This window comes from Phoenix dactylifera, chromosome 11 (genome assembly GCF_051530095.1).
Source record: "Phoenix dactylifera cultivar Ajwa chromosome 11, Ajwa_hap1_PhDact_Kaust_v1.1, whole genome shotgun sequence".
Classification (NCBI taxonomy): Eukaryota; Viridiplantae; Streptophyta; class Magnoliopsida; order Arecales; family Arecaceae; genus Phoenix; species Phoenix dactylifera.
This window is the reverse complement of record NC_143200.1, coordinates 15,767,741-15,839,829: the sequence shown is the minus strand read 5'-3', so window position 1 is coordinate 15,839,829 and position 72,089 is coordinate 15,767,741. Positions and strand designations below refer to the sequence as shown.

The window sequence follows — 72,089 nt, the reverse complement described above, 5'->3', positions numbered from 1 at the left end:
CAGGTCAACAGCAAGCTCGAGCTCCCTCGACCTCATGCTCGATCCCTCGACTAAGGTCGGGATGCCCCGTGAGTCGACAGTAGAGTCCCAAACTCCCTCGACTTTGGGAAGCATAGCCAGGTCGACAATGAGACCAAGCTTCCTCGACCTCGGGAAGACAACAATGGGGTGGGACCTTCGTGGACCATCCAACGCGCGGGCGCGCATAAAATAGAATGACCACGGTATTCTCCCATGATCGGCTGGAGCGGGCTACGCTGTTGCGCGAGGCCCTGACCAAAGTGCCGTTTCATTCTGCAACGGACGGTATTACCTACGGAAGCGGACTCCAGGCCAAAGAATGCCTCTAAGAGCCGATCGCAGAGCAGAATCGGCTACCTCCACCTAAAGTGCTCGGCTCCGACGGTGCGAAAGGTACCTTTCACCTGGCACCTATTATGGAGTGATTGATTATAACCCTATTTGATTTTGATGAGCACAAAGCCATTGAGTATATTTTATGTTATACTAATGAATTCAATCCAGCATATCAGGCAAAATTTGTAAGAATCCTCTTTTGAGTGCATGTGAAAAAAACTTAAGTCAAAGGCTGAAACTCGAGTCGACTCTGGAGGATTTCGAGTCGGCTCCAAGTGTTTCAAATGTTCTGGCACAGGCTCGAGTCGACTCCGACACACTGCGAGTCGACTCCGACTGAGAACAGACAGCAGGACAGAAAGATGAATCTCAGACCCTGTCACCGAGTCGACTCCTGAAGAATTCGAGTCGACTCCGATGCTTGCCGAGTCGACCTCCGATAGTTCCAAGCCGACTCCAAGGAGTAACAGACAGAAAGACAGAGAAGTTGTTTTTGGACTCTGAGAGCCGAGTCGACTCTAGAAGAACTCGAGTCGACTCCAACGGTTGGCGAGTCGACTCCAACGGTTGGCGAGTCGACTCCTAAAAAAGCAGGAGTCGACTCTCAGAGGAATGCAAGACTAAAAGTCAGAGAGCCAACTTCGGTGTCTGAGAGCCGAGTCGACTCTAGCAAAGTCCGAGTCGACTTCGAGGCAGTTCAACTCCAACGACAGAAGAGCAGTTTTTCGGTCTCTGGGAGCCGAGTCGACTCCAGCAAAGTCCGAGTCGACTCCAAGGCATTTCAACTCCAAAGACAGAAGACCAGTTTTTCAGGCTCTGAGAGCCGAGTCGACTCCAAGAGAATCCGAGTCGACTCGAGGAAGTAAACCCGAAAGAAAGACCTTTGGATTCATGAAAATGAGTCGTCTCTAGAAGGCAGAGTCATCACCGGATATTGGCGAGTCGACTCCAAGTTTGGCCGAGTCGACTCCAGAATGGGACAGCACTTTATTTCAAATTTTGAACAGTGGGCGAGTCGTCTCCAGTAAAGCATGAGTCGACTCCAGCAACAGCCGAGTCGACTCCAGATCGAGCGAGTCGACTCCGATCCCAACGGACACTGTGTCAGGAGTTGCAGATTGTGCAGAACGGCTCTAAAAGTGTGTCTAACGGCTAGTTTTCGATGGGGATTGCTTAAATAGCCAGAGTGAACAGTAATAGACATCAAGAGAGAGACTCTACTCAAAGCAAAAGGGATTTCCACCTACGAAAGCCACTCAAGAGTAAATACAAGAGAAAGAAGGAAGAAGTGCATTGAAGTCCATCCTCCAAACATCTTCCTCGCATTCGAGGCTCCCCTTCTGACAGCAAATCTTCAGCACACTCAAGAAGAGTTGCAGAGTTCGAGAAGCCCCTTACTTCACATCCAAAAATCTGTTTGAGGGCTTCTAACTCTTCTTTATTCATATTGTTTATATTTGCTTTTCAAGAAGCTATCCTTGTACTCTTTTCAAACTGCTTTTCTTACTTGATTCAATCAGGGGATTGAATCAAGGGTGTTAAGGTTGGTTGGTGAGCCGAGGGTAAAACCAACGTGTAAGGGTTCGATTGTGATCCCAGAAAAACAATCGGGTGGTTCTAGTCGGTGAGCCTGTGAAAACCAACCGAGTTCGTTGTGATCTCGTAAAACAACAAGTTGGGTTGTGAGCTTATAAAACAACCGGCTGTAATCTGAGGGATTATAGTGAACTCCCAAGTGAAGCTTGGGGAGTGGACGTAGGTGCAAGGGTTAGCTCCGAACCACTATAAAATCTCTTGTATTTGTGATTGTTTCATTGTCTCTTCCATTCCCTTTATTCACTGCATATAGTAAACTAATTAATCCACTTGCAATAAGGTTTAATTAGTTACTCATTTAGTTTTTATTTGCAATAATTACTTAAAACCCAATTCACCCCCCCCCTCTTGGGTTCTCTTTTTGGGCAACAAGTGGTATCAGAGCCGGAACTCTTCTATCAAAAGAGTAAAAGATCAAAATGACAACCCCATTTGGATCTTCTCATATTGAGGGGCAATCCACCCATGGACCTCCATTCTTCAATGGAACCGACTACTCCTATTGGAAGGCTAGGATGAGGATATTTATCCAAGCTCAAGACTATGAGATTTGGAGCACCATAGTTAATGGACCATACATCCCATCAATTTTTGTAGAGGGTGTTACTATATCCAAACTTGAAAAAGATTGGGATGACAATGATATTAGGAAGGCACAACTAAATGCCAAAGCAATGAATGTGCTTTATTGTGCCTTAGACCGTAATGAATTCAATAGAGTCTCTACTTGCAATTCTGCAAAAGAGATATGGGATAGACTTGAAGTGACCCACGAGGGCACGAATCAAGTAAAAAAATCTAAAATAAACATACTAGTTTATAAATATGAACTATTTAAGATGGAATCTAATGAAACTATCACTTGCATGTTTACTAGATTTACTGATATTGTCAATGGCCTAAAAAGTCTTGGCAAAAATTATACTAACAGTTACCTTGTCAGAAAAATTCTTCGATGTTTGCCAAGGTCATGGGAGGCCAAGGTAACGGCAATCCAAGAAGCCAAGGACTTGAACAAGTTTTCACTTGAGGAGCTTCTTGGATCCCTGACGACGCACGAGCTCACAATGAAACAACATAGCGAAGAAGAATCCTCTCATAAGAAAAAGGTAATAGCCCTCAAATCTACTTCTTCTAACAAGGATTTATCTTGCAGTAGCAGCAGTGAAGAAGAAGATAATGAGGGAGATGATGATGAGGCTCTTCTCGTGCGAAAGTTCAGAAAATTCATCAACCGGAAGAAGTCCTTTCATCAGAGGAGAGGTCCCTCAAGTTCCTACAACAAGGATAAAGGTAAGGAAAGGGAAAATGAAGGAATCGGATGCTATGAATGCAAAAAGCCGGGACATTTCAGAGTTGACTGTCCTTTGCTTAAGAAGGGCAGCAAATATAAGAAAAAGAAAGTCCTCGTCTCCACTTTGTTGGACTCCGATTCATCATCATCATCATCGGATGAGAAACAAGAGGAAAAGGCCAACTTCTGCTTTATGGCGAATGAAAATGAGGTAACATCTGAAATGCATTTAGATTTTACCTTTGATGAATTGTATGATGCGTTTAATGAATTAATGGATGAATATAAGACAATAAATCTTAAGAATAAAGAGCTAAAACTAACCAATCAATCTCACTTCCATAAATATGATAAATTAATTAAGGATAAGGATTTTATCATTAAAGAAAATTTAGAACTTAAAACAAGCAACCAAATGTTAATTAAAAAAACTAATACCTTAATTAAAGATAACGAAAAACTAATCAAGAAAATTTCAGAACTTGAAAACGATAAACAAACTATAAGAAATAATCTCACAAAAGACTTAAACATACTAAAAACATAAAAACAAAAGCTAACAAAAGAACTTGAAAAATACAAATCTTTTGTTGAAAAGTTTACATATAGTTCTGAAAAATTAGAAATTATACTTAATAATCAACGAGCTGTATTTAATAGAGCTGGTTTAGGGTATAAACCTAAGAATAAGCAAAAGCTCCTTAGTAACTTTTTTGTGAAAGCAGGGGAAAGTAAAATTAAGAATATAACCTATTTTTGCTGTGAAAAAGTAGGACATAAAGCTAATGTGTGTGACCATAGGAAAGTAGGAGCTAAAAGAAAAATTAAAAAGGTTTGGGTTCCAAAAGAAACCAACTTTACTAACCTTGAAGGACCCAAGAAAACTTGGGTACCTAAAATTGTATGATTTCCTTGTGTAGGAGTGTCTTGCAGCCAAAGTCGACAAAAACTGTTGGTACTTGGATAGTGGCTGCTCAAGACACATGACGGGTGAGAAGGAGCAATTCTTCACCCTAGAGCCTAAAAAGGAAGGTGCAGTGACATTTGGAGACAATAACCAAGGTCACATCATTGGTATAGGTAAAGTACAAATCACCTCCTCAATCTTTGTTGATAATGTACGATTTGTAGATGGTCTTAAGCATAACTTACTTAGCATAAGTCAATTATGTGATAGGAGTTTTGATGTTCTGTTTAAGCCAACCCTATGCATCATAACCAACTCAATTGACAATAGCTTAGTATTCAAAGGAATAAGACGTGAAAATATGTACGTAGTAGATCTTGAAGATCTTGCCAACAATAATCCTTGCTTAGTAGCTAGTGATACTAAGGTTAATGATACAAGTTGGTTATGGCACCGTAAGTTAGGTCATGCAAGTATGGATACAATATCAAAACTAGTTAAAAGAGATTCTGTAATAGGTTTGCCAAAACTAAAATTTGAAAAAAACAAAATTTGTGAAGCATGTCAATATGGCAAACAATCTAGGAGCTCTTTTAAATCCATAAACTGTGTCACTACTGCTAGACCCCTTGAACTACTACACATGGATCTATTTGGACCAACTAGAACCACAAGTCTTGGTGGAAACAAGTATGGCCTTGTCATTGTAGATGATTTTTCTAGATACACATTGGTCATGTTCTTAGCTCATAAAGATGAAGCATTTTCAGTATTTAAGAAATTTCATAAGGAAGTTACTAATTCAAGAAATGCTTCAGTTATAGCTATTAGGAGTGATCATGGAACGGAATTTGAAAATTATCTATTTGACGAATTTCGTAGTAAAAAGGGGATAACTCATAATTTCTCTGCACCTAGGACACCACAACAAAATGGAGTTGTAGAAAGAAAGAATAGAACTCTAGAGGAAATGGCTAGAACCATGTTGTGTGAAAGTAACCTCCCTAAGTACTTTTGGCGAGAAGCCATTAATACATCATGTCATATATTAAATAGAGTTTTATTGAGACCCATTATAAAGAAAACATCTTATGAACTTTGGAGAAATAGAAAGCCCAAAGTAAACTATTTTCATGTTTTTGGATGTAGGTGTTTCATTCATAATAATGGCGAAGATAACTTAGGTAAATTTGACTCTAAATCTGATGAAGGTATCTTTTTGGGATATTCTACATCAAGTAAAGCTTATAGAGTCTTTAACAAAAGAACCCTTGTTATTGAAGAGTCTATACATGTTGTTTTTGATGATACTAATGATATCTCTTCTAGCAAGAAAGTAGCTCTTGATGATGATGCAGAAATTCTTGAAGAAAAGATTGATGAGATGACATTACAAGAAGATGAACCAAAGCAAATTGGAGAAGCATCAACAAGCCAAGAGGTAATTGTTGATCATGGGCTGACTAAGGCTTGGAGGTATGCTCATGGTTATCCTAAGGAATTAATTTTAGATGATCCCTCTCAACCTGTTAGAACTAGAGCATCTCTTAGGAACTTAAATAATCATCTAGCATTTGTCTCACACTTTGAACCTAAAAGCATAGAAGAAGCTGAAAATGATGTAAATTGGATAAATGCAATGCAAGAAGAGCTAAACCAATTCACTAGAAACAAGGTATGGAACCTAGTTGAACGACCCCACTGAATACTCAATAATAGGAACTAAATGGATATATAAAAATAAACTTGATGAAAATGGAATCGTGATTAGGAATAAGGCTAGACTAGTAGCAAAGGGCTATAATCAAGAAGAAGGTATAGACTTTGATGAAACTTTTGCTTCTGTAGCTAGACTTGAAGCAATTAGATTGTTACTAGCATTTGCATGCTCTAAAGATTTCAAATTATTTCAAATGGATGTAAAAAGTGCCTTTTTGAATGGGTATATTAATGAGGAGGTGTATGTAGAACAACCTCCTAGTTTTGAAAATCATCAATACCCCAATCATGTTTATAAACTAAACAAAGCACTTTATGGTTTGAAACAAGCTCCTAGAGCATGGTATGAAAGACTTAGCAAATTTCTGTTAGACCATGAATTCTCTAGAGGGAACGTTGATACAACACTATTTTTAAAGAAGAAAAATAAAGATATGTTAGTAGTTCAGATTTATGTAGATGATATTATTTTCGGTGCTACTAACAATCGCCTCTGCGAAGAATTTGCTGACCTAATGCAGAGTGAATTTGAAATGAGCATGATGGGAGAGCTGAACTATTTCCTTAGGCTTCAAATCAAACAATCTAAAGAAGGCATCTTCATCTGTCAAGCAAAATACATCAAGGAGATGCTTAAGAAGTTTGATATGGAAGGAAACAAGTCAATCAGCACACCCATGAGTTCATCATGCAAACTAGACAAAGATAAATTAGGTAAATCAGTGGATCAAAAGATGTATAGAGGTATGATAGGATCTTTATTATATCTTACTGCAAGTAGACCTGATATCATGTTTAGTGTATGCATGTGTGCTAGATATCAACTAATCCTAAGGAATCACACTTAATTGCTGTTAAGAGAATCTTTAAATACCTAATAGGAACAAAAACCATAGGTTTATGGTACTCTAAAGATTCGAGCATAAATTTAATAGGGTACACTGATTCAGACTTCGCTGGTTGCAAACTTGATAGAAAAAGCACCAGTGGGTCATGTCAATTCTTAGGAGAAAATTTAATCTCTTGGTTTAGCAAGAAACAAAACTCGGTTGCACTATCTACGGTTGAAGCCGAATATGTTGCTGCCGAAAGTTGTTGTGCTCAAATCTTGTGGATTAAACAACAACTTGAAAATTATGGCATTAAACAATATAAAATTCTCATTAACTGTGATAATACAAGTGCCATTAATCTAACTAAAAATCCAATTCAGCATTCAAGAACTAAACACATTGAGATAAGACATTACTTCATAAGAGATCATGTACTGAATGGTGATGTGACACTTCAATTTGTTTGTACTGATGATCAACTTGCTGATGTCTTCACAAAATCTTTGAGTGAAGATCGATTTTGCATACTTAGAAGAGGGTTAGGAGTGATTGATCCATTCTAGTGATACTCTCCTCTAGTTTATTGATTTTGAGGATTAGTTTATGTTGTGTTGCCCAGTAGATACAACCCAAGAGGGGGGGTGAATTGGGTCTTTTAAAACTTTTATGCTACTTCTAAAACTTTTTGATTAACTATGCTAAGTTGTCTAGATGCACAGTGAAAGTTAAACTTAGCAAGGGTTTGATGTATAGACTTTGACTTGATTAAATATGCTTGCAACTAAAGGATGTGCGGATAAGAATTAAGCAAGCAATTTATCTAAGTAAGTAAGTGTGTTAGTTAGACAATAACTAGAGGCATTACAAACACACAGGACATATAGTGGTTCGGTGCACTCCAGCACCTACATCCACTCCCCAAGACCTCTTGGAAATTTCACTATAATCCTACCGATTACAGCCGGTTGTTTTACAAGCTCACAACCCAACTTGTTGTTTTACGAGCGCACAACGAACTCGGTCGGTTTTCCCAGGCTCACCGACTAGAACCAACCCCGATTGTTTTTCCGGGCTCACAATCAAACCCTTACACGTTGGTTTTACCCTTGGCTCACCAACAAACCTAACACCGTTGGTTTTCCCTTTGGCTCACCAACAAACCTTAACACCGTTGGTTTTTCTTTGGCTCACCAACAAACCTTAACCCCTTGATTCAATCCCTTGACTGAATCAAGTTACAAGATATTAAAACAAAGTATAAAACAAAACAAAGCTTCTTAAACAAGCAAATATGACAATATAAACAAAATAGAGTAAAGAGAAGCCCTCAGCCGAGTTTTGAAGATGGAGGAGCTCGGCTTCTTCTTTACTTGACCCTCTTCTGATTTGGCACGAGGTAGAGGATCACTGAGGCAGCACACGGATGGAGAGGAAGCTTTGGGATTCTCTTGGATGCTCTTCTTCTCTCTATTTCACTTTGAATGGCCCTTTTGTGCTTATGGGAGATTTCCCTTGTAATCTCTTTGAGATCACTTCTCTAAATGTTCTCTCCCACTTCCATGAGTTCTCCCCTAGCTCTCTTCTTGTTTTTATAGCTTTAGATGGCGTGGAAACAAGAATATAGCCGTTAGAGACAAGAAAAAGAGCCGTTGGACACAGTCTGCATTTCCTGACAATGTTATCGTTGGGATCGGAGTCGACTCGCGCGATCAGGAGTCGGCTCGCCTGTTGCAGGAGTCGGCTCGTGTTTTATCGGAGACGACTCGGCCACTGTTCCAAATTTGAATTAATGTGCTTGCCTCGACTGGGAGTCGACTCGTCTTAACCTGGAGTCGACTCGCCAACTTCTGGAGCTGACTTGGCAATTTCGGAGTCGGCTCATCCACTGAAGTCCGTGGATCCAATTTTGAATTTTGTCCTCTCGAGTCGACTCGACTGTCCTGGGAGTCGACTCGAATCTCAGAGCCCGAACTCCCGATCCTCTGTCTTTTGGCTCGTCCAGTCTTGGAGTCGACTCGAACTTCCTTGGAGTCGACTCGGCTCTCAGTTTGCGAAACACAGCCTTCTGCCATCTTGGTGTAGCGCTGCCTTGGAGTCGACTCGAGCTGTCTGGGAGTCGACTCGAATCTCAGAGGCAGTAACTTGGTTTTCTGTCTGTTGATGGTCGCGGAGTCTCGGAGTCGACTCGTGCAATGCGGGAGTCGACTCGAATCTCAGAGTCCCAAAAATGCTCTCTGACTTTTTCCTTGTGTTCCGCTGAGAGTCGACTCTTGCTTTCTTTGGAGTCGACCTACGAACCATCGGAGTCGACTCGCGTTCCACTGGAGTTGACTCGAATCTCAGACCCGAAAACTGCTCTCTGACTTTTCTGCCTGTGACTCCTAGGAGTCGACTCATACTTCCTCGGAGTCGACTCATACTTCTCCGGAGTCGACTCGAATTCCACTGGAGTCGACTCGAAGACTGTTCTTTTGAATTTTTCTTTTGATTTTACTCCTCCAATTTGAATCCTTTGAACTTTAAACTTGGGCCAATAAATTGTAGCTTTCTTCCAACTTGAGAGCTTTGGAGGCCTTCTTGTGTTCTTCCAACTTGCTATGTTCCTTGCAAAATAAATATCTTTCTCCTTGCAACATAAACATTAGTATCTATACTTCAAGGTTTTGTGATCATCAAAATCAATCTATGAATCAATCTTTGGGTCATCAATCTCCCCCTTTTTGATGATGACAAAACTTGGAGTATATGCAATATAAAAGATATTGATTTCTAGAAGTAATACATAGCTAAGTTGCATGAAGTGGAAAACATATATAATTAAAAACATACTTCATGATAATGCTTTAGATTTAATCAGCTTAACACAATCAACATATTTAAATTTTAAGCTGATTTGTATTTAATTCAAAGTAATAAAGCATTCTGAGTATATAGCATATACTTAGATATTTCTCCCCCTTTTTGACAACATCAAAAAGATAGTGAAACATTAAGTACAAAGATCAGAGCAGAACACATCGAGTGTGAATTCAAGAGGTTTTTTAATTTGATACCACATATAGTTTTCTAATCAAGTGTAGGTGGAATCTTGCTTAGGTTAATTCAAGAAGTACCACAAATGATATTCAAGGAAAAATATGAGTGGAAATCTAACCTCTCTTCACTAAGTATGAAAGCTTGTTCATTTAAGACCTTTTGCCCAATCTATTAAGTATTTTATCAACCATGAGAGCAAATTAATTAATTCTCTTAATGACTTCAAAGTTTTTTTATGATAATAGGGGCATTGGGGCACAAATATCAAAATATGCATTCATGCAATTTTTGATACATCTTAGAGCTCTTTTAAAGACTTTCTTTTATTTCTTTAGAAAATAAGCACAATTTGATACATAAAATAATGAATTTGCACAAAATTAAAGTTCCAAAAAGCAAGCCAATTAGAGCTCATTAGTGAAATTCGAAAAATAGATTTTCTAAGAGATACTCAAGAAAATTTAACACATTGTTCTCCCCCTGTTTCATTAAATTAGAGGCTCTCAAGATTTGTAATTTGGTTCATGAGTGATGCATAAGATATACTAACCAAATAACCAGCCTCAAGGTGTATCATAAAGTTTTTCAGATTTAAATTTCAGATGATACATATTGGAGAGTATTAGGATTACTTTTCATTTAGTATTCTTTCTCTCTCCTTTAGCTATAGATTTATGCAATTAAGTCCAATAAGACCTCTCCTTCTGAAATTTTCTTTCTTCCCCTTAATTGATCATTCCATTTAAGAGTTTAGAATCCTAAGATAATGTTCAACAAAATTGTCAATCTCAAAAATGTATTTTCTATAAGTTTCAGCTTATTTTCATAAGACTCAAGGTTTGAGATAAGACAACCTTTATAGAACTCATCTCAAGGTAATTAAAGCATGTCTTGCAATATAAGGAGGTTCATCAAAATCAATCCATAAAATTCAAAGTATGCATCAAAATAAAGTGTCTTTGGGATAGGATACTGAATATCTAAAGCTCCCCCTCAAAAGATGCATTCTTCTTTAATCATTTTAATTGTTGAATTTCAGATTTTAGTGATAAACGTGAATAACACTGAAATTCTGTAATATCAAGAATGTAGAGTAATCTAGTATTATTCCAAAATTTGTAGTAATTACTCTTTCTAATCCTTTACGAACAAGTTATGCTTTCTCATAATCTTAGAGAAAATATATAGAAGTATTAATCAGAAAATGATTCATTTGAAGCTTAGTTTCTTTCAACCGCATTTACATTTTCTTTCTTTTAGAATCATTTGAGTGAGCTGAAATATTTCTAGCTTTAAGATCATTCACTCTATTGATAGAAGTGTTTAATAATGTAGGAGAGAAAAACATATAGATGATTATTGAAATATATATATTTTTAGAACTCAATTTCTTAATCATAGTTTTTCAGCAATGTATACATGAAGCACAATAAATCTTTTTAATATCAAAATAAAATCATATATTTAAAAATTTTTGTTTGCAATCAAGATCATCGAAAGACACATCATTTGAACCAATATTAGTATACTTTGAAGATAAGAAATGATATGTTTCGGATGCGTATCGGAGCAATCACCAAAGGCATCAAAATTAATTCTGTTTTTCTTAAAGTAAGACTTTATTTAAAAAACACATTTAGTTTAAGCTTTTATACAAAATCAGATTCTGAATTACATAGGATTTTCAATAGAGGCTCTCAAACTCATACTTTGAGATATGTATCTTCCATATTATAGCTCATCTTAAATGATTACGATTGAAAATACATATTTCAAACATATAAGAGCATATTCAGAATCTTTGTATTAAATGTTGAGTTTTGGTACGAATTTGAACATTATATACCAAATTTAGGCAAGTTGAAGGATAGAATAAAATTTATTTTCCCTAAATAGAGATATCCTTCTCTTCTTCTTTATTCAACTTTCAGATTTTAGAGATGATTGCTAACAACAAATCTGAAATTTCTTTTCAATAAAACTAAGCAAAAAAAAATGTTATGTAGTATTTCAAACATTCAATCAAGTTGTCTAAGTATGGGGTACTACAAAAGATATTGAGAACCCATAATTTAAAATATCATGCCACATGCAAGATATAGTGTGTGTTAAGTCATACATTAAAATATTAAGAACAAGCATGTCAAGTATCAACATCAATTCTTTTCAAATAAACTCCCCCTATTTAAATATAATTTTGCACTGATTTCATCCTTAAAGTGTGTTTCCATGTGACTAAAAATTTGAATTGATTCTTTCTTGTATACTTTCATTTACTTTGTCTTTCATTTTTACTTTCTTATGCTCTATACTCTATTTACTCCCTATCCGGTGGAGTTGGGAAGGGGCACGAGGTACTACCACTAGCCTCCCTCTTGTGCCGTCCCTAATATGCCCTACACCGAATAGTTGGGTCAAATAGTGCCGGGTACTACCACTAGCCTCCCCATTGGCACCATCCCTATGATGAGCAATATAGAAAGGTTAAAATGTTTACTTCAAAACCTCCCTGTTTAAGTGTAATTAATTATGGATTTTATCCCTTCCAAAAGAATGCTCACACAAGTCTCATAAATGTGTCGAATATATTAGGTTTGTTTTGCTTTTCCTTAAGGTTGAAGTGTTTGCCTCTACTTGGATTTTACTTCTCTTGAATAATATCCATTTTCTTTTCTTTATCTCTCTCTCTTTTTGTTATTCTCAAATAATTTTCATGAGAGAGCAGAATAGAGAATTAATCTTACGTATCATATATATGTATATCATGCAAACAACATTTTCATTATGCTCAAGGATTCATAACTTCTCACAAGTTATTTTACATCAACATTTTAAGCATATACTTGTGTATTTCATGGTTATGACATAGGCAAAGATATATTTTAGTTTGGGCAAACCATGAAATAATTTCTAAAAGTATAAGTCAGTCAATACACATATAGACATGATATCAAAAATTAATAATTAAAGAATTTAATCATGCCATAATAAGATTTAAGTTACTGACTTTGCTCAATTAATTTGTGAGAAAGGTATCTAAAATTACCTATTCATTATATGTTCTTCAAGCCAAACTAGATTTCTTATGTGTGAACTTTTGGCTGAAGAAGATCCTCTCTCTTGTTTGCATGTGAATGTTTAGTGTATCTTACATGAAGATATCCTTCAAGTTGAAATTTCTCATTTTTCTTTCTTGGAGGAAGGTCATTAGTTTCTTTAAGATACAAAGCATTCATCCAACATATATATATTTTTTAATTAGATGACTTAATATAAGATATGACAATAGTTGCATGTTGAGTCACTTTACTCAAGAGATTGCCTAAATATTAGCAAGCACATATCACTTGAACTAAAGAGATAGAAAGATAGTTCAAGCATGTGAGGCAATAGATAGATTTATCAAGATCAAATCAATTTAGTTTAGATTCTATTTGCTTAAGATAATTATCAATAAGATATGTTAACTATGTTTTAATCAATTTATCTTAAACATTTGTTTCTATCAAAATTCAGATTATGATTTATTTGTTATCAATAAAATATGATTAATTAAAGTTAGATTGAAGTCTTGCACAAGGTCACATAATGAGCATACAATCTGGTCTACTAGCTGTAAAATAATTATTCTATCATGCTTCAATACAGCTTTAACACAATAGATCTACTTTGCTCATCCTTTTCAAATTCTACAAGATGGGGTCATAGATATACCTTCTTCATGCCAATCTTCTATAAGAGTTTTCTTGTGGACTAACGTTGGTCAATGAAGATCCCCTTTCCTGTTTGTCTTAATTTGGAGTTTGAGAGAAGATGTTAATTCATTCATCATATTTCAAACTCACTTTGCAATATAACTCTTCATTAGTAGAACCAAAAATGATGTCATCAATGCATACTTGGAGCAAATAAGATATCACAAATTCATCTTTTTGATGCATAGATTTATCACTATTACTTTCTATCAAAAAGGTTGCTTAAGCTTTTATATATCATGTTTTTGATGCTTGTTCTAAATCACATATTGCTTTATCATATATGTAATGTGTATTTTTAAATATGGTGGTTATTTTTCATAGATCTCCCTTTTAATGAAGTAACCACATAGGAGTGACTTCTACACATTCATTTGACAGAATATAAAGCTCATGAAGCAAGCACATGATAATGATGATCTTTACTTCTAATCATGCAAGAATCTTTATCAAGATCTATTTCCTCTTTTCTTGATTTAGTCTTTTAGTAGTCATCAATTTTTCTTCATTAAGTGCATATGTAAAAGATTAACCATATAATTTGATTTTAGTATTTTGATAATAAATCATTAGTCTCATAAAGAATAAAATGAATTGATACTTCTACAACTAGAATTTTTCATGAATGTTCTATATGCATTGCTTGATGAATGATATCCAAGGATAGAAGTATCTTTATCAGATTTGGCATTATTTTCATAATAACATGTACGACTGAAAAATATGAAAGATATGCAATGGTTTATTTTCCATTTTTCAGAAGATCAAAATTTTCATCAAAAATAGAAATCATATGTATGACAAGCAGTGATGATAGTCTTTTAAAAATTATTTAAGTAGATGACTATCATACACAATTGTCTTTTTCATTTCTTCAAGAATTCTATTACCCCTATTTTACTTAAGATGTCCTTGGTGCTGAAATAGTTAATTTCTGTATAAACTTTATCAGAATTTTGGTTTTCAACACTGTGCCATGATACTCTTTATCTTCACAGTTTGGAAACCTTTATCATTTGAACCACTTTTACAAGATTTAGTAAATACAGAAAAATACTTCAGTTTTATTTTTCAAGAATAAATCCAATGTAAGCTTTTGAAAAACTTGGAGATGGAAACAACATCTTTAGATTTAGAAATGATTTTTGTTTGTTTTCTTAGTTAGCATGCATAGCAAAACTTTGACCTTTAAGTAGATAATCTAAGTAAGCCTATGGCAAGGTCTTTTGAGATTAAGTACATACTAGCATGAGTTGATTTTATATGCCAAGGATGGTTTCTTGGTATTCATAGTGCATATATTCAAAAGCATACCAAGTACACATTATCATATCTATGATCAATAAACAATAATGCCATGGATAATAACTCTCAATCAAGCATATAGAGAATTCATAGAGTTATTCTTAATAAATTGATTAATCATTTAGCAACTTATCCAATAGTGAGTAAAGTATACTAAAAAATGAAGAGATTTGATTATATTTCCAAAAGTATTTTCTATATCACAAAATTGATCACTACTAGCAAATCATATCAAATACTAAAGCACAAATAATGATGAGATGCAAGAATTACTGATTTCATTATTATTTTTTTTGTTAATAACTTTTTAAGTTTCTTTATGTTCCATAGGTACCTTGGTACACCTATGTGTACATCCTTATTTTCTCATTTTGGGTACCCAAGCTTGCTTGAGTCCTTGAGAGTTAGGACATATGGTTCCTTTTGGAACCCATATCTGTTTAATAGTAATAACTTTACCATTTGATTTAATTATACTAGAACGATAGGTAAAGTTGTTATTCCCATCCTTTTCATTTTTGAAATAAGTTATCTTATTTAATGGTTTGCTTGGTAAATTGATAACCTTTTTCTCTAGAGATTTATGGCTAAGTGAAGGAGTCAAGCTAAATTTTGATTTATCAAAATCAGCATGTTGGCTTTCAAACATCATTTTTAATCTTTCTGAACTCACAGTGAATTTGTTAATAAAACATCTTAATTGGTTAATTTCTTTACTTAAGTTTTGATTTTCTTTAATTAAGCTATAATTTTTCTGGATCAATTCTTCTGAAAATGACCTTAAGCTTTCATTTTCAGAATTTAGTTTCTTAAGATTTTTATTCTTTACAGATAATTTTCTACAATCACTATACAACTCATGAAAAGCATTTAATAATTCATCATAAGAGAATTCTTCTTGAAAATCATTTGAGGTAAGAGTAGATTCAGATTTTACCTTGTCTTCTTGTGCCATAAAGCACAAGTCAGTTACCTCTTGTAGTTTCTTGGAGCTAATATCATCATTGTTGCTCCTAACCTTTATTTTTTGGCTTGACTCTTTCTTGGTCAAGGCTTTCTTCCTTTTTATCTCTTTCTTCCTTTCTTCTTGCTTCCTCTTTTTCTTTATCTTTAGGAAGCTGATTTGTCTCGGAGTCGACTCGGACCTTATTGGAGTCGACTCGACTAACTTGGGAGTCGACTCTGAGCTACTTGGAGTCGACTCGATTGAGGGAGATTCATCACTCTTTTCTGCAGTCTCATTGTTAGTATATAATTGAAGCATATGAGAGCTAATCTGAGATTTATCATAAATATTTTCTAAAGTATTCCAGATCTCCTTAGCAGATAAGCATGCAGAAATTTCATTAAACTTTGTTTCTTGAATAGCACAATATAATATGTTCATAGCATTAGCATTTAATTGTGCTAAGTCCTTCTCATTAATATGAGAGAGTGTGTGAAGGTCATTTATTATGATTTTCCATAGATAGTAGTTTTGTGATTGAATGAAAATGCGCATGCGTATTTTCCAATGTGGGTAGTTTATACCATTAAACAGTGGAGGTGTATCAATTGATTGTCCTTCTCCTAGAAAACTATCTATTTGAGTTGTCATGATCTTTGGCTCTAGTCGGTTAAGACCACAAATAATATTTGAGCACCTGCTCTGATACCACTTGTTGCCCAGTAGATACAACCCAAGAGGGGGGGTGAATTGGGTCTTTTAAAACTTTTATGCTACTTCTAAAACTTTTTGATTAACTATGCTAAGTTGTCTAGATGCACAGTGAAAGTTAAACTTAGCAAGGGTTTGATGTATAGACTTTGACTTGATTAAATATGCTTGCAACTAAAGGATGTGCGGATAAGAATTAAGCAAGCAATTTATCTAAGTAAGTAAGTGTGTTAGTTAGACAATAACTAGAGGCATTACAAACACACAGGACATATAGTGGTTCGGTGCACTCCAGCACCTACATCCACTCCCCAAGACCTCTTGGGAATTTCACTATAATCCTACCGATTACAGCCGGTTGTTTTACAAGCTCACAACCCAACTTGTTGTTTTACGAGCGCACAACGAACTCGGTCGGTTTTCCCAGGCTCACCGACTAGAACCAACCCCAATTGTTTTTCCGGGCTCACAATCAAACCCTTACACGTTGGTTTTACCCTTGGCTCACCAACAAACCTAACACCGTTGGTTTTCCCTTTGGCTCACCAACAAACCTTAACACCGTTGGTTTTTCTTTGGCTCACCAACAAACCTTAACCCCTTGATTCAATCCCTTGACTGAATCAAGTTACAAGATATTAAAACAAAGTATAAAACAAAACAAAGCTTCTTAAACAAGCAAATATGACAATATAAACAAAATAGAGTAAAGAGAAGCCCTCAGCCGAGTTTTGAAGATGGAGGAGCTCGGCTTCTTCTTTACTTGACCCTCTTCTGATTTGGCACGAGGTAGAGGATCACTGAGGCAGCACACGGATGGAGAGGAAGCTTTGGGATTCTCTTGGATGCTCTTCTTCTCTCTATTTCACTTTGAATGGCCCTTTTGTGCTTATGGGAGATTTCTCTTGTAATCTCTTTGAGATCACTTCTCTAAATGTTCTCTCCCACTTCCATGAGTTCTCCCCTAGCTCTCTTCTTGTTTTTATAGCTTTAGATGGCGTGGAAACAAGAATATAGCCGTTAGAGACAAGAAAAAGAGCCGTTGGACACAGTCTGCATTTCCTGACAATGTTATCGTTGGGATCGGAGTCGACTCGCGCGATCAGGAGTCGGCTCGCCTGTTGCAGGAGTCGGCTCGTGTTTTACCGGAGACGACTCGGCCACTGTTCCAAATTTGAATTAATGTGCTTGCCTCGACTGGGAGTCGACTCGTCTTAACCTGGAGTCGACTCGCCAACTTCTGGAGCTGACTTGGCAATTTCGGAGTCGGCTCATCCACTGAAGTCCGTGGATCCAATTTTGAATTTTGTCCTCTCGAGTCGACTCGACTGTCCTGGGAGTCGACTCGAATCTCAGAGCCCGAACTCCCGATCCTCTGTCTTTTGGCTCGTCCAGTCTTGGAGTCGACTCGAACTTCCTTGGAGTCGACTCGGCTCTCAGTTTGCGAAACACAGCCTTCTGCCATCTTGGTGTAGCGCTGCCTTGGAGTCGACTCGAGCTGTCTGGGAGTCGACTCGAATCTCAGAGGCAGTAACTTGGTTTTCTGTCTGTTGATGGTCGCGGAGTCTCGGAGTCGACTCGTGCAATGCGGGAGTCGACTCGAATCTCAGAGTCCCAAAAATGCTCTCTGACTTTTTCCTTGTGTTCCGCTGAGAGTCGACTTTTGCTTTCTTTGGAGTCGACCTACGAACCATCGGAGTCGACTCGCGTTCCACTGGAGTCGACTCGAATCTCAGACCCGAAAACTGCTCTCTGACTTTTCTGCCTGTGACTCCTAGGAGTCGACTCATACTTCCTCGGAGTCGACTCATACTTCTCCGGAGTCGACTCGAATTCCACTGGAGTCGACTCGAAGACTGTTCTTTTGAATTTTTCTTTTGATTTTACTCCTCCAATTTGAATCCTTTGAACTTTAAACTTGGACCAATAAATTGTAGCTTTCTTCCAACTTGAGAGCTTTGGAGGCCTTCTTGTGTTCTTCCAACTTGCTATGTTCCTTGCAAAATAAATATCTTTCTCCTTGCAACATAAACATTAGTATCTATACTTCAAGATTTTGTGATCATCAAAATCAATCTATGAATCAATCTTTGGGTCATCATGTTGGACATAGGATTTCTTATCTATGATCATCAAATCAGTTCTTAAATCCTAGATAAGTCCATAACTCTCTCTTTTGGCACGAAAATAACAAGATTTTTGGTTGTGTGCCAGAGTTCGAGTCGACTCGGATACATTTTAGAGTCGGCTCATGGGGGAGTCGACTCGCGCATATTTGGGAGTCGACTCGGGGTCGAGTCGACTCGCGACTTACTAGAGTCGACTCGAGGTCGGAAATCCAACTTTTAACCCTAAGCGGAATGTTTTTCTTTTTACTTCTATTTTTAGCCGCCACTGTTCAAAAACCCTAGAGCCGTCTCCGACCCACTTTAGGTCATCTCCGTCGAGGTTTCTCCCTATTTTCCGTGTCCTTCCCCGTTTTTAGGTCAAAAATGCCTAGGAAGGTCATTGTCCCGAGCCGAAAGAGACCCTTCTCCGCGAGTGGGGCCGAGCGACGGTCCAAGGCTCGGAACGAACCGGCGAGGCCACCACCTCCGGTTCCTTCCCCGCCTAGGCCGGTTCCCTCGCGCTCATGCGCCGGGAAGGTTGTCTCTACCGGGAGGCAAGTCAACTTTGACTTCCTCTCCCGGGAAGGGTTCAACCTAGGGCATCACCTTAGGGCCTAGGGTTTAGAGTTTTTCTGCACACTTGACCTCCCTACCTATCCAGGGTTAGTTAGGGAATTCTATGGTACTGTCGCTCGGGTTAGCGGGGGTATCGAGGAAACTATTATGGGTGTCCCTATTTTCATCTCGGAGGACTTTATTGCTCGAGTCCTCCATCTCTCGAATGAGGGAATTGTTCCCACACACCCCTCCGATAAGACAGAGGCCCTTACGACCATCTTAGGGAGTCCACCTCTATCCCCATAGAGGAGGTGTTCGCAAATCAGCTTTCGGCTGAAATGCGGCTTCTCCTTAGTGTCATCTCTAGGACTCTCTTCCCAAAGACTGGTAGGTTTGACTTCATTTCAGAGAGAGACCTAGCCTTGATGTTCTACCTCCTCCAAGACACTCCCATCAACTTTCCTAAACTCATCTATAAATACCTTTGTGAACCCCTAGACAAACCTAGGTTGAGTCTCCCTTACGTATGCTATTCACTCTCATTTTTAGGGAGTTAGAGGTGCCTATCACTGAGGGGGAACCCTCTCGCTCACTGCGTTTTACAGATCGCATGGGTGAGGGGACCTTTCATCGGATGGGATTCCACAAGGTCGGGGGAGTCTGGGTTCGGAAACCATCCACTTCCACACCATCTGACCCTACCACTCATCACTCCCCTAGTCCTGACCATGACCAGGAGCACTATACAGATCTTCCCACCTATCCTTCTACCTCTGGTCCTACACATACTGAGCCCTCCACCTCCACTGCCCCACCTTCTCAGCAGCAGCCCCTGGAGGTTAGAATATCTTCTGAGCAGCTCCGGGAGTTGCGGCAGGAGATAGTGATGGAGCTGAGGGATGACCTGCTGAGGGAGCTCCGAGGTCCTCAGACTGCTCCCTCCACCGAGCTAGTTTCCTCCTTGGCAGCAGTGGCCGAGATGACTGCGCACCTGAGGGAAGAGATATCCAATGTGCGCAGCCTGGTCCAAGCTCAATACTGGAACATGAGTGACGTCAAGGACGACATGAAGAAGATGCGAGACGGCATCCGACAGGAGCTAGGCAGCCAGAGCCAGGGCGCAGAGAGATTAACCCATGCCTTGATCTCCAAGTTGGACACACTTCAGGCGAGTGTGACCGAGCTTGCCACTATCCAGGATAGGACCACCTCAGAGATCCTAGTTCAGCTAGGAAATGTACAAGAGGGGCTCAGCTTAGTCATAAAACACACAAGACTAGGCTCAGGAGGATCACCCTCCAAGAAACCCTAGAGTAGCTTTGTTTTCTATCTTATGATGTATTTGCTCTATACTTGTATTTTTCTCTACAATTGTACTCAAATTAGCATCAATACAATGAGTAGACACTTTCTTACAAAACTGTGCAATACTTTTCTGTGTTCTGCCCTTCTTTTTGCTATGATGACAAAAAGGAGGAGAAAATGTGATAAATTGAAAATGTGATGATTTGAAATGTAAAGAAAGAAAACCCTTAAAGCAAAACGTAATTTGTTCTAAGTGGATTCGATACCTCGAGGCTCATTATCTCTCTGTTGGAGCTCCTCAAAGAGTAATCTCCAGAATCTATTCAAAGGATATTCGGAGATTAGTTGAATCAATCTCAAGAACAAATTGTCATATTTTTCCTCTGAAAGTAAGAATTTAAGCAAAAAAAGATTCAAGACATTAAAAGAAAATTCAAAAATTTAAACAAAATTGAATGCATATGTTGAGGGAGAGAATCTAAAATCTTAAGAAAGCGAAATCATTAACTACATATAAGCCAAACAATTGATTGCATGATATGAAGGCTTATATAATTCCAAATGAAAGGGGGAGCTTTAATTTCAGGATTTACTGATCCATACCTTTCAATTCTGGATAGATTAAAATAACCAGACATTTGAATTCATTTCAAAACTTTTACTGAATGATTGAGCAATTCACTTCAAAAATATTTAATGTTTTGTCATCATCAAAAAGGGAGAGATTGTGGAGTGATTGATTATAACCCTATTTGATTTTGATGAGCACAAAGCCATTGAGTATATTTTATGTTATACTAATGAATTCAATCTAGTATATCAGGCAAAATTTGTAAGAATCCTCTTTTGAGTGCATGTGGAAAACAACTTAAGTCAAAGGCTGAAACTCGAGTCGACTCTGGAGGATTTCGAGTCGACTCCAAGTGTTTCAGATGTTCTGGCACAGGCTCGAGTCGACTCCGGCACACTGCGAGTCGACTCCGACTGAGAACAGACAGCAGGACAGAAAGATGAATCTCAGATCCTGTCATCGAGTCGACTCTTGAAGAATTCGAGTCGACTCCGATGCTTGCCGAGTCGACCCCCGATAGTTCCGAGTCGACTCCAAGGAGTAACAGACAGAAAGACAGAGAAGTTGTTTTTGGACTCTGAGAGCCGAGTCGACTCCAGAAGAACTCGAGTCGACTCCAATGGTTGGCGAGTCGACTCCTAAAAAAGCAAGAGTCGACTCTTAGAGGAATGCAAGACTCAAAGTCAGAGAGCCAACTTCGGTGTCTGAGAGCCGAGTTGACTCCAGCAAAGTCCGAGTCGACTCCGAGGCAGTTCAACTCCAACGACAGAAGAGCGGTTTTTCGGTCTCTGAGAGCCGAGTCGACTCCAGCAATGTCCGAGTCGACTCCGAGGCACTTCAACTCCAAAGACAGAAGACTAGTTTTTCAGGCTCTGAGAGCCGAGTCGACTCCAAAAGAATCCGAGTCGACTCGAGGAAGTAAACCCGAAAGAAAGACCTTTGGATTTCTGAAAACGAGTCATCTCCAGAAGGCAGAGTCATCACCGGATATTGGCGAGTCGACTCCAAGTTTGGCCGAGTCGACTCCAGAATGGGACAGCACTTTATTTCAAATTTTGAACAGTGGGCGAGTCGTCTCCAGTAAAGCATGAGTCGACTCCAGCAACAGCCGAGTCGACTCCAGATCGAGCGAGTCGACTCCGATCCCAACGAACACTGTGTCAGGAGTTGCAGATTATGCAGAACGGCTCTAAAAGTGTGTCTAACGGCTAGTTTTCGATGGGGATTGCTTAAATAGCCAGAGTGAACAGTAATAGACATCAAGAGAGAGAGAGACTCCACTCAAAGCAAAAGGGATTTCCACCTACCAAGCCACTCAAGAGTAAATACAAGAGAAAGAAGGAAGAAGTGCATTGAAGTCCATCCTCCAAACGTCTTCCTCGCATTCGAGGCTCTCCTTCTGACAGCAAATCTTCAGCACACTCAAGAGGAGTTGCAGAGTTCGAGAAGCCCCTTACTTCACATCCAAAAATCTGTTTGAAGGCTTCTAACTCTTCTTTATTCATATTGTTTATATTTGCTTTTCAAGAAGCTATCCTTGTACTCTTTTCAAACTGCTTTTCTTACTTGATTCAATCAGGGGATTGAATCAAGGATGTTAAGGTTGGTTGGTGAGCCGAGGGTAAAACCAACGTGTAAGGGTTCGATTGTGATCCCGGAAAAACAATCGGGTGGTTGTAGTCGGTGAGCCTGTGAAAACCGACCGAGTTCGTTGTGATCTCGTAAAACAACAAGTTGGGTTGTGAGCTTGTAAAATAACCGGCTGTAATCCAAGAAATTATAGTGAACTCCCAAGTAAAGCTTGGGAAGTGGACGTAGGAGCAAGGATTAGCTCCGAACCACTACAAAATCTCTTGTGTTTGTGATTGTTTCATTGTCTCTTCCATTCCCTTCATTCACTGCATATAGTAAACTAATTAATCCACTTGCAATAAGGTTTAATTAGTTCCTCATTTAGTTTTTATTTGCAATAATTACTTAAAACCCAATTCACCACCCCCCCCTCTTGGGTTGTCTTTTTGGGCAACACCTATGTTATTGCATCCACTTGTTTATATACCATAACGGTCAACAAAATCCCGACCGAGCTCGGGATCTCCCCCGATCAAGGTCGAGATGCCCTTTCGAGCCAGCCATAAGCCGAAGTCTCCTCAACCCCAAGCATGCTCTCACCACTAGTCTACAGGTTGATCTATACAGATCCCCGAATAAGGGCTCAGCCGAGTTTAAATGTCGATCTAGGTTGACGCCTACCTGCGGCGACGGCCTCAAGCCTAAACACTCTAACCGAGCTCAGAAGTGCTGAGTCACTATGTTTCGATTCTACTAGTTGGTATGCCAACCAAATTCAAGGTTAATTGCCACGAAGGCCCTAACAATAGCTTGACTCTGGTCTACGATCCCCTCGGGGACCGACTCTAAAGTTTTTGCAAGCCTATATCCGGAAAGCCAAGTCTAAAGACTTGGCCAAGACCTTCCGGAAGATGATCTAAAGGCCTGACGAAACCCCTCCGGGTCAAAAGACCGAGCACGGCGCTCTCCGTGAGATTCGAATCCGAGCTCAAGGGCTTGGCGAAACTCGAATCCGAGCTCGAGGGCTCGAAGAAATTCGAATTCGAGCTCGAGGACGATGAATTTTCCCGAAGTCCAAGCTCGGAGCATTCCCTATCAGATCAAAGCTTAATGACTTAGCGAGCGCAATCGGGACTTAGCCGAGCCCGAGGAATACGCCGAAGGATATCTTAGTCTAAATGATCGAAAATCTATCCACTATGTGGAAGGAAAAGACAAGACGAGCGCAAATTTGGAAAAAGAGAATTCTTTATTGATAAAGCCCAAAGGCTGAGTACAAGACTGAGGTTCGGCCATACAATTTTGGGGGCCGACCTTGCTTACACAACAAAACAAAGAAAAAAAAAGACCGAAATAAAACCCTAAAGAGCGGGCGCAGCTCCGAGGTCGTCTATAGCAGCCGCTTCAGCGCTCTCGGTCAGAACCCCATCAGGTCCTTCCGCCGACTCGGCCGCAACAATAGGAGCTTCGGCCGAGACATTATCGGCAGCTTCGGGGGTAGCATTAGGAGTTCCTTCAGGAGCTTCCCCGGTGGAAACCTCCCGAGTGGCCTCCCCGGTCCCTGGGACGTCGGCCTCAGCCAATTCTTCGGGCCCATCTTCGCCCTCTTCAATCCCCGCTCCCGACTGAAGCAAATTGAGATCGAACTCGGGGCAGAGCCGCTTCAGCTGATTTCGAAAGTCTTCAAAGCCGCGGATAAGTCCGTCCATGGCTTCCTCCTCCATCAGCTCGCGGAACTCTTCCGATTCCCGGAAGAGTTGTACCGCCTGTTCAGCTCATTCCTCGGCCTTCTTCTTTCGAGCCTCAAGCTGCTCGACCTTGAGCTGAGCAGCTCTCGCCTCATTCTGGTGGACGACGGCCAAAGATCGAGCCTCAGCCAGGCGAGCCTCGGCGCTGCGCAGCTCCGATCTGGCTAGAGCGTGCGCGGCCTTCTCTTCCTCAAACTCCATAGTTAGCAACCGGAGCTCGCCTTCACCAGCCTCTACTCTCGCGAGCAGCTCCCTCCGCAGAAGTTCGAACTCTCCGAGCTTCACCTCGGCCTGGCAGAGCTTCCTCTCAGCCTCTTCCTACCCCCTCTGACACCTTCGGGCCCGCTCCCGATAGTCAGATGCTATGTGCATCAGGGTCTCGACCTCATGAAGATGCTGTGAACAGCGAATGGACGAATGAGTTGAGGCTAAAAATTGAAAGCTAAAAACGAGATTTAAAAAGGTAAACTTACCCGGATCGCAGAGCAATAGGTTCCGTCCAAAAAGCTGTGGTAGCTCGTGGACCGGATCTTGGCCTGGTCGGCCGGGAGCAGCGCAACTCGGAAAACCTGCCGTGCTATAGCAGGATCGTCGAGGGCCAAGTCACCCTCAAAAACCTCCCACGAGGGCAGGTACGGCCTCCTCTCTGGTCGGGAATCGACTTTCGAGGGACCAGGGAGACTGAGCCTCGCGGGGCTTGGCGGGGGCGGGGGCGACCTTGGAGCCCCCTGACTGCTCCCTGGCTCGGTATCCGAGCGACGCGACTCGACAGGACGTCGATCAGGGCGCTGAAAAAGAGGAGCTGGGCAGGCCAGCATCGCGGAAGCTCCCGCAAAACTCGAGCCCCTGCGGTCAGTGCTCGGGACCTCCCGAGCAGACCTAGAAGCCCCACCCTGGGCTATGCTCGCCTCAGCACCCGCACCAGATGAAGACCTGGCTTTCTTCCTCGGCTCGGGTGGGGCCCCACCAATCTTGGCTGCCCTTTTTCGGAAGCGAGCGTAAAGGGCCGCGTTCTTGGTCACCATCTTCAGAACGTCTGTAAAGGCAAGAAAGGAAAAAGTTAGAATGTCAGAGAAGAGACAAAAAGAAGAGCGAGACGAATAAAAAAAAAAAGGAAAGAGAAAGAAGAGAGAACCACCACCACCCTTACCCTGAGGACGTGCCGAGCTCAAGCCTACGTTGACTAGAGTGTCCTCGCTTACGAGGTCATTCAAAAGAATGTTTTTCTCGAGGTCGTAAAGAGCATCGAGGATCTTCTGCTCGTTTCTGGACAGCTTTGGGAGTTTGTTGGCAGTCTTGAGCCGGGCCCGCCCCCATCTGGGGTCGAACCCCCATGACCGCTCGGAGGACAAAAAGAAGAATTTCTCCTTCCACCCATGAATGGAGGTTGGAGCGCCCCGAAAGAATGACCGACAACCCCGAAGGGCAAGATACAGCCATTCTCCGTCTCCCGGGTTGGACTTCAGTAAGAAGCACCACCGGAAGACATTGACTGAGGTCGGTATCCCGTGCGCAAGGCACAGGGATAGAAAACCGACGATCATCCTCCACGCATTTGGAGCGAGCTACGTTGGGACGAGCTGATAAGTCGCCAGGAGCTCGTTCACAAGCTCGTGGAAGGGGAATCGCAGGCCGGCCTAGAGTGTTTGCAGTTACACCCCGATCCGACCCGGAGGAGGCCTCGTTATTCGATCCTCCGGCCTCGCAGGTTCTAGATGGAACCCTTGCCGAGGGAAAAACCACTCCTCAGCCATCTCCACTTCCTCGCCACTCATGGTGGACCCGAATTCGTCCGGACCACGATCCATCCCAGAGAAACAATCAAAAGAGGGGGAAGGAACTAAAAAACGAAAACCCTCCGAGCAGACAAGGGGGGGGGGGGGGGGAGAAAGCACCTACTGAAGCTTCGCCGGAGATGATAACGAATCGTAGGATTGGAGAGGGAAAGCCGGAGTAACCGCTTCGTGAGGCCGCCGGAAGAAACAAGGGGATACCGGTAAACACCACGCTATGGCAACCAAATTGAAATTCTGAAACCGAGTTAAGGGTTTATATAAACCTCTCCAATGGCCCGGATCGGCAAGACAGGATCCCGCCTCCCGTCCAGATTATGCCACGTGGCGGCCTCGAAAGCCGAAACGGCATATTAAATCGACGCCTTGAATGCAGAATCAAGAAGGCGTCGTATCGGATCGCGAGGCCCCATCATGAGCTCACGAAGCGAGGACGCTTCGAAAAGCGAAAGAGTGTCGCCCCGTCTACCCCCATTAAAAGCGCCTTGAAGTACGCGGAGCGCCGAAATAATTCAAAATCTCCCAGCCCGCATTAATGCAAAAAACAACTACTTCCCGCGCCCGAGCGAGGTAGCGGCTCGAACTCGGAAGTCGGAGGGTAGTGTTGGGAGAAAAATAAGCCGCTTCGAAACACGAGGGTATGCGGTCAGCATGTACCTGACGACGGCCGACCAGGAGGCGCCCGTCCAGGCGTTCGGCCTGGCACCCGACCAGGAGGCGCCTGTCCAGGCGCTCGGCCTGGCGTCCGACCAGGAAGCGCCCATCAGGCGTCCGGTCCAAAGCCGACTAGAAGGCGCCCGTCCAGGCGCTCGGCCAGGTGTTCGACCAGAAGGCGCCCGGCCCGGCGTCCGACCTGAAGGCACCCAGCCTATATACTGTGGTCACATCCACCTACAGTACGACCAAGGACCATGCCCTGTCGCCGCCCTCAACAATTATTGCGCATGGTCTCTGCAGACCTCCGGCTTACTCAACAATTAATGTGCATGGTCTCTGCAGACCTTCGGCTTACTTAACAATTATTGCGCATGGTTTCTGCAGACCTCCTGCTTACTCAACAATTAATGTGCATGGTCTCTGCAGACCTCCGGCTTACTCAATAATTATTGCGCATGGTCTCTGCAGACCTCCGGCTTACTCAACAATCAATGCGCTATCTCCAAGTATCTACAGATCTTAAGCCCTCCATGGCAAATCTGCTCGGCAGCATTAAATCAGTCATGAAAATTCCTGGGCTCCGGCCTGATCTCCTACGGCCAGGCGTTGATTCGCACGATCGTGCATTAATCCGCACGACGCGCTCAATCACACGGTAACTTCGCCCCATCACATCACAAGTAATCCAGTACCCCACTATAAAAGGGGAACCCTCGTATCTTAGTGGGGGTTGAACTCAAAAATCCAAAAAAAAGCATATCTCCTCTCTCCTCTTACACATTAGCCCCCTCTGACTTAAGCATCGGAGGGCCGGCGCCGAAAACCCCGGCCACCGGCTTGTTGCAGGTCTCCCGGAGGACGCCGCCCGCCGACGGACCACCTCCACCTGCCGTTCCAGCACCGGAGCTCCTCCTTCTCAGCCGACGGTCGCCCCCGAGTCCAATTTCCAGCAACATATATATATATATATATATATATATATATATATATATATATTCTTTTAAAGTCATGCATTAGGTATTGATACTACCGGTCTATTTTCTAGTCCTGTAACATATCGATGCAGTCATCATATCAATCATCCTTGAATTTCCAACATACCCTAACTAAAAGGTAGGTTTTGCGGAGGGGCGGGGAGAAAGGGGAGGGGCGTGAGCCCCTCCCTTTTGTGTTGCCCTAATCCTCATCTAATGAGGATTGGGTGGCCCTAATTTGGTTTAGTCCCAATCCAATTAGGGTTTAACCAAATCATGAATCAATTGGGTTCAATCTATACTAGTCCTAATCCAATTAGAACTTGAGTGAACCATGACTCAATTGAACTCTTCAATCCTAACCCAATTAGGAGTCATGTTGATTCCTTAGATTAATAATTAATTAGGACTTAAGAAACCCTAATCAAATTAGGACTTATTTAATTTTAGTCCTAATCCAATTAGGACTCTAATTTGAATCCGAAGTCCTAATCCGATTAGGACTCTAGGAATCCTACTCCAAGTAGGAATCCAATTTTAATTCAAAACTCCTAATCTAATTAGGATTGTAGGAATCCTATTCCAAGTAGGACTCCCAGTCCTACTCCAACTAGGATTCCCAGTCCTAATCCAATTAGGACTCTAGGAATCCTACTCGAAGTAGGATTTGCGTTTAAGTCCAATTAATTAATTCCCTTTGTTCCTTCTTCAACTGAATATCAATCTAATTGATTACTTGTGATTCCTAATCACGATTTAACCATCGGATCGGTCAATACTTCTAATGTGTGTGACCCCATAGGTTCTACTCTGACTGGTAGTGAGATATATTATGATCTCTATCACAATATCATTGAAAACTCCTTTCAATGGATTGGAACGATTCCAACTCTACTCATTAGGGTTTATCGATCATCAAGATAATCCCTGTGAGTCCCACCATCCACCAGTGACACCTAGCAGCATGTAGTGGCTACCCAGTAGAATAGAATGATGAACCTCTAGGTGCAGTTATCGTGTGATACAGTCCTACTATCGTGGATCCCTACAGGACGGAGGTCATGGACAGCTCGTCAAACCCCATCGTCTGTCATATGTGAAGATTTATTTGACTCGAGTTCGATAGTGGAAAAACTCTTTCTCCACATTATATTACTGCCCTGGCCAAGGTCTTAGAACTCAGTCTAACAAATCACATAGGATCACTCCTTATCTATCAAGGTCGATAGATTCCTTATAGGTGCATACCCTACTCCTACAGTGAACCTACTGCAGCCAATCTACACTGCATGGACCCATATGGCTAGAGACCATGTATGTGTGCAGTCAAACTACAATAACCTCACTGTGAGTAGCCGAAGCACCGCAGGTCAAAGGACCAGTCACACTACTGCAACATCAAGCAAGTCACTGACGAGTGGATAGACATCCAAGTGACTTCTTGTCTTGGTCACGCTCAGTACCCTTGTTCTCTAACAAGCACCTGCACTATCACTTCAGTGTCCCTACACTGTGGACTCAAGTCTCGTCCATCCAGAAGGAAAGTGATCTGTGCACTGATCGGATCGATCACCGTCCTCGTGATGATCCATTGATCAGGAGCATTTAGAAATTAATCACCAATGATACATGGCTCAAATTCTCAACTCTTAAGAATATGCATCATCATCTTATTAATTTCTTGGACGATTCATAGACACATAAACAATATGAATGAAAAGATGCCTTTAATTTATTCAATAATAAATAGTCAAGTACAAAATTATGTCCCTAGAATTAATAATGTGTCAGCCAGATTGGCTTCTAGGGCATACTTCTAACAATCTCCCACTTGCACTAAAGCCAATCAGCCATAAACCTAAGCCCCATCTTCTCAAGATGCGCTTTTAGTTTTCTGCCGACTTAGCTGCTTAGTGGATGGGTCCGCCACATTTTCTATGGAGTCTACTCTCTGCACCTCTACATATTTCTTCTCAACATAGTCGCGTATGAGATGGAAGCGCTGCTCTATATGCTTAGACTTCTGATGAGACCTTGGCTCCTTAGCAAGGGCTATGGCGCCATTATTATCGCAGTAGAGTGTTATGGCATCTGATGTCATCACGTCCAACTCTGCAATGAATTTCTTGAACCAGAAGCCTTCCTTAGCAGCTTCAGAGGCGGCGATGTATTCAGCTTCCATAGTAGAATCAGCAATGATCGGTTGTTTGGAACTCTTCCAATTTACCGTACCACCATTGCACAAGAACACATATCCAGATGTTGACTTCCTATCATCGACATCAGTCATGAAGTCTGAATCTGTGTATCCTTCTACCTTCAACTCTGATGATCCTCCAAAGACTAAGAATAAATCTTTAGTTCTTCTCAAGTACTTAAGAATATTCTTCACAGCTGTCCAGTGTTCCTCACCTGGATTCGACTGATATCTGCTTGTGACACTCACAGCAAGAGCTATATCAGGTCGTGTACATAGCATGGCATACATGAGGCTCCCTATTGCCGATGCATAAGGGATCTTGCTCATGCGTTGAATCTCTTCAGATGTGTTGGGGTACATCTTCTTGGAGAGATGAATTCCATGCCTAAGGGGTAAGAGACCCCTTTTGGAGTTTTCCATGCTGAACCTCTTCAGCACCTCCTCTATGTACATCTTCTGTGAAAGGCCAAGCATCCTTTTAGATCTATCTCTATAGACCTTTATTCCCAAAATATAGGATGCTTCCCCAAGGTCTTTCATGGAGAATTCTTTTGACAACCAGACCTTGACCGAGGTTAGCATGGGAATATCATTCCCAATCAGGAGAATGTCATCTACGTACAGTACGAGAAAAACGACAGCACTCCCACTAACCTTTTTGTAAACACACGGTTCCTCTTCGTTTTTGATGAAATCAAACATTTTGATTGCGTCATCGATACGAGTGTTCCAACTCCGAGATGCTTGCTTCAGTCCATAGATGGACCTTTGCAGCTTGCAGACCTTGTGATCTCCATCACTGGAAGTGAAACCCAAAAGCTGTTCCATATAGATGTTTTCATTAAGATATCCATTCAGAAAAGCAGTTTTCACATCCATCTGCCAGATTTCATAATCATGAAATGCTGCAATGGCAAGCAGTGTTCGGATGGATTTCAGCATGGCTACAGGTGAAAAGGTCTCCTGATAGTCAATGCCTTCGCATTGACTATACCCTTTCGCCACCAGCCTTGCCTTAAAGGTCTCTACCTTTCCATTCGAACCTATTTTCCTTTTGTAGATCCATTTACATCCAATAGGTACAATACCTTCTGGTGGATCTACTAAGGTCCAGACTTGGTTGGAATGCATGGAGTCTAACTCTGACTTCATGGCTTCCAGCCATTTCTCGGAATCGATATCAGATATCGCCTCATCGTAGGTTTTGGGATCTTGTGTATGATCCCTATCTCCCACTAGGAACATTTCCTCGGTATCCTCTTCTAGTATACCTAAGTATCTATCGGGAGGATGGGAGACCCTACTAGATCTACGAGGTGGTCGAGGGACATCGTGTACTGGCTCTGTATGAATGGGTTCGATAGGATCCATGACTCGTTGCTTTTCAGAGACTTTCTCTTCAAGCTCAATTTTCCTCCCACTGCCTCTATCAAGGATAAACTGATTTTCCAAGAAGATGGCATGACGGCTCACAAACACATTGTGATCCTCTGAGATGTAAAAATTGTATCTTAATGACTCTTTAGGATATCCTATAAAACGAGCACTTATGGTCCTAGCCTCTAACTTGTCTGCCTGTAGTCGCTTGACGTGGGCCGGACATCTCCAAATCTTGAGATGACCAAGACTTGGTTTCTTACCATGCCATATCTCATACGGTGTGGTAGAAACGGATTTAGAGGGAACTCTATTCAATAAATAAATCGCTGTGAGTAAGGCATCTCCCCAAAGGAACATAGGTAAATCAGTGAAGCTCATCATGGACCTGACCATGTCCAACAGGGTCCGATTCCTCCTCTCTGACACCCCGTTGAGTTGAGGTGTACCCGGAGGTGTCCATTGTGAGACTATGCCGTTTTCTTTGAGATAGTCCCGGAATTCCCCACTAAAGTATTCTCCTCCTCGATCTGATCGAAGAGCCTTAAGAGTTTTTCCAGTTTGTTTTTCTACTTCATTCTTGAACTCTTTGAACTTTTCAAAAGATTCAGACTTGTGTCTCATAAGATACACATACCCATACCGTGAATAATCATCGGTAAAGGTAATGAAGTAAGAATAACGTCCCCTGGCTAGCACATCGAATGGGCCACATACATCTGTATGTACTAGGATAAGTATTTCAGTGGTCCTCTCTCCATGTCCTACAAAGGGCAGTCTAGCCATTTTTCCTTGAAGACAGGACTCGCAAACTGGATATGACTCGGAAGTCAATGAGCCTAAAAGCCCATCTTTATCCATTTTGTTCATTCTGTCTTCTCCAATATGGCCAAGCCTGAGGTGCCACAAATATCTTTGGTTTATCTCATCTCTGGATCTTTTGGATCCTTTGGCACTCACTTCTTGCTCGGTAACATTCACAGATACATCCATATGTAAATGATAGAGACTGTCGATCATGAAACCACGTGCGACTATTTTATTTCTTAAATAAATAGAACAACAGTCTTTGTTAAATGTAAAAACATGACCTTCCTGTGCTAGACATGAAACAGAAATCAAATTTCTGCTAGCAGCAGGTACATAATAGCAGTCTCTAAGTAATAAACTAAATCCAGACGGTAGTCGCAGATGGTAGGTGCCCACAGCCACAGCAGCAAATTTTGCCCCGTTGCCAATCCGAAGGGTTACCGCACCTTCCGCCAGCCTTCTACTTTCCTTTAGACCCTGCATGGTAGTGCACAAATGAGCACTAGAACCAGAATCTATAACCCAACTAGAAGTAGAAGAAACCGTTAGATTAGTTTCAATTATGAGCAAGTCTATACCTTCTGAAGGTGTGTCACCTTTCTTGTTCTTCAGGCTCTCGAGGTATGAAGGACAGTTTCTCTTCCAGTGGCCTTCGATATTGCAGTGGAAACATTTTTCTTTGTCGTTAGCCTTTTTCTTTTAAACTTCCTTCTTTGGCTTCTTGTCTTTCTTCTGTTTCTTAGCAGGCTTCTTTTTCTTCCAAGTAGACTTTCTCTTGGAACCAGAAGTCAACTCAGCAGCAAGGACATTGCCCCTTGAACCTTTCAAGGCTCCCTCAGCAGTTACCAACATGTTTATGAGTTCAGTCTTAGTGCATTCAATCTTATTCATGTGGTAGTTTACTATAAACTGACCAAATGAATCAGGAAGTGACTGTAGGATCAAATCCACTTGCAATTCCTTGTGCATGTTCATTCCGAGCTTCTCAAGCTCCTCTAGGTCCTTGATCATAGTCAGACCATGATCATGGACAGACTGCCCTTCGCGCATCTTTGTCTTGAAGAGCCTCTTGGACACTTCAAAACGAGCTGTGCGACTCTGCTCACCATACAACTCTTGCAGGTGTGCCAGTATGTCCCTAGCAGTCTTGAGATTCTCATGCTGGCATTGGAGTTCATTAGACATGGATGCCATCATATAGCATTTGACTCTAATGTCATCATCCAGCCACTTTTGATGCATCTGTCGCTGAACATCAGTAGGACGTGCTGGTATTGTGGGGATATCTGAATCGAGTATGTAGCCTATTTTCTCACAGCTCAAAACAATTTTGAGATTCCTAAGCCAGTCCTTGTAATTGGTTCCGGTCAATCGGTTGGTCTCAAGAATACGGGTCAAAGGGTTTGAGGCTGACATTATGATCTGCAGAGAGTAAAGATTCTAGTTAGACTTTTGTACTTTGATCCTTATTTGTTCTAAGGTCTTTTAAAACAAATGTAACTCCCACTATTTTCTCGAATTCCTCACACTCCCCTGGTAGGAAAACGGAAATCCCACACGACTAGGGTTTCTAGTGGGTACTGCGGTCCCACCGATTTACATGCCACCTCACCTAACAATTATTGGTGACACATAGATGGATGAGTGTACAACTCTTGTATAATGCTTCTCAAGCATGTTGCAGTGTAACTTGGTCTCTAAGCCATGAAAACCTCACCTAACAGTTATTGGTCCCATTTCTTAGTTAAGTCAGACCCACCGTATAACCGTAGGAATAAAGTCGTCATTGGGTCCTCACCTAACAGTTATTGGTGCCCAACCCCACCTTTACCCTACAACATCTCATGTCTATAGAGAGGTCCAGCCCCCCGATGCAACTTGACCACTGTGTCCAGCCGAGACAAATCAACATCAGAAAGGCCTTAGCAGCTCTACTACAGTGGAAGACCTATTGACTTAATATTGGTTAATCAGGTCTTAGTGTTTGCAACTTGAGCCCTTCATAAGAGGTAATCGAACAATTAGCCAGGTAAGCAGGTGGGAGGCTCCCCTTACTCAGAGAGTAAGGTCCTAATTAAGTAACCACCTTTCATGCTTTCCTAGACACCAATTAGATCAATTAATCTAATATGACTTGCTCATGTCGGTTCACTCTCGACTTGATTGAGGAGGTTTTGATTTAGGTCTCAATTGGGTTTGCTACATCACATGTAAACCTATCTACCCGACTCGCATTCACATCACATGCAAACGGTACATCACAGGCAGTTATAATCGCAGCATCAAATAAAGTTAAACTTTAAATAGGTGATGATCATGGATTCTAATTAGGTCGTATTACAAGCACATGCACATCAATCGATCAAGTGGTCTTCAACTCTTGAATTGGTTCCAAGCCTCCTTGATTCGATCCTTGACCAACTCTTGATCCAATCGCCATCAACCGCTTAGACCCCTGTTCATCTCATGCATCATCTTCGACTTGATCGTTGACGTACATCACATCACAGAAATACAACCAGATGTAAAATAAAAATAAAAATAAATTACATCTCCTTTTAGGAGGCACACAGGCCTCTCAAAACATCAAATAAGATGCATGCAAGCATCTGAAAAATTACATGACATCACAGATCACATCGCAGGTCATTACATTTGATACCAAAAGCGTTTGAATCCTATGATCATCACCGTATGCAACAATTATAATTTTCAGATCTGAAAACTAACTGATTATATCATGACATAGGTCGCTGATCATGCTAATCATGATTCTAAACTTTGTAATCCCATTAACAATGTAATTAGAATAATCTTTTTATCACATAAAAATCAGCATGCAAAAATCAGCACCCCTGAAAAATCTGCATGCAGAATTTTTCAGCATGCATGATCATTCAATTTTCAGATCTAATAAGCCTTTAGATATTTAATTCTTACCTTAATCTACGAAGCCTAGGCTCTGATACCACTGTTGGGAACCCGCCCATGCCGCTGATATTTCAAAATAAAAATCAGATGGCAGCAGAAAGGGGGGGCATGTGCGGGATCAACGTTCATCGCATGAACGTTGTTTCGAGACCTTTCGTAATTAGGTAAGAATTAAAACTTTTAAAACCATTAGGAAGATCAGATCTTCACCTTGCGCGGGTAGATGATCACCGCAAATCTGAATTCGTGGTTTTTAGAAGAGGGTTCGCTTGAAGCCGTTCAAACGTCCGGCCTCTACGGGTATCCACACGAAGTAGAGGACCGATCAAATCTTTCTTGTCTTCCCGGGGTGCTAGCTCCCTTGCAAAGACTTCTTTTGATGGCTGATCTCCTCTCTTTCAATCAACTCTTGATTGTACTTGAGAGGAGGAAGAAGAAGGATGAAGAAGAGGAAGAAGATCAAAGCCCTTCGCAGCCTTCTTCTTTTCTCATGCGTTGAAGCCAAGAGGAGGAAGAAGGGATGTCGCCAAGCTCTTCTTTCCCTTGCACCTTGCTTGCGGTTGAACCAAGGGAGGAGAAGGGAGGGTGGCGGCAGCAAGAGGAGGAGGCTTCAATTGATTAGGGCGCCGGCCCCTAGTCCTCCTTTTAAAGGGAGTGGAGCTCCTAACAATTAGGAGCTCCAAGACAATTTACCAAAGAGGCGGCGCCGGCCCCCTCTCTTCATGTCGCCCTAGCCAAGTGGAGAGGGGCTGATGCCCCTCTTACTTGGTTAACCTAATCCTCTTCCAAAGAGGATTAGGTGCCTCTCTCATGGTTTAATCCTAATCTAATTAGGATTAGCCAATTTGGGTTCAATCTATGCTAGTCCTAATCCAATTAGGACTTGAATGAACCGTGACTCAATTGAACTCTTCAATCCTAATCCAATTAGGAGTCATGTTGATTCATTAATAATTAATTTAGACTTAAGGAATCCTAATTCAATTAGGATGTATTTAATTTTAGTCCTAATCCAATTAGGACTCTATTTGAATCCGAAGTCCTAATCCAATTAGGATTTCTAGGAATCCTACTCCAAGTAGGAATCCAATTTTAATTCAAAATTCCTAATCTCATTAGGGTTGTTGGAATCCTACTCCAAGTAGGAATCCCAGTCCTACTCCAACTAGGACTCCCAGTCCTAATCCAATTAGGACTCTAGGAATCCTACCCGAAGTAGGATTTGTGTTTAAGTCCAATTAATTAATTTCCTTTGTTCCTTCTTCAACCGAATATCAATCGAATTGATTACTCGTGATTCATAATCACTATTCAACCATCGGATCGGTCAATACTTCTAGTGTGTGTGACCCCATAGGTTCTACTCTGACTGGTAGTGAGATATATTGTGATTTCTATCACTATATCATTGAAAACTCCTTTCAATGGGTTGGAACGATTCCAACTCAACTCATTAGGGTTTATCGATCATCAAGATAATCCCTATGAGTCCCACCATCCACCAGTGACACCTAGCAGCATGTAGTGGCTACTCAGCAGAATAGAATGATGAATCTCTAGGTGCAGTTAACATGTGATACAGTCCTACTATCGTGGATCCCTACAGAACGGAGGTCATGGACAACTCGTCAAACCCCATCGTCTGTCATATGTTAAGATTTATTCGACTTGAGTTTGATAGTGGAAAACTCTTTTTCCACTTTATATTACTGCCCTGGCCAAGGTCTTAGAACTCAGTCTAACAAATCACATAGGATCACTCCTCTTCTATCAAGGTCGATAGATTCCTTATAGGTGCATACCCTACTCCTACAGTAAACTTACTGCAGCCAATCTACACTGCATGGACCCATATGGCTAGAGACCATGTATGTGTGCAGTCAAACTACAATAACCTCACTGTGAGTAGCCGAAGCACCGCAGGTCAAAGGACCAGTCACACTACTGCAACATCAAGCAAGTCACTGACGAGTGGATAGACATCCAAGTGACTTCTTGTCTTGGTCACGCTCAGTACCCTTGTTCTCTAACAAGCACCTGCACTATCACTTCAGTGTCCCTACACTGTGGACTCAAGTCTCGTCCATCCAGAAGGAAAGTGATCTGTGCACTGATCGAATCGATCACCGTCCTCGTGATGATCCATTGATCAGGAGCATTTAGAAATTAATCACCAATGATACATGGCTCAAATTCTCAACTCTTGAGAATATGTATCATCATCTTATTAATTTCTTGGACGATTCATAGACACATAAATAATATGAATGAAAAGATGCCTTTTATTTATTCAATAATAAACAGTCAAGTACAAAATTATGTCCCTAGAATCAACAATGTGTCAGCCAAATTGGCTTCTAGGGCATACATCTAACATATATATATATATATATATATTCTTTTAAAGTCATGCATTAGGTATTGATACTACCGGTCTATTTTCTAATCCTGTAACATATCGATGCAGTCATCATATCAATCATCCTTGAATTTCCAACATACCCTAACTAAAAGGTAGGTTTTGCGGCCAATATTACAATGCCTTTAGATTGGCCCAAAGCTAATAGACTTAGCCCAGTATTCTGTAACTGGGTGCTGACTTACGACCCCCGGCCAAGTTTTACCGATCAGATAAACTGTGACTAGATTTTTGTATGCCATCAAAGTCCACAGTGAACTCGAGTATTAATACCATAAAACTAGTGTTTATAGGGCATTGTCTTATTGACTCCTTGAAGGACTTGATGGATGATTTATTTTAAGTGGCCCATCAATTTGTTTGTTTTTTTGGCGATTGGGATCCGCAATTTCTACTCCATATATGTCTCCATAGTAAAGATAAGATCAGGGCCAAGATGGCGGGATACGTTAGCCGCCCCCCACTTTGACACATTTACCCTTGAAATTGGACAAAATTTCTTTACCGATCAGGGCATCCTTTATCTTTGGAGAAGTCACTCTGCCCAATGATGATGGAATTTCTGACATTTTGCATCGACGCATGCTCGAACGCCGCTCCCTTGACAAATCCCTTGCTCGGTCTCCCCCACATCCTTTACCGATCAGCTTTTGGTGGGCTATAAATCACTTTTTGATCCTCCAAAGGTACTTTTGGATAGAATTGAGATGTTTGGTAAAAAATTGGAAAGCTATTTTAGTTTTGCTAGAAGCTAAAACAGCTTTTTGGAAGAAGTTCCCCTGACGAACCCCTCGCTCGGCCTCCTCCACGTCATAATCCGCAACCCGTTCTTCATTTTTGTGAACACCGTCGTCTTCACGGTTATGTTCTTGACACCATCCTTATCGTACGCCTTCCCCAGGCTCCCAATGCTGCAAGCCAACACCACACGTGCATGTGCGTGCTAGAACACGAAAAGGTTCCCACACGTGTGAATCATAATTTGATGATCTGTAGATACAAGACGAGCAATGGTACTGTGCCTTCACCATGCAAATGTAATGCAATTGGTGTCCCCTCGCCTTATGCCATGCCCAGGCCAACAATTGTATTGCTCCATCCACGGGCTCGCCGTGCCCCGACCGATCGAGATGCAGTCGTCGCCTGTCTTGATGCCTGTCCCCATGATACCATGAAGTTGGTCTATGCCTGAACATGGACGCCGCCGGTGTTGGGGCTGTTTCCCGGAGCTGCAATCTTGACACCTTGCACTGTCACCCCTCGACAGTCGATGATCACGATGTGGTGCAATTGATCGACGTCAACCCATGAATCATGATGTCTTTCGAGCTTCAAAATGTCAATGACGGCAAGAAGAGGAGCATAGTGATTAGGTTAATGCTAAATAATTATAGGCAAGGAAAGGTTGTGAGAGCTAGGGGTCCATTTCACACTGCTAGCACGTACAGTTGAACCATCTGGACGGTTCCCACTAGCAGCCTTGCAGGCCCAAAGAGGTGAGCCACGGCCATCGATGGTCCCGCCATACACCGAGACACCCTCGACGAGATCAAAAGCCAGCCATTCTCCAATGTGGCCAAAATCGGCATTAGAATTTGATGGTGCAACGAGGATCCCATCAATCTGGATGATGATCCTGCTGCTCTTACAGAGAGGAGGAGGAAGAAGAAGAAGTATGAAAAAAATGAAAGGTTTTGGATGGGTCTGTAGGTTAAGGTGGTGGGTATTTATAGACTCATGGGAGGTTCTGGTGGCTGAGAAAGGAAGCTTCCTTGAGATGTGAGACACGTGGGAGGCATGAGACGGAAAAGAGAATTGAATGTTCCACTTATCACCTTTTCAATGTTCACACTCGGTTTGTTTCCTTTTAATGGTTCTATTTGAGAAAAAACTAGGGTGTGAAATATGTGCTTTGTTCTAGCAGGCCGGGCCCAAGACATTACAGCTGCCTGTCCTATGCTTAATTAGCATCTCAACCGAGAACTGACTATATATATATATATATATATATATCCTTCTAAACATTAGAATTTACATGAATATCCTCCCAAAATTGATATTTGCATGTAAATCCTTATGAAATATTTGTTTTGCATGTATATTCTTCCTTTTCTTTTTTCTTATATATGTGCCTACACCATCTAATGCTATTAAAAAATTAGTAGTTTAAAATTTAAAATAACTGAAATACTCTTAATAGGTAGATATACAAAAAATATATATTTATAAGGGTATATGTATAAATAAAAACTTTGCGAGGGCATTCATACAATTTTACATATTTAAAAGGGTTTACAAGTAGAAAATTCTAATTTTATTTTTGTTTATTTCAACTTGTTTTAATACTTAGATTAGTCTAGCGCTTACTCCTCAATGTTTTTTGTAAAAATATTGTTTAAGAAAAAGATAGATTGGACAATTAGATAACAAAAAGAGTTATGAAAGTTCTTTTACTAATCATGAGATTATTCTACTTTATTCTTCTTTATTTATAACAATTGCTATATCTTATTTCAACGAAATTAGCTTGTGATATTTATTGGTATAGATGCATATATAAAGGCATGTATCAGAATATAAAAAGAGATTAGAATCTCTTAAAGGCACACGATAGATTGCAATGATCAAGCTTCGTTGCTACTACTGTTGTGCTCATGGGCGGAAGAACAATTTCAATCATCCCCAAGCAAAATCATTGAAGGACTTCAAAATTCTTCAGACTTACTAACAACCTCCACAGCTATGTGGTAGAAGGCCACATCTTATGTTGTGTATCTTAAGCTACCTTTTTTTAGAGCTTTAATTTTCTGAAAGAAAAAAAGAACTAGTGTATGGGGCACATCTTGTCATAGCAATTTTAAATAAGTCATCAGCCTGCACATAAAAAAATTTTCAGCTCTAAAAGATATATCTCATATACTAAAAATAAATATTGCAAATCTCGTAAAACACTTTTCTTTAAATAATTCATAAAACTAAAGACAGGATCTGACAATTTTTATGTAATAAATGAGATAACGAAGAGAGAACTTTGGTGGCAATAAAAGGGACTTAGATTCCAGAGGCGAGAACTCCAACGAATGGAAGAGAGGGAGAAGGTTTACCTACGGTGGAAAAATAGTTGAAAGAATGGTTTTGATTTCAGATGGAGAAGTGAAAGAGAGGGATCGAGAGAGATCAGTAAAGTTTTTAAAGAAGGTAGAGATATTAGTTCTCAGCAAGGCCCAAACAATGTTCAAAACATAGCCTGATTCAGACCCGAATCAATTTATTTTTGTATGCTGTTATTTAGAGAGAATAATGTGGAAGTAAATGATAAATTAAAATAGGTTTAGCTGATAATAATATATCATATATCATTTACTTGTGCTATAAGAGTGCTATAAGAGGGAGCCTAATTTTTATCTAGCTCATTTACTTTTAAAGCAATATTATGAAATATCAAACTTCAATCGAGTTTAGGCTAGATTCATGTTGGCCCAAACGAATAATTTGGGTTGGCCATAATTTGGGTCAGCCCAATTGGATTCGGGCTGGGCTCAAGCTTGAATTGTCCAAAATTTTTAGGCTTAGGCCCAACCCGAAGCTCGAAAAAAATTCGGGCCGGATTTGGATGAGGCCATGGCTCAGCCCGACTCGGCCCACTTCCAACCCTAGTGCGATAAGATCTCTGATTCTGTTGTGAGACTGTAGAAGCATTTTCCCTAAAAATGAGAGCTAGCGGAATTGATTCGGTCCAAAAGATACGATATGGGTAAAGACACTAGCAACATACGCCTATATGCATTTCGTAATGGTTTTATGCATGATCATGATCAAATATTACGTGTCAATCTTAGGTTTGCATGCCACAACTAGATAATGTTACACAAGCAAGAGCAAAAAACCGATGAAATGGTTCCACCATCCTTGCCACATGCTAAAGAAGATTCATATGATTAAGCTCTTTAAAAAAATATGAGGATCCATACGGGCATGTATTTAGTTCCACAATGACTATGCATTACGTAGATCTTGGATACTTATATAAGACTAAAAAATCTAAAAAATATTTTCTAGTTAGCTTTTTTGGATGAGATTCTGGGTTGTTATAAATGATATCAGAGCGGATCCAATTCATGACTTATGTGGACTAGGGAATACTGCATCACAGGCTCATTGAAGCTGATTATAGGCTAATCGTGATACTTGTAATTATATTTGAATGAATTTGAAGTCTTAGCCTGACGAGAATGTCATGGCTTAAACATAGGAATTATATCATCCAGACATGCATTATATCACATATTAGCTATGCATTGAGTAGATCTTGGGTACTTATGCATGATTGAAGAATCCAAAAAATATTTTTTGGTTAGCTTTTTTGGTGAGCTCGATTGTTATAAAAAATAACTATCAAGGGCATAATTTTTTTAAAAGGTTAAGGCATGTAACATAATTGTGACGTCGGGCTGCGAGAAGGAACCTTAATGCTGCGTTTTACGTCGTAGAATAAACCAAAACTGAAATAGATTGGTGGAAAAAATATATATTTAGAATCCCTCACGTTTGCCCATTTTGCATCACGGTCTCTTTACCTCTAAAAATTCTCAAAGTAGTCCTTCAAAAAATTATATTTTGCAGCAAAGATACTTCTTCCATCTGTTTCCCATTGATGCCGTTGTTGATGGTCATCCATAAATGACCAAAATGTTCCCATCAGTATCATTTGTTCTCTTGAGACACATATACACTTACACCCCCTCAAGTTTGCTCCTTTCCTCAGCTGATTAACCTATTTCCAACACATTTTATTCTAAAATAAATCACTCCACCCTATATAATAAAACAATTTAATCCAGGTTACGTAGAAAATATAGTGCTGTAATTTTTCTAAAATATCTACTTTGTTTTCAAAAAAAATGGTTAACATAGAAACAATGAATTAAAAAACTATTATTAATTTCTTTTAATCTTGAGGATATTCTGATTTAGTTAAGATGGGCAGAGTAGCCTTTTTTTTTCTTTTAAGGAGGCAATTGACCTATGGTGGGGGGTAAATATGTGTATACATATATAGACGGGTAGGCAGTACACGCTACTTTGGTATATGTGCTCTCATTAGATGGTTGTAGATGTTCTCTCCTTAATTGATATAGCCCTAAATCTTTTCAAATTATGAATGTTTTGGGCCTACATATATCCTAAGCCTCTAACACTACTATGGCTATATGTTAGATTGTTAGCTAAGCTTATATCTAATAGTTTTGCAAAATTTGATCGGCAAGATCAAAGGTGGCATATTGATATCCCTCAATTGCTTAACAAACCTGTTTTCAACAAATGTTGGTTTTATCTATTTGAAGAGATGTATGAAATTGCCTGCAGACCTACGTCTCACGAATTTATGTACTCATACACATGCATATATACATGCATACTCATGCATATACACATATATATATATATACATACATAAATTTGCTTGTGCGCATACAATATAGTGAGATACGTCTCTGTAGGCAATTTCATATCTGTCTTAGAATAGATAAAATCAAATTTTTATTGAAAACATCCATAAATTTCAATAAATCAGATATTTTGCATTGTCCCCTTTATCAAAAAAAAAAAAAAGAAAAAAAAAGACATTTTGCGTGGTCCACAGTCAAGTGATGATAAGTTCTGCAATATTTTGCTTGCAGTGCCCATCAAGGTTGAATTAATAAGTGTAGTTCCAAAACAGACTTCCGAGCGTCAACATTTTCCCATGGGCTACAAAGCCCCGCAATTCTTGACAGGGTAATGGAATTCAACAGACGCAAACGTCCCGAGATAAAAGAAAAGAGCAAATAGAACAAACTCAGAAATAGACTTTCTCCTCCAATTCTTGCTAGGAAAAGGAAAAGTCTCAGCTTTGACATTGCAAAATTTCTTCAATATTTCTGGTTGGAAGTAAGACCGGAGAGATTTAAAGCTAGGTAACTTTGTCACCTTATGGCCAGTCGCGAGATTTTTGGAAGCGTTCGCAGGGAATTCTTGCTTGCCACTTACGACGCCTGAGGAGGGAGATGTCAAACGAGCTGAGATATGCTCGGTAGGCTAAAGCGATTAAAGATGACTTCTGTGACGTGATTGAGTATTCCCAAAGTGATCATACTTTTCTTTTAAAAAAAAAAAAGGTGACGTTTGGCAATGTGAAGATCTATGAAGAGATATTCCGCTATTCCTTTTCTTTCAACAACAACAAAAAAAAAATCTAACATCTGATTTGTAGAACTGATTTGATGATTTGTATTTACAAGAAAGTTTTTAATCGGATGAACATGGAAAAGGCCAACTAGATATCATTATTATGTTATTTAACAATGAGTATTGCTTCTGTGCCCTCTTGCCTCTAAGCCATCCAATATTTTGTATTGGACTAGATTAATAATTTAAATAGTATCATCACCAGCCAAGTGCTGCAATAGTGCAGTATCGGTATGGTATGATACGAAATTTTTTTAGCATATTGAATATTGGTACGCCAGCTATACCGAATACCGGTATCGAACCGGTATGGTATGATACCTCTCATGCTGTCCGATTTGGGCCAGTACAGTATTCCATGCCACTGGCTATCAATTTAAGCATTGATGATAAGTACCTGTTTAATAATAAATTCTCTAAAATCTAGGGTAGTTATGGTTAAAACTATATTCTAAAATAGTTCAACTGATGCTGTGCACAATATTAGTTTGTTCAGATTTCTATCTAACCGTCCATGCAATAGGAATCAGCATGACTCTTGTGGGAGTTGGCCAAATTTTTTGCACCTTGTGAATCCGTGGAAGAATGGGCAATGACTACATCATAGTAGCCCAAAGGTCTTCAATCTCCTTATCTCGACGCAAACAATTTTGTATGGTATAAGATAATTTGATAAATGTATTCTAAATTTTTTGATTTTTTTTTTCTTTTCTCTTTATTCTCTTCAAGTAAAAAATAAATATATCTTTATTTAACTTCGGAGTAGCTATAACTTATGGAGAAGACTAATACATTTATGGAGCCTTGCTAAGACTAAGTTGGGGTAAGATATTAAAAGAGATAATGACCTATGCTTACTTTTATAGTTTAATAAGTAATGATCATTAGTTTAAATCATACCGCTACGTGTCGAGGAAAAATTGGATGCAGGTTTGCCCCTAAAGGTACCATTTGTTATAAGATAGAAGCCAAAGTAAGAAAAATTGATGATGTGCCACAATACACTTAATTTGATTGAATACTGCTTGGGTACCCTTACGGTATCCGAATGAGCACCAAATTAGGTTTTTGTGCGTAATATACGGAGCAAATCATTCGTGAAGGGCTTTATTATCGATTTCGTCTTTCGATTCGTTAAAATATACTAAGATTTCTCTAATTTGATTTCAGGCTCTCTGATTGGAATTTAGACAGCTGTTTTGGACAATCCACTAATATGAGCACATTGAGATGTGACATCTTTTTTGGCCTAGTCTAGGTCGCCCTTTGCCTAATTATATTACAACTACTAGATATATACCCGTTATTGAAAGGACAGCTACAAAGTCTTGCAAGCAAAAGCTTGGACGCGTGCCACAAGAATAGACACCTTGCCATTTGTCCAATGCAAAGGTCATCCATGGTAGGCTGTGGATAAGTTAGGTGCACTAATTAACCGTCCATTCCCATGTATCTCTATATTAATGACATAGGGAGAAGGCTATATTGGAGCAAGGCGTTTACCTAATAAACAAGAAGTCGTTTGGTAACTGAAGTGATTGATTAATTACTCCAATTCAAAATTTTATATTAAGTTCACGTGTGGTTTGAATATTTAATAAAAATATAAAAACCTAATGTGCACAACTAACTATCTAACTTTAGCTTTATATGACTATATAATCCCATGGATTCTACAGCATGATGACATGTTACTGAATACAAGGACACATAACCTATAGAAGGGGACATATATACTTGACAAGTAAGCCAGCTTAAGTTTTAAATAAAATAAATAATGGAGGAAATGCAAAGGACCTTATTGTAGGAGGTTCTTTCTCAAGAATAGGTGATTTTATTAGTGCTTGACCAGCATAAACTAACTTTTTCATTTGATTTGCTAGATCTACAAGGATTGTGTGAATTTCTTTTGGTTAGAAAGAACAAGGGAACAAAGCATCTGCATGATTGATGGATCTTGAAAGCATGAGCCCAGTCTTTTGGGGGACCACTTAGCCACTTAGGGTCAGGGACATAAGAGCTTAAGCCTAGTCTTTTAGGGGACCATTTGCTTTGATATTTTTTTATCCTGATTGCACATTCATTATCTATATGATCTAATAAATCGAGTGCCTCTATATCTTTAAATCGATAACAAAAAGAACAACAAAGCTATTAATTTCCATTATGTTAATTATAGTGATCAATAAAATTATAGAATGTAAATGCTTCTACAAGAAATGCTGCAGTAGCTTGTAGCAAAAGTAACTCAAGCTAAATTTGAAAAATCTCCTTTAGTTACGCGTTTCATCCATCATCATTCGTTACTTAAAAATCTCTCTCTCCCCCCCTCTTTGTCTTTCACTGAAGCTAAATTTGAAAAATCTCTTCCTGCTACGCATTTCCTCCATCATCAATCGTTGCTTAAAATTTTTTCTCTCTCTCCCCCTCTGTCTTTCACTCAAATGCTTGTCTTGTCGCCGAAAGAAGCATGAAATATGCTTATCTTGCCTTTCACTCAAAGGCTTATCCTGTCCCCGGAATAGATATATGGTGGTGCTAAAATTGTTTTTTTTTTTTTTTTAACTTTTTGAGAAGAGTAGCTCTAAATTTGTTGCTTTGTAAAACTAGAAATCTTTGCCTAAAAATCATCTAATTGTTAATTTTGCAAGCAAAATTCGGTTTTTCTTTACAAAATGATATATATTTAGAGATTTTTTTTTTTTGGCTATTGCTCCTAGATCTAAGTATAGCGTCTCGATGTATATCTGTTGAACCTTTTATATATGCGTAATCTATATATATATATATATATATATATATATATATATATATATATATATATATATATATATATATATGCGTAATCCATATTTACACATATTTATTTAAATTGTTGTGCATTTTACATTTAAATCCGAGGAAATATCATCAAGGCCCCCCTAAGTGTCTATTGTTTTTCAAAAAAGAAAAAAAAGGGATACTTTTATACGAAATTCATTGGAAATTATAAAAGTAAGGTCCGGGACTATGAGAACAAATCACCATTTTTCTAGAAGAATCATGAAAAGCAAGCGTCAGAAGCCCAAACCAAAACATCAGAGCGGACCTTCCAAGCAGAAGGCTGCCTCGCCTGAACGCTCCACTCCTCTCCAATCAAAAAAAAGAGAGAGAGAAAAAAAAAACACTTCCCACTCCTCACTTCTCACGTGCGTCAAAAGGCGCCACCCATGCAGTCAAACAACCATAAAAGTCCAGCTCCGGTAGCTCGCGTAACACGTGTCCCAAGCCTCACAATTAGGACAACCCACTCCGCTTCCCGGTTAGAAGAGGCCACCTTCCTCCCCTAGAATATTTTGTCCACTGTTTTCCAGGACTCCTTTCCCTGCTCTCTCTCTCTCTCTCTCTCTCTCTCTCTCTCTCTCTCTCTTCTCCCCACCATTATCGCCACGCTATGATGATAGGGAAAGCAACAGCCGCCTTGTCTTGTACTCATCCTACATGACGAAAGCCTGAACCACTCACAGAAAGGCACGAACCAGGAAGCAGGGGGTAAGAGGAACGGAAACAGGATATTATTGGTGAAAGGGATCGTTTTTCTCAAGGAAAACGAGGGTCGTAGGCTTGTAGCAAGTGGAGGTAAGTGTTTCTTCTTCTTTTTCTTTTGTTTAACTGCTTTTTTTAACAGTTTTCAAAGCTACTGGATCCACTTGACTAAATGTGAAAAGAGAAGTTGAGAAAAAAAAAGGTCTTGTGTTTCCCCATTAGGAGTAGGAAACCACACCTCCCTTCGCTCTTATGGGTATTTTTTTTGGGGTTCAGTGGTGGAGATCTGAAAAAAGTGGTAGTTTGAGCGCTGGGTGGGTGGGATTTCCAGATTTCAGTCATAAAGCATAAAGGTACCTCTTTTATCTCAAGAACTTCGATTAGATTGGCGCGTGTTTTGGATTTCTGGTTTTTGTGGCTATGGCGTTTCTTGGGGAAATTTTGTGGATAAGAGGAAGAGGGCTTTTGCTTCTGGTGCGTTTCTTCAAACTCTCGTCTTTTTTGCTTCCTTCCTGTGCTTTGGATTTCTGGAAAAGTTGTGAGTTAAGTGTTGCTTTGAAAGAATTTGGGACTTTAGGAAAGTGGGAGAAGAAGGGTTCGCCCCCTAATTTGCTTATTGGGAGGAGTTTGTGGGTTATATCGCTGGCTAAAACCACTGATTCTTAGCTCTGAAGCTGGGTAACAGCGAGATGAATTAAGGGTTTCGATTGTTCACATCAATTCTTTTTCTTGTTCTTCTCTATATGGAAACGTATATTTTTTAGTCCCAGGTAACTGTTTCTGGGTTCCCATCCTTCACAAGTATATGGGATGTAGGAGCTCTGAATCTGCCCAACCAGTGATAGCTTTAGACGAAAACGTATTTCAGTGTTGAAACTGAGATTTTTTTTTTTTTTCTTTCTGGCTGCAGTTTCTGGGCTGAGATGCTTGGCATGGGTAAAGTTATGAACTCGGAAGTTTGTTAAATAGAAGAGGGAAAGGAAGGGAAGTTCTTTTATCTGAGATCTCTTTAACTGTGGAGATGGAGAAACAGCAAAGCGTTCATCATGGGGCGTTGGAGAAATTGCAGAGCTTTCGTCTAGAAGCTATGGAGAAACAAAAGAGCTTTCGGATGGGGTCCATGGAGAAACAAAAGAGCTTCCGGTTGGGGTCCATGGATAAACAGCAGAGCTTCAAGGAGAGGAGGTACCGGGATAGCCCTGGGAAGCGAGGTGATACGCCATTGCATCTAGCTTCTAGAGCTGGCAACGTGGTGCATGTTCAGAGGATACTTTCTGATTGCAACGAGAGCCATTTAAAAGATTTGATTTCTAAGCAGAACCAGGATGGAGAGACGATGTTGTATGTTGCTGCAGAGAAGGGGCATGTTGAGGTTGTTCGCGAGATATTGAAGGTTTCAGACTTTCAGTCAGCTAGTACCATGGCTAATAACAGCTTTGATGCATTTCATATCGCTGCTAAGCAGGGCCACCTTGGTAAGCTATAGATCTCAGAGATGAACTGCATTTGCTGCTTTTCTATATTTATTTTAATGCATAATGTCAAAGTAAATGACAATTTATGGCCAATACCATAAAATATAGACTTTTGCCTTGTTATTAGCGCTATAACTTTAAAATGATTGAAATTGCTGACTCCTTTTTTTTTTTTATAAAAAAAAAAGAAGAATGATATATTGGTTAAGGTGGCCTGCACTTTTATATTTGATCAATCAATCTATGGATTATCGTAAATGATATGATATTATATTTGTTGTACCTTGACACCGAGCAGTGACTTTGCTGCTTAATTTTGTGTGCTTTCTGCTAGGTCACTTTCTATAGACCATTTCGGTGAATATATGGACATGATATTTCACAGTACTATGTAGATTTGATTAAGAATCCTCACTGAGTTAACCAGTAAGCTTTTTCTACAGTAACACTTGTTTCTTTGTAAGTTTTGAGTGAAATGTTGAGAGAGTGTGTGTGTTATTTAAATGTACTGCCTTATCAGGATATAAAATGCAGAGAGAGAGATTAAAGATTCGCTTGTGAAAAAGAACATATAAAAGGTACTGGCACAACATAGGAAGGAATTCCTGAACAAGATGTGGGCAGCCTAGAGGATGAACTGATGTGCTGCTTGAGGATGAATAGGGGGCACTTAGGCTATTTCTCCTATCAACATGGCATCAGCACATGGAAGGCTCTAAAGCAACCATGAGTCAGTGGTTCTAATTGAAGCATGCTGCAATTTTGTAAAAGTGGTGACAAGTCAATATTTGGAGCAAGATCAAATAGTTCCAAGGGAAGCTACCTTGGTCATTGTTGTTAACCACTGCTGCATTTCAAGAGAAGTGATTGGACATCTAAAAGAAGCTCTAATTTTTTGAAAGCAAAAAAAATGAGTGAACCTCTAAAAATATGATACCAGGAACATCTATGTTTAGAAGGATTGGTTGTTGAAATATCCTGGCAACCTGATGATTTTATTTGAAGAAGTAGATTGGTATGCTCATAGAAAGAAAACAACAACTTTAGGTAATAAACTTGCCGAAATAACAAGCATAACCTGCTCCTCTTGCTTTGTAGGCTCTGTACTAAATAAATACAAAAATATTCATTCTACTATTCTTATCACTGGCTACCCAAAGCAACTTAGCTAGCAAAGTCGAGCTAGCTGGACCGTGTTCGAGCTCAGCTTGATTTCATATAAGGTCAGTTGAGCTTGACTCAAGCTCGGCTCATATACATAATTGGGCGAACTCAAAGCTCGGCTCACTATTCGAAAATAGAATCAACTCGCCTCTCTCACCACGGCTGTTGATCCACCCTCATTGACTCACTGAACCCAATATTACTATCATTGTTGTTGCCGACCTCCTATGGGTATCGAAAGTTGCGAAGGAAGTAGAGGATGGCGTAGGACGTGGAGGATGCTCAAGAAATTGTTGAACACTTGACTGGGGTTGAGTCCGTGTCCATGGGGTCGATGTGATCGTAACTGATGTTGGAGGGGGGAAGTTGTCATCGTGGACATAAGGGTGGAGTGGGTCGATGGGTGGAGACTCCGCCGCTGGCAATTGGAGCTGGAAGGGGTGGAGATGGAGGGAAGGGGCGATGGGTGTGGTTGGGCAGGGAGGAGAGAGGGGGGGGGGTTAGTAGCCGCCAAGGGAGGGGGAGGAGGCGAAGGAGCTAGCAACAGGGGGGGTTGGTGGCGGCCCTTTGCAGATCTCTGGTCAATCAGGAAGGGGATGAGTTGGTGTTAGGGATCAAGCTTGTCGCTAGTAACGCTGGTGGTTGGTGGGTGGCTAGTGGGGGTTGTGGCTGGTGGGGGGACATGGAGGAGAGCTGGTGGTAGGTTGGCAGCAACGAGAGCCAGAGAGTAGGTGCCACGGTGATTGGTGATAACTAAGAAAGGGCAAGAGGGTGGCAACTAGGTGGGAGAGGGAGCATTTTTGGGCTTTCTTATCACCCACCATGTATCCTAACTGTTGGATTTTGGTTCAACGTGTGACTAAATAACTTTGTTACTTAGCCATTGGATTAGAATCCAATTATTAGTTATTTATCATTTATTAAATAAGTAAATATAATATATTAATATCTTAAAATATAATAGACATTATAATATACATTTGTTAATTTTGAGCTGGCTCACGAGCTGAAAACGATAAATCTCAGCCTAAACAAGCTTGAAAATCCAGCTCAAGCTTGGCTTGCTTGCTAAACGAGCAAGCTGAGCTTGAGCTGAATTCGAGGCCGAACAGAAGCCAGCCTACAAACAGATCTCCAGTTTGAGACCTATAACTGGATCTATTGCTTGTTGTATTCCACACAGTATTTGAAGTATGTGACTGTAAATTAAAATAACTTGTCACTTAATAGATTTATACATCCCCGCTTTCATGGAGGCCACATGCCCTTTTCCAGCTCTGGGTAGAGAGGGCTTCGACACTTAATAGCTTTCCACTTCCCATGAACCACATGACTGTGTCTAAAGCTCTGGAAGTTTCTTTCCATGGTTCCATCCGTTTTTTTTTTGGGAAAAAAAATATTGATTTACACTTCCTAAATGTTTAAATTTTAACTTTTAGATTTAAGGGCTGGCCGACCTTATGATTGTTTATGAATCTGTACTGTATTATGTTGATTGTGCTTGTACAGAATTTTGTAAAATTGATTCTCTTTTTGTTTGCTTGAATTCTGCAGAAATTTTGAAAGAGTTGTTGCAGTCTTTTCCCGCACTCGCTATGACTACAAATTTATTGAATTCTACAGCCTTGGACACTGCCGCCACTCAAGGCCATCTTGATGTTGTCAATCTTCTGCTAGAAACAGATGCTAACCTCACCAAGATAGCACGAAATAATGGAAAAACTGTTCTGCATTCAGCAGCTAGAATGGGCCATGTAGAAGTGGTAAAATCCCTTTTAAATAAGGACCCCAGTGTTGGTTTGAGGACAGATAAGAAGGGGCAGACAGCATTTCACATGGCTGTGAAAGGCCAAAATGTTGACATAGTACAAGAACTGCTGAAGCCTGATATTTCAATAATTCATTTGGAGGATAACAAGGGGAACAGACCATTGCATATTGCAACTAGGAAGGGCAATCTTGGGGTAAGCCACAATGTTGGCACATTGATTTATCTCACACTTATTTTTGCTTAGTGATGTGATGTACCTAGCTCTTTTGGCAATATATCTCTTGTTTATTTTCTAGTGCTTCGCTTTGTTAAACTAAACTGGAGTCCTCTTGTTTTACAACTTTTATGATTGAAATGCATTATTATCATTCACCAGTGGTAATATGTTCCTTCTAATGCAACTTCCCAAAATACGAATAGGATGGTTGCTTGCATGTGTTCACATAATTGCGAGGTATTTTTTAAGGCTAAAAGATTAATCACTTTTCTGAGTTATTCTCTCTGCTGATGTCGTGAACTATTCAGCTAGGTGGTTTGTGACCTGAAGATTTTCATGCAAACTTACTGCAATTTATATGCTAAGTGTTAAGTTTAATTTTGGTTGTTTTAGAGACACCTTGCTGATGACATGAACAAGTTGTTAAGTTTCTGGATGAAACTAGGGGTGTAAAATTTAGTTGTATCTTGCTTAAGCCTGAGTCTCATCAGCAAGTGAGCTAGTGTAAGGTTCACTTCATTTTGTCTCATTCATTTCAGTCCTATATGGAAGTATTTTTTTTCTTATTTGTCTTTCTGCTCTTTCAGTACAAGTCTGAAAGGAAACCTTTCAATAAGTTTCCTTTAAAAAGTTGTATTCAGATTTCCATATTGCGTAAATAATCTGGATAGTAATTCAATATATTCCAAGTGCTCTATTTATATAATGCATTTTATTAGATACTAATGTAGTGCCCAATGCTTGCTGTTAACTTAATGTGAACCTGTGAAAAATCTAAAAATAAGATTTGCCTTAGTGTGTTCATATGATTACAGCTATGCTTGGATTGGTGGGTGGCAATCTGATGCGCATCATTCAATGCATTTCTTTCAGTGGAATGGCATTATTAAGTAGCAATACCCTTGTCTCATGAATTGCGAATATCAGAACTCCTGGTCACAATTCCTAAATGCACAAGTATAATACCACAAATTTCTTTCACTTTCTAAGCAAACCTTGTAACCCTCATGGACATATTCCAAACATCCTATTTCACCTAGTGCTTTGGCTTCATGTTGCTTAACTTTCATAAGGAATCCTGATCCTGTCTTTATGTCATTCTTGTCAAGAAGAACTCTGATGTTTCTTTCATCATTTTTGACCAACTTTATTTTTTTAAAAAAAAATTGTAGCATGATACAAATTTAGGAAATTTTCTGTAGAGCACCAAGCTTCAAAGCAAAATGAATGTTGTTTGGTGAACCTGGTTACGATATTTTTATCAATTCAAAAAGAAAACTATTTTCTCAAATTCATCTGTGTAATAGCAAAAGGTCAGCTAACTCCCCCATAAGATATGTTATATCTAGCAAAGCTCATATGTACAACAAAATGTATGGCAAAAAGAGATGACTGACTGTTTTTGGAGTACAGTTTCTAGTAATAATTTTATGTGTATTTTTTTTTAAAAAAAATTTCAGCATAAGGCAGAGCGAAGCAACATTTGTCGGAGTCATCAACCCATGGCCTGGATTGATATCCTTTCTTCCATTCTAGGAAGGTGAAAGTGCTCTATATGATGCTTCAGTTTGCCCCTTTATAGAGCTGAAATGAAAATGTGGAGGATAGCTGCCTTTCTTGTTTTATTGGTCTTCCATTTTATGTAACTGTCACTAATCATCTTTTTGATAATCAAAAGAGGTCAAATAGTTGACCCTGCTATGTTTATTTAAGCCCTTAGTTTTATGAAAGTCCAATGCCATATAATCTGCATTGCCCTTGTCAAATCTGTTTGTGAGTTAGGATTCTTTAAGAGGTTCTTTTCTTTTCATTTAAGGTGTTGAGCATTGCATTCTTGAAAATCCTGAGCAGTGGAGAAGCCTTATTGCTGCTAATGTGTCAATAAATTCTGAGTCGGAGGAAAATGGGAAGCATGGGAAAGTGATGCTGCAGATGTATCGAGGTTTCTTTAACACCAGTAGAAGTGGCGTCAAAGAGGATAGAAAACTACAAATATTATACAGCTCTATTACTTTAAGGTACCTTCACAGGTACCTTAAAGTAACAGAAAAACGTGGCTTTGGAAAAAGAATGAACAAAACCAAGTAAGGAAGCTTGTTGCCCAATCTTTATAGATAGTTTAAGTTTCTCCTTTTTGAATACACTACAACTCGACCTCTTCCTAATCATGCTTTCATAAAGAAATAACTTTTACATAGGGTCCTGCTTTCATAAAGAAGTAACTTTGATGAGTGCTAGTTTCATGGGGGATCTTAGAGAGGCTTAGAGCAGCTGTATTGGATACTAAACGAGCAAAGCATTAACTAAAACTCTCAAACGAACTCATGTATGGTCATCTGAACTATTAACTTGTCTTATCATTAAGTAGAACTCTAGAATGAACTGACGTAATGAGTTAGTAATTTTTCTTCAATCATGAAGGACCCTCGTGCTTGGACCCATAAAATAAACTTCTATGTAACTTAGAACTAATACTGGAAATAGGAGCTGTCAAACACCCATATGATCAGCAGCTCACATTACCTTATAGTTTGACCTGTCTGAACTTCCTGACTATAAGATTCAGAAAAATCTCAAAGTACGATAAGATCTGCCAGTCCTTGTAATCTTGGTCCTCTTCCATCGGTCCTCATGGGCTATAGACAGACATCTCAGCTTGAGTTAGAAATGTTGCAAATGTTGATCGCAATTTTGTGACATTTACATGCTCGAAAAGTTGTTTGGCCAGTTAGTGGGAAATTGATGGTATTGAGATGAAAAATATAGACTTTTCAGTAAACCTGAGAAAACTCTCAGCAGACTCTACCTTAAAAGGATCTTGCATGATCCAGTGATTGCTCTCATAGTATTGACTTCCATATGATTCCCTTCTTTTGGATCAATATTGTTAGAAAATTGTCTTGTATTACTTTCTTCAGTGAATTCTGCAACTTTCAACATATTAACTTAATTTCCCACTTTCTTGTCTGTACCACCTCCTTAATGAATTAAACATATTTCAGAAACCAAGTGTAATGGCATCATTTATCAGGTGAAACTTACTGATCAAATATTTGAAAGCCAGATGCTCAAAGAAATTCATTCAATCATACACTGGTTTCTTTGCATTGGACCTGTTTCTTTTTCTTGTTAAAAGGAGAGCTTTGCTGTACGTTTTTCATAGACATTGCTGATTATCAAAATATCTACCTTTCTTGTTATTTCTGAATTTGCAGTCTTTAACTTATGAAAGTTGGAGAGAAATACCAATGATTGGAGAGAAATACCAATGACCTAGCAATGCCCTTTTGTGTAGCCTGATGATAGTTTTCTGTTTTGACTGGTTAGGTCCTCGACCTGTGTGGCATGAATGCCTCTCTCTCTCTCTCTCGCTCCTTGTTCTGCCTCCCTCTTCTGTTCTTTTGCTCCTTTATTTTTCTTTTTCCTTCTGTTTGCACCATATCCCGCGTGCATGCCATAATTGGGCCGACGGACTGTCTTAGCGAAGATTAACTAAGTGATGGTTGAGTGGCCAAATGAGCCCAAGAAATTGATTTGATTCAATGACGGGTCGGCCCTGGCTTAAGCTAATGAATATATTTGTGATGAGTGGAAAAATCCTGTCACCAGGAGTTCAAAAGCTTAGACAATTGGAAAATAAGGCAAAAATGGGTTGGTGGGGTGTAACCACCCATGATGTGTAACTGTCGGGAAGTGGAAAAGGAGAGTGTGGTGATATAAAAGAAAACTTGTAAAAGAGAACAAACGATCCTTTCCAGAACAATAGAATCTGTTCATATCTTTTATCCTTTATCCTTTGTTGCTTTGCTTTAGTTTCACAGTAGTTTTATAGTAGTTTTAGGCAGTATTTCATTTTTCTCAAAAGTCCTTGAAGCTTCAAGGCACCCAAATCCGATCCCATCTTATTCAAATTCCGGCCACAGGCTGGTAGCAATGCGGTGCAAGCCTATCACTTGACCATTAACTTGCTATCCTGCTTTTGGCCTGAAAATTAGGGAAACACCTTTATCTTCTTTTATAACTCTTATCAATTTGTCCAACAGTTATTTCTCAAAAAGAAAAAAAACAATCTGTCCAACATTTTCTTCTTCCTTCCCTTGTTTCCCTTTTAATATTTTCTTTTTCTATTGCAACAATATGCATGAATACTAAACTCCCAGCCTCAACCTAATTTGAATCCCAAACCAGCGACTTACCGTGCATGCATATCTACTCTCCTAAGATGAGGGAAACAAACCAGAAGTATGAAGTTTTTGTTCGTTGCAGTATATCTCACCACCACTAAACAGTGATTAGACCCTAACAGGGGATCCGTAATGAAATGGAATCCAATATGCTAGCCTTTAACAAATTCCTCAAGATTTTAGTTGCCTGAGGTGGGAGCAGGTGAAGGAGTAGATTCAGGTGACAGAGAAGTGAATCTGTCAATAGGAAATGCTTAGGAAGTGGGTGCAGAGATGAGTTTCGGTACTTCACTCTTAAGTGGAAGTTTCCTTATAGTAAGATATGGATCAACAACTATTTTCTTCGCTGAGTATTCATTTGTTGGTGCTGATCATATATATCAAACGGGTAATCAGTTAGACCAGGATGTTCCTCTAAGTGATTAAGTAGCACAAAGCTGGTGTTGCCAGAATGTGTAACCTGTGATGCTTATGGAGTTTGTAGAAAAATAAGTAATCCTAAAGCTATATAGAATAAGGTATTGTTCTTGGTTTGGTCTATTTGAGGCTGGTCTTGGGTCTTCCACTTTTTGTTCTACTTGCTTGTTCACATCTCAACCTTTTCACTCTGGACTGATCAGGAAGGCTATCTCCAGAATGAGCAGGGTTTTCAATCAAACTCCAAAACTATTATTTACTGTGGCATGTACTCAAATAATTCTGCTTCTGCTGAAGTGAGACAATCAATGAAGAATTTACAAAGCTGATTGGGAATGGTTGATAAATGACTGATTATTCTTATTATTATGGATCTTTTTTTTCTTCTAAATTCTATGGATCATATTAAGAAGCAGTGATATATATATTATTAGTTTCATGGTGCAGTTTCATCTGTAACTATTCTTCTCTAGGACTTAGTTGTGTTAATTGATTGTTCCTGAGCTTTGCTTCATATTTCTCCCGTCTCTTGCTGATATCTAATAAAATCTCCTCATCATTGCAGATAGTGCAGGCCTTATTATCAGTTGAGGGGATTGATGTCAATGCAATCAATAGAGCTGGCGAGACTGCTCTTGGCATTGCAGAGAAATGCTGTAATGAACAGATATCTGCGATTCTAAGAGAGTTTGGTGCTGTGACCTCAAAGGAACAAGCAAATCCACTGAACCCCGCAAAGCAACTAAAGCAAACTGTCAGTGACATAAAACATGATGTCCAATCTCAACTCCGACAAACCCATCAGACTGAAATGAGGGTTCAGAAGATCAAGAAGAGACTTCAGAAGCTACACATTGGAGGTCTCAACAATGCCATAAATTCCAACACTGTGGTTGCGGTTCTTATTGCCACTGTGGCCTTTGCAGCCATATTCACCGTGCCTGGCCAGTTTGTTGATACTTCCACAAAAGGATACACCCTTGGACAAGCTTACGTGGCAAAGAAAGCAGCATTCATCATCTTTTTGGTCTTCGACTCATTGGCCCTCTTCATCTCTCTTGCAGTGGTTGTTGTTCAGACTTCATTAATAGTTGTCGAGCAGAAGGCCAAGAAAATGATGGTGTTTGTGATGAACAAGCTGATGTGGCTAGCATGTCTCTTTATATCAGCTTCCTTCATCTCACTGACATATGTTGTGGTGGGCCACGACTGGTGGCTTGCCTGGTCCACCATGGCAATTGGTGCCTCTATCATGCTGACCACCCTGGGGTCTATGTGCTACTTCATCATTGTTCACCGGTTCGAAGAAAAAACCTTGAGGAACATAAGGAGGGCCTCTGCGAGTAGGTCACACTCATGGTCTCTGTCTGTGGCGTCAGACTCGGAGATATTGAATAGTGAATATAAGAAGCTTTATGCAATTTAGAATGGATTAGTTCATATATTACGGTGTCTGCACTTCAGGAGCTCTGTCAGAGTCTCCATCAAGTTTTCTACACCCTTGTATATATGATGCACAACCCTGAAAGATTCATCATAGGCATTTTACCAGGGTGTTGGCTAGAATGGATTCAGGCCTTAACACACAACCTTCGTTAGTTTGAAGCTCACTGTTGCTTGGTGAAATAAAGGACGTATCTTCCAAAGTTATAACATGAGTTGAAATTAATATTCAAGAAGGTTACTTGGTTGGTGTTATGGAAGAAATCCATTCAATATCACCCAGAACTTTTGGCCTTTGTGCTGCTTAAATGTAATATATTTTCGACAGTGGAGCTCTTGGGCTAAAATTACACCTTTTTCTTGCCTTGATAAGTTTTCCAGTGTTATAGGTGAGCAGCACATATCATACTTCTAAAGATCTCTGTTTGTACATGAGCTAGAGCTCCAGCCTGCAACTGGTTTTGGTGGATCCTGAAGAGTTTTGAAATCTGATATCTGGCATATCTTTGGGTTAGATTGAGCTCGACAAGCACTAATTGCTAGAGGGAAAAGCTTATTGCATTCACGGTTGGCTGTTAGATTTTTCCTTTTATTTTCTTCCCCATATTTCGTCTGCTCCGAGGAATTTAACTTCTTCAGATGAAATGCCTTTCGATATTCTAGTAAGCTGTAAATATATGTGTCAGAGCTGCAACTGAATTATTGGCGAGCTGGAAAGTTTGGTTACCCTTGAGTTCCTGGGCGGCATGGTAGAGTGATAAAAGCCAGGAACTTGCAAGTAATGGGGATGCCTGGAATGCAGTTTTGCCATTAATCCTGTTTCCATTCTATATGCGTGATAACACCCCACTGGTTGGAGAGATTTGTGTTTAGAGAGGGGCTGAGGGAGCCTTTTTAATCCTGAAGCCTAGGCCTCTTTAAACTGGTGTTCTTCCTAATGGGGCCTCCTTACCTTCCAAGTTGCTTGGTCCACCAATGTGGCAGGCAAGGCGTCATCCGCATGTAAAGCATTCACGTCTGATATTGAGGCCGTACTCAAGTCAGTTACTTAATTTTCTACTGATAGGTAGGCTCCTCCAATGGACATACACAAAAAAGGAGTATAGAAGGTAAGAAAGTAGAACGCCCTAATAGACTAAAAGGCAACCTTTTCATGTTTTTTTACTACCACATCTACTTAGACACCAAAGGATCCTAGGGTTGTCAATGGGCCGAGTTGCTCGGGCTCGACTCGGGCCCGGCTCGGTAAAAGCCCGGCTCGAGCTCGGCTCGTTAGTCAAACGAGCCCAAGCCCGAGCCCAAAATGAGGCTCGTTTAAATCCGATCCCGAGCCCGAGCAGTTCACGAGCCCAATTAACAATTTAATTGGGTCCCAATTAAATTTGGACTCAACCCAATTAAATTTTATTTGGCTCCATCAATTTAAATCGCAATCTAATTGAACCCAGTTGGATTTAGATCAGACCCAACCCGAGCTAACCCAAATCCATTTAATTTCTTTAAATCGAATTGGATTGGTTCGGGTTCGGACTCAACTTGTTAACCCGAACCCAACCCGTTAACCCATTTTTATTTTCTTTCTCCTTTCTTCTCGGTTTCTCCAGAACATTCCCTACCCCTCCGCCTCTGGCCCTCCTTTCTTCTCGTCGTTCTTGGTTTCTTCTCCGTTCTCCTCGTCGGCTCGCCCTCAAGCCCGAAGCTGATGCCCCCTCCCCTTCGACAACGGCTACGATGATGAGGACGACGACGATGATGACGCCGTACATCCGATCCCAGCTCTCCGAGAAGCTTCGCCGCCTCCTCCTCTCCCTTCTCTGCCCCCGATGTCATCGCCCCCGACAAGGGAGGCAACAAGCGTGAAGCGTCGCCGCCCCATTCAGCCGTTCCCGTGTCAAGGTCCTCCCTACCCCTCTGCTTTCATAGTGAAAGTTTCACTCCCTCCCCCGCGGCTGAGCCTCCGGCGCCCGCGGCCAACGCCCGTGTCGGCGGTGCTCGCAGCCGCCCCCTTCTTTCTTCTCTTCTTCTTCTTCTTTTCTTTCTTTCTTTCTTTATTTCCTTTGTTCTTCTCTCCTCCAACGAACGATGGGGATGGGGATGGGGCGCCAGGGTAGGCTCGGGCTGTGCCAAGCGAGCCCGAGCCTGAGCCTGAGCCTAGACTTTTATGGAACGAGCTGAGCCGAGCCTGCGGTGGCTCGAGCTCGGCTCAGCTCGTTGACAGCCCTAAAGGATCCCCGCCAGATACATTCCAGCCAGAGGATTTCTTTCCTCTATGCTGTTTTAAGTCAGAGTGCTGCCATCCGACGAGAATCTCGACTGCAGTGACCGAGAGCTGCTCGCCCTTCTCCAATTTTGACCAAAATAGCCAACCATTGAGGTCTCTAGCGTCATCGTGCTTCTCGCCGCGGTGCCTAGGGATAGTCAGTTCTCAACGGTAATAATATATATGTTGCCCAGATAGACAACCCAAGAGGGAGGGTGAATTGGGTTTTTAAATAATTATTGCAATTAAACGCTTTGTGAGTAACTAATTAAATCTTTTTCCGAGTAGATTAATTAGATGCTATATGCAGTGGATGAAGGAAAGTAAGAGACAATAAAGCAATCACGAACACAAGCAAATTTATAGTGGTTCGGAGCTAACCCTTGCTCCTACGTCCACTCCCCAAGCCTCACTTGGGAATTCACTATAACCCCACGGATTACAGCCGGTTGTTTTACAAGTTCACAATCCAACTTGTTGTTTTACGAGATCACAACGAACTCGGTCGGTTTTTCCAGGCTCACCGACTAGAACCACTCGATTGTTTTTCCAGGATCACAATCAAACCCTTACACCGTTGGTTTCAACCTAGGCTCACCAACAAACCTTAACACCCTTGATTCAATCCCCTGATTGAATCAAGTAAGGAACAAGAGGTTTGAAAACAAACAGAAAAAGAAAGAAGCTTCTTAACAAGCAGATATTCAGCGATATTAATAAGGGAGAAGTTAAGAGCCCTCAAACAAATTTATGAAGATGTAGAGGAGGGCTTCTCGAACTCGGGGTCTCCTCTTGAATGTCTCGAAGACTTGATGACTGATAGAGACTTCTTGAATGCTGGGAAGAGTTGGTTGGTTGGAGTTTAATGCCCCTCTTCCTTCTTTCACTTGTATTTGCTTGAAATCCTTTGGTAGGTGGAGATTACTTGTTTTCTTTGAACGGAATATCACTTCTCTGCCTTGCTATAGTTCTCTGTGGCTATTTAAGCCATTCCCCAAGAAAACTAGCCATTAGATCCAATATTCTAGCCGTTCTGCACATTCTGCAACTCCTGACAATGTTTCCGTTGGGATCGGAGTCGACTCGCACGATCTGGAGTCGACTCGCCTGTTGCAGGAGTCGACTCGTGCTTTTCAGGAGACGGCTCGGCAACTGTTCTGAATTTGAATTAAAGTGCTGTCTCGACTTGGAGTCGACTCGCCTGAACCTGGAGTCGACTCCCCAATATCTGGAGCTGACCTCGCACTTTTGGAGTCGACTCGTTCCAAGGAATCCAGAGATGTATTTTTCAAGTTTGCTCACTCGAGTCGACTCGGATATTCTGGGAGTCGACTCGGCACTCAGAGTCCGAACTCCCGATCTTCTGTCTGTTGACTTGTGCCGTCTCGGAGTCGACTCGAACTGTCTCGGAGTCGACTCGGCTCTCAGAGAAGAAAATTTAGTCTTCTGTCTTTGGGGTCGCGCTGCCTTGGAGTCGACTCGAACTGTCTTGGAGTCGACTCGCCTCTTAGAGACGAAAATACCGTCTTCTGTCTTTGGGGTTGCGCTGTCTTGGAGTCGACTCGGACTTTGCGGGAGTCGACTCGGCTCTCAGTGTCCGAAATTTGCTCTCTGACTTTTGCCTTGTATTACTCTGGGAGTCGACTCTCGCTTCCTTAGGAGTCGACCTGCCAACCATCGGAGTCGACTCGAGTTCTTCGGGAGTCGACTCGGCTCTCAGGGTCCAAAATAGCTTTTCTGTCTTTCTGTCTGTTACTCCCTGGGGTCGACTCGTACTATGCTGGAGTCGACTCGGCAAGCATCGGAGTCGACTCACGCTCTTCAGGAGTCGACTCGTTGACAGGTTTTGAGATGAATCTTTCTGTCCGGCTAAATGTTCTCAGTCGGAGTCGACTCGTAATTTACAGGAGTCGACTCAAGCCTGTGCGAGTGCTTCTGATACGCTTGGAGTCGACTCATAATCTCCCGGAGTCGACTCGAGACTCAGACTTTGGTTCAAATTGAATTCTTTACTTATCCAAAATGTATTGAACCAAATCTTGAGACACTTAACCATAAATTTACAAGTATTTGACTGAAACACTAGATTGAATTTATTAGTATAACATAAGATATACTCAAATGCTTTGAGCTCATCAAAATCAAATAGGGTTATAAGCAATCACTCCACAATCTTCTCCTTTTTGATGATGACAAAACATTGAGTATTTGTAAAGTGAATTGCTCAACCAAAAAGAAAATTTATAGTAAAATTTTAAAATGAATTCAAGTGTCTAGTTATTTAATTTATCCAAAACTGAAAGGTGTGAAACAGTAAATTCTGAAGTTAAAGCTCCCCCTTTTATTTGGAATTATATAAGCCTTCATGTCATGCAATCAATTGTTTGGCTTATATATATTTAGTGAGTTTGCTTTCTTAAAATTTCAGATTCTCCCCCTCAACACATGCATTCAACTTTGTTTAGATTCTCTGAATTTTCTTTTAGTGTATTGAAGCTTTTGAACTTAAATTTTTGGTTTTAGAGGGAAAATCTGCCAATTTGTTCTTGAGTATGATTCAACTAATCTTCGAATATCTCTTGAATAGATTCTGGAGATTACTCCTTTAAGAGCCCCAACAGAGAGATAATGAGCCTCGAGGTATCGAATCCACTTAGAACAAATTATTTTGTGTTTTAAAAATTTTCTTTTTATTGATTCCCTTTATATGTCTATTCAATATATTTTCTCCCCCTTTTTGTCATCATAGCAAAAAGGAAGAAAGCACATTACAAAAGCAATTAGAGATCAAATTTGCACAATTTGAAGAGAAATGTCTACTCATTGTATTGATGTAAATTTAAGTACACTTGTAGATACATCAAAAAGTATACCAGTAAGTACATATCAAAAAGAGAAAACAAGCTACACTAGGATTTTTTTGTGGAGGATGTGGCTCCCTTGCTCAGTCTAGATTGTTGCATAATTAGACTGATCCCATCTGTAATGTTTCCTAGCTGCTTTATGATCTCCGAGGTGGCCCTACTATGGATTGAGGTAAGCTCAGTCAGATTCTCCTGGAGGGTATCCAACTTGAAGATCAGTACATTGGCTAGACGCTCGGCCCCCTGACTCTGGCTGCCTAAGTCCTGTCGGATGTCATCTCGCATTTTTCTTGTGTTACTCGTGACATCGCTCATATTTGAAAATTGGGCTTGATTAGGCTTCTTATATTGTAGATTTCTTCCCTCAGATGAGCCGTCAACTCGGTCACGGCTGCCAATGATGGAACCAGAGCAGTGGAGGGAGTAGTCGCTGGACCTCGGAGCTCCCGCAGTAGGTCGTCTCGAAGATTTCTCACGATCTCCTGTCGCAACTCCCGGAGTTGCTCAGATGATATCCGGACCTCTAGTGGCTGAGTAGGTGGTGCAGTGGAGGGTCCGGCTGAAGTAGATGGTGCTGAAGTGGAGGGATAGGTGGGAAAATCGGAGTCATGATCAGGGCTGGGGGAGTGACGAGTAGTAGGGTCAGAAGATGTGGAAGAGGATGGTTTCCGGACCCAGACTCCCTCAAACTTATGGAAACCTATCCTGTGTAGAGTCTTCTCACCCATGCGATCGGTGTATCGCAGTGAGCGAGAGGGTTCCCCCTCAGGAATGGAGACCTCTAACTCCCTAAAGATCAAAGTATAGAGCATGCCATAGGGAAGAGTAAGTCTTGGTTTGTCTAGAGTCTCACATAGGTATTTATAGATGAGTTTTGGAAAGTTGATTGGGGTATCTTGAAGAATGTAGAACATCAGGGCTAGGTCCCTCTCAGATACAAAATCAAAACGGCCTGTCTTAGGAAAAAGGGTCCTAGAAATGATACTCAAGAGGAGCAGCATTTCAACTGATAGCTAATTTGCAGACACCTCGTCTAGGGGGGACTGAGGAGGACTCCCTAGTATGGCCGTAAGAGCCTCAGTCCTATCTGCTGGGTGAGAGGGAAACTCTCCTACTTGGGGAAGATAGAGGACTTGAGCAATGAAATCCTCCGAAATAAATAAAGGGACACCCGCTACGGTTCCCTGTATCCCACCATGACCCCTAGCTACTGTACCGTAAAACTCCCTAACTAACCTCGGGTAAGTAGGGAGATCTAGGGAACAAAACATCTCTAACCCTTGAGCCCTTAACCTATGCCATAGGGTAAAGCCTTCCCGGGAGAGGAAGTCCAAGTTGACATACCTCCCGGTGGAGACCGCCTTCCCGGCGCACGGACGCGAGAGAATCGGCCTCGGCGGGGAAGGAATCGGAGGTTGTGGCCTCACGGGATCATTCCGAGCCTTTGACCATCGCTCGGTGCCGCTCGCGGGTTGGGGCCTTTTCCGGCTCGGGACAACAACTTTCCGAGGCATCCTAGACCTAAGGAGGGGGAAAGGACACGAGGAATGGAGGAAAACTCGACGAAAATGCCCTAGACAAGGTCGGAGACGACTCTAGGGTTTTTTGAACAGTGGAGGCGGTGAATAGAAGTGTCGATTGAACGCTTCGATTAGGGTTAAAACATCGGATTCCCGACCTCGAGTCGACTCCAGTAAGTCGCGAGTCGACTCGACCTCGAGTCGACTCCAAAATATGCGCGAGTCGACTCCCCCTATGCTGCCATCGACCTCGAGTCGACTCCTATCTATGTGCGAGTCGACTCCTCCATGAGCCGACTCTAAAATGTATCCGAGTCGACTCGAACTCTGGCACGCACCCAAAAATCATGTTATTTTCGTGCCAAACAAGGGATAATCAAAAAGTTTGTGATCTGAATTGATGATCATAGATGAGAAACTCTATATTTAACACAAGCTAATCATCAAAATCAATGAATTAGAGAAGAGAATATCACTAGGATGGATCAATCACTCCTAATCCTCTCCTAAGTACACAGAATCGCTCTTCACTCAAGGGTTTTGTAAAGATATCAGCTAATTGATCATCAGTGCAAACAAATTAAAGTGTCACATCACCATTCAGTACATGATCTCTTATGAAGTGATGTCTTATCTCAATATGTTTAGTTCTTGAGTGCTGAATTGGATTTTTAGTTAGATTAATGGCACTTGTATTATCACAATTAATGGAAATTTTATCTTGTTTAATGCCATAATCTTCAAGTTGTTGTTTAATCCACATGATTTGAGCACAACAACTTCCGGCAGCAACATATTCGGCTTCAGCTGTAGATAATGCAACCGAGTTTTGTTTCTTGCTAAATCATGAGATTAAATTTTCTCCTAAGAATTGACATGATCCGCTGGTGCTTTTTCTATCAAGTTTACAACCAGCAAAATCTGAATCTATATACCCTATTAAGTTTAGGCTAGATTCTTTAGAATACCATAAACCTATATTTTTTGTTCCTATTAGGTATTTAAAGATTCTCTTAACTGCAATTAAATGTGATTCCTTAGGATTAGATTGATATCTAGCACACATGCATACACTAAACATGATATCAGGTCTACTTGCAGTGAGATATAATAAAGATCCTATCATACCTCTATACATCTTTTGATCTACTGATTTACCTGATTCATCTTGGTCTAGTTTGCATGATGAGCTCATGGGTGTGCTGATTAACTTGTTTCCTTCCATATCAAACTTCTTAAGCATCTCCTTGATGTATTTAGCTTGATTGATGAAGATCCCTTCTTCAGATTGTTTGATTTGGAGCCCGAGAAAATAGTTCAGCTCTCCCATCATGCTCATTTCAAATTCACTCTGCATCAAGTCAGCAAATTCTTCGCAGAGGCGATTGTTAGTAGCACCGAAAATAATATCATCAACATAAATCTGCACTACTAACATTTCTTTATTTTTCTTCTTTAAAAACAGTGTTGTATCTACATTTCCTCTAGAGAACTCATGATCTAGTAGAAATTTGCTAAGTCTTTCATACCATGCTCTAGGTACTTGTTTCAACCCATAAAGTGCTTTGTTTAATTTATACACATGATTGGGGTATTGATGATTTTCAAAACCAGGAGGTTGTTCTACAAACACCTCCTCATTAATATACCCATTTAAAAAAGCACTTTTTACATCCATTTGAAATAATTTGAAATCCTTAGAGCATGCAAATGCTAGTAACAATCTAATTGCCTCAAGTCTAGCTACAAGAGCAAAGGTTTCATCAAAGTCTATACCTTTTTCTTGATTATATCCCTTTGCTACTAGTCTAGCCTTGTTCCTAATTACAATTCCATTTTCATCAAGTTTATTTTTATAAATCCATTTGGTACCTATTATTGAATATTCAGAGGATCGTTCAACTAGGTTCCATACCTTGTTTCTAGTAAATTGGTTTAGTTCTTCTTGCATTGCATTTATCCAATTTACATCCTTTTCAGCTTCTTCTATGTGTTTAGGTTCAAAATGTGAGACAAATGCTAGATGATTATTCAAGTTCCTAAGAGATGCCCTAGTTCTAATAGGTTGAGATGGATCATCTAAAATTAATTCCTTAGGATGCCCATGAGCATACCTCCAAGCCTTAGTCAGCCCATGATCCATAATTGCCTCTTGGCTTGATGATGCATTTCCAATTAGTTTTTGTTCATCTTCTTGTAAGGTCATCTCATCAATCTTTTCTTCAAGAATTTCAGCATCATCATCAAGAACAACTCTCTTGCTAGAAGAGATATCACTAGTATCATAAAAAACAACATGTATAGACTCTTCAATAACAAGGGTTCTTTTATTAAAAACTCTATAGGCTTTACTTGTCGTAGAATACCCCAAAAATATATCCTCATCAGATTTAGAATCAAATTTACCTAAGTTATCCTTCCCATTATTATGAACGAAACACCTACATCTAAAAACATGAAAATAGTTTACTTTGAGCTTTCTATTTTTCCAAAGTTCATAAGGTGTTTTCTTTATAATAGGTCTCAATAAAACTCTATTTAATATATGACATGAGGTATTAATGGCTTCTCCCCAAAAATACTTAGGGAGGTTACTTTCACATAGCATGGTTCTAGCCATTTCCTCTAGGGTTCTATTCTTCTTTTCTACAACTCCATTTTGTTGTGGTGTCCTAGGTGCAGAAAAATTATGAGTTATCCCCTTTTTACTACAAAATTCATCAAATAGATGATTTTCAAATTCCGTTCCATGGTCACTTCTAATAGCTATGACTGAAGCATTTCTAGCATTAGTTACTTCCTTATGAAATTTCTTAAATACTGAAAATGCTTGATCTTTATGAGCTAAAAACATGACCCAAGTATATCTAGAAAAATCATCTACAATAACAAGACCATATTTGTTTCCACCTAGACTTGTGGTTCTAGTTGGTCCGAATAGATCCATGTGTAGAAGTTCAAGAGGTCTAGAGGTAGAGACACACTTTATAGATTTAAAAGAACTCTTAGATTGTTTGCCATATTGACAAGCTTTACAAATTTTATTTTTCTCAAATTTTAGTTTTGGCAAACCTATCACGGAATCTCTTTTAACTAGTTTTGATATTGTATCCATACTTGCATGACCTAACTTACGGTGCCATAACCAACTTGCATCATTATCCTTAGTATCATTAACAACTAAACAGGGGTTATGTTTGGCAAGATCCTCAAGATCTACTACGTACACATTGCCACGTCTAATTCCTTTAAATACTAAACTATTGTCAATTGAGTTGGTTATGATGCATAAAGATGGTTTGAACAGAACATCAAAACCTCTATCACACAATTGACTAATGCTAAGTAGGTTATGCTTAAGACCATCAACATATCGAACATTATCAATAAAGGTTGAAGGGGTGATTTATACTTTACCTATACCAATGATGTGACCTTGGTTATTGTCTCCAAATGTCACAGCACCTCCCTTCTTAGGCTCAAGGGTGAAGAATTGGTCTTTGTCACCCGTCATGTGTCTTGAGCAGCCACTATCCAAGTACCAACAGTTTTTGTCGACCTTGGCTGCAAGACACTCCTACACAAGGAAATCATACAATTTTAGGTACCCAAGTTTTCTTGGGTCCTTCATGGTTAGTAATGTTGGTTCCTTTTGGAACCCAAACTCTTTTAATTTTTTCTTTAGTTTTTCCTTTTCTATGATCACACACATTAGCTTTATGTCCTATTGTTCTACAGCAAAAACAGGTTATTTTCTTAGTTTTGCTTTTCCCTGCTTTTACAAAGAAATTACTAAGGAGCTTTTGCTTATTTTAAGGTTTATACCCTAAACCAGCTCTATTGAACACTGCTCGTTGACTATTAAGTATCATTTCCAATTTTTCAGAGCTATATATAAACTTTTCTACAAAAGGTTTGTACTTTTCAAGTTCTAGTGCCAACTTTTGTTTTTCTGTTTTTAGTGCATTTAAGTCTTTTATGAAATTACCTCCAATAGTTTGTTTATCCTTTTTAAGTTCAGAAATTTCTTTGGTTAGTTTTTCGTTATCTTTAATTAAGGTATCAGTTTTTTGAATTAACATTTGGTTGCTTGTCTTAAGTTCTAAATTTTCTTTAGTGATAAAATTCTTATCCTTAACTAATTTATCATATTTATGGAAGTGAGATTGATTGGTTAGTTTTAGCTCTTTATTCTTAAGGCTTATTGTCTTATATTCATCCATTAATTCATTAAACGCATCATATAACTCATCAAAGGTAAAATCTAAATGCGTTTCAGATGTTACCTCATTTTCGTTTGCCATAAAGCATAGATTGGCATTTTCTTCTTGTTCCTCATCCGATGATGATGATGATGTATCGGAGTCCGATAGGATGGAGACGAGGACCTTCTTTTTCTTGTACTTGCTGGCCTTCTTGAGCAAAGGACATTCTGCTCTGAAGTGTCCCGGCTTCTTACATTCGTAGCATCCGATTCCCTCATTTTCCCTTTCCTTACCTTTATCCTTGTGATAGGAACTTGAGGGGCCTCTCCTTTGATGAAAAAACTTCTTCCGGTTGATGAATCTACGGAATTTTCTTACAAGAAGAGCCTCATCATCCTCTCCCTCATTGTCTTCCTCTTCACTGCTGCTGCTGCAAGATAAATCTTTGTTAGTAGAAACAGATTTATGGGCTATTACCTTTTTCTTGTGAGAGGACTCTTCTTCAATGTGTTGTTTCATTGTTAGCTCATGCGTCATGAGGGATCCAAGTAGCTCCTCGAGTGGCAGCTTGTTTAAGTCCTTGGCTTCTTGGATTGCCGTTATCTTGGCTTCCCATTACCTTGGCAAACAATGAAGAATCTTCCTGACAAGTTCACTGTTAGTATAATTTTTGCTAAGGCTTTTTAGGCCATTGACAATGTCAGTAAATCTAGTAAATATGCAAGTGATTGTTTCATTGGAATCCATCTTAAATAATTCATACTTATGAACTAATATATTTATTTTAGACTCTTTTACTTGATTTGTGCCCTCGTGGGTCACTTCAAGTCTATCCCAAATCTCTTTTGCAGAATTGCAAGTAGAGACTCTATTGAATTCATTTCTATCTAAAGCACAATAAAGCACATTCATTGCTTTGGCATTTAGTTGTGCTTTTCTTATATCATTGTCATCCCAATCCTTTTCAAGTTTGGGTATAGTAACACCCTCTACAAAAATTGATGGGATGTATGGTCCATTAAGTATGGTGGTCCACATCTCATAGTCTTGTGCTTGGATAAATATTCTCATCCTAGCCTTCCAATATGAGTAGTCGGATCCATTAAAGAATGGAGGTCTATGGGTGGACTGGCCCTCAATATGAGAAGATCCAAATCGGGTTGTCATTTTGATCTTTTACTCTTTTGGTAAAAGAGTTCCGGCTCTGATACCACTTGTTGCCCAGATAGTCAACCCAAGAAGGGGGGGTGAATTGGGTTTTTAAATAATTATTGCAATTAAATGCTTTGTGAGTAACTAATTAAATCTTTTTTCGAGTAGATTAATTAGATGCTATATGCAGTGGATGAAGGAAAAGTAAGAGACAATAAAGCAATCACGAACACAAGCAAATTTATAGTGGTTCGGAGCTAACCCTTGCTCCTATGTCCACTCCCCAAGCCTCACTTGGGAATTCACTATAACCCCACGGATTACAGCCGGTTGTTTTACAAGTTCACAACCCAACTTATTGTTTTACGAGATCACAACGAACTCGGTCGGTTTTCCCAAGCTCACCGACTAGAACCACCCGATTGTTTTTCCAGGATCACAATCAAACCCTTACACCGTTGGTTTCAACCTAGGCTCACCAACAAACCTTAACACCCTTGATTCAATCCCCTGATTGAATCAAGTAAGGAACAAGAGGTTTGAAAACAAACAGAAAAAGAAAGAAGCTTCTTAACAAGCAGATATTCAGCGATATTAATAAGGGAGAAGTTAAGAGCCCTCAAACAAATTTATGAAGATGTAGAGGAGGGCTTCTCGAACTCGGGGTCTCCTCTTGAATGTCTCGAAGACTTGATGACTGATAGAGACTTCTTGAATGCTGGGAAGAGTTGGTTGGTTGGAGTTTAATGCCCCTCTTCCTTCTTTCACTTGTATTTGCTTGAAATCCTTTGGTAGGTGGAGATTACTTGTTTTCTTTGAATGGAATGTCACTTCTCTGCCTTGCTACAGTTCTCTGTGGCTATTTAAGCCATTCCCCAAGAAAACTAGCCGTTAGACCCAATATTCTAGCCGTTCTGCACATTCTGCAACTCCTGACAATGTTTCCGTTGGGATCGGAGTCGACTCGCGCGATCTGGAGTCGACTCGCCTGTTGCAGGAGTCGACTCATGCTTTTTAGAAGATGGCTCGGCAACTGTTCTGGATTTGAATTAAAGTGCTGTCTCGACTTGGAGTCGACTCGCCTGAACCTGGAGTCGACTGCCCAATGTTTGGAGCTGACCTCGCACTTTTGGAGTCGACTCGTTCCAAGGAATCCAGAGATGTATTTTTCAAGTTTGCTCACTCGAGTCGACTCGAATATTCTGGGAGTCGACTCGGCACTCAGAGTCCAAACTCTCGATCTTCTGTCTGTTGACTTGTGCCGTCTCGGAGTCGACTCGAACTGTCTCGGAGTCGACTCGAACTGTCTCGGAGTCGACTCGGCTCTCAGAGAAGAAAATTTAGTCTTCTGTCTTTGGGGTCGCGCTGCCTTGGAGTCGACTCGAACTGTCTTGGAGTCGACTCGCCTCTCAGAGACGAAAATACCGTCTTCTGTCTTTGGGGTTGTGCTGTCTTGGAGTCGACTCGGACTTTGCGGGAGTCGATTCGGCTCTCAGTGTTCGAAATTTGCTCTCTGACTTTTGCCTTGTATTACTCTGGGAGTCGACTCTCGCTTCCTTAGGAGTCGACCTGCCAACCATCGGAGTCGACTCGAGTTCTTCGGGAGTCGACTCGGCTCTCAGGGTCCAAAATAGCTTCTCTATCTTTCTGTCTGTTACTCCCTGGGGTCGACTCGTACTATGCTGGAGTTGACTCGGCAAGCATCGGAGTCGACTCGCGCTCTTCAGGAGTCGACTCGTTGACAGGTTCTGAGATGAATCTTTCTGTCCGGCTAAATGTTCTCAGTCGGAGTTGACTCGTAATTTACAGGAGTCGACTCGAGCCTGTGCGAGTGCTTCTGATACGCTTGGAGTCGACTCGTAATCTCCCGGAGTCGACTCGAGACTTAGACTTTGGTTCAAATTGAATTCTTTACTGTTGCCCAGTAGATACAACCCAAGAGGGGGGGTGAATTGGGTCTTTTAAAACTTTTATGCTACTTCTAAAACTTTATGATTAACTATGCTAAGTTGTATAGACGCACAGTGAAAGTTAAACTTAGCAAGGGTTTGATGTATAGACTTCGACTTGATTAAATATGCTTGCAACTAAAGGATGTGCGGATAAGAATTAAGCAAGCAATTTATCTAAGTAAGTAAGTGTGTTAGTTAGACAATAACTAGAGGCATTACAAACACAAAGG

General features: G+C 40.4%; 1 protein-coding gene and 1 long non-coding RNA gene across 5 annotated transcripts; one reads left to right on the top strand and one right to left on the bottom strand.

The window, feature by feature from the left end:
* Positions 1-38,441: 38,441 nt before the first annotated feature.
* Positions 38,442-39,229, bottom strand: LOC120107445 (uncharacterized). The gene is made up of 2 exons (XR_015971590.1): positions 38,929-39,229; positions 38,442-38,811 (listed from the first exon to the last, which is right to left on the bottom strand). It is a non-coding gene; the product is annotated as an uncharacterized LOC120107445 (long non-coding RNA).
* Positions 39,230-46,945: 7,716 nt separating this feature from the next.
* LOC103719680 (ankyrin repeat-containing protein At5g02620-like) lies at positions 46,946-58,278 on the top strand. Of its 4 annotated transcripts, none has more exons than XM_008809038.5 (4): positions 46,946-47,328; positions 48,146-48,710; positions 51,429-51,838; positions 57,029-58,278. In XM_008809038.5, exons 2-4 carry the CDS (start codon positions 48,257-48,259, stop codon positions 57,887-57,889), a joined length of 1,725 nt encoding a protein of 574 aa, XP_008807260.2. In that variant the 5' UTR covers positions 46,946-47,328; positions 48,146-48,256; the 3' UTR covers positions 57,890-58,278. The 4 variants fall into 4 exon arrangements, with proteins under 4 accessions (XP_008807260.2, XP_008807257.2, XP_008807259.2 ...); XM_008809035.5 differs by having other exon boundaries at positions 47,021-47,709; XM_008809037.5 differs by having other exon boundaries at positions 47,048-47,588.
* Positions 58,279-72,089: the final 13,811 nt, after the last annotated feature.

Coding starts and splice junctions, on each gene's coding strand:
- LOC103719680 (XM_008809038.5), top strand. CDS start 48,257: ATGGAGAAACAGCAAAGCGTTCATCATGGGGCGTTGGAGAAATTGCAG. Junction 48,711..51,428: donor TGCTAAGCAGGGCCACCTTG/GTAAGCTATAGA, acceptor TGAATTCTGCAG/AAATTTTGAAAGAGTTGTTG. Junction 51,839..57,028: donor CTAGGAAGGGCAATCTTGGG/GTAAGCCACAAT, acceptor TCATCATTGCAG/ATAGTGCAGGCCTTATTATC.